General features: G+C 43.7%; 3 protein-coding genes and 1 long non-coding RNA gene across 5 annotated transcripts in view; all 4 read right to left on the reverse strand.

Annotated features, from left to right (window-relative positions):
- LOC307075426 (NLR family CARD domain-containing protein 3-like) overlaps positions 1-5,746 on the reverse strand; it is a 17,732-nt gene extending 11,986 nt beyond the window's left edge. For both annotated transcript variants that reach the window (XM_079759129.1, XM_079759130.1), the window contains exons 1-6: positions 5,520-5,746; positions 4,657-4,776; positions 2,908-3,021; positions 2,649-2,715; positions 2,272-2,497; positions 1-187 (exon numbers count right to left, since the gene is read on the reverse strand). The exon at positions 1-187 is cut by the window's left edge and continues 1,599 nt beyond it. In XM_079759129.1, coding sequence (XP_079615255.1) covers positions 1-187; positions 2,272-2,497; positions 2,649-2,715; positions 2,908-3,021; positions 4,657-4,776; positions 5,520-5,602 — 797 coding nt within the window. In that variant the 5' untranslated portion in view covers positions 5,603-5,746. The remainder of the gene's footprint in view (positions 188-2,271; positions 2,498-2,648; positions 2,716-2,907; positions 3,022-4,656; positions 4,777-5,519) is intronic.
- Positions 5,747-8,597: 2,851 nt separating this feature from the next.
- LOC307075432 lies at positions 8,598-9,943 on the reverse strand. The gene is made up of 3 exons (XR_013811849.1): positions 9,699-9,943; positions 9,115-9,176; positions 8,598-8,899 (listed from the first exon to the last, which is right to left on the reverse strand). It is a non-coding gene; the product is annotated as an uncharacterized lncRNA (long non-coding RNA).
- Positions 9,944-12,595: 2,652 nt separating this feature from the next.
- LOC307075431 (NACHT, LRR and PYD domains-containing protein 3-like) lies at positions 12,596-29,101 on the reverse strand. Its single transcript, XM_079759134.1, has 13 exons — positions 28,966-29,101; positions 28,063-28,182; positions 27,763-27,873; positions 26,804-26,920; positions 25,710-25,776; positions 25,333-25,558; positions 21,395-23,180; positions 19,972-20,145; positions 17,922-18,095; positions 16,445-16,618; positions 14,650-14,823; positions 14,427-14,473; positions 12,596-14,071 (listed from the first exon to the last, which is right to left on the reverse strand). The coding sequence occupies exons 1-13, from the start codon at positions 29,046-29,048 to the stop codon at positions 13,518-13,520; spliced, it is 3,807 nt and encodes a 1,268-aa protein (XP_079615260.1). The 5' UTR covers positions 29,049-29,101; the 3' UTR covers positions 12,596-13,517.
- Positions 29,102-38,614: 9,513 nt separating this feature from the next.
- LOC307075435 (NACHT, LRR and PYD domains-containing protein 12-like) lies at positions 38,615-55,720 on the reverse strand (the record flags this gene model as incomplete). Its single annotated transcript, XM_079759138.1, has 13 exons — positions 38,615-38,805; positions 39,689-39,722; positions 40,355-40,866; positions 41,376-41,422; positions 41,599-41,772; positions 44,115-44,288; positions 45,547-45,720; positions 46,924-48,709; positions 51,488-51,710; positions 51,862-51,928; positions 53,236-53,355; positions 54,794-54,913; positions 55,638-55,720. The coding sequence occupies 13 exons, from the start codon at positions 55,718-55,720 to the stop codon at positions 38,615-38,617; spliced, it is 3,705 nt and encodes a 1,234-aa protein (XP_079615264.1).
- Positions 55,721-72,089: the final 16,369 nt, after the last annotated feature.

A 72,089-nucleotide genomic window follows, 5' to 3' on the forward strand; every position in this document is an offset into this window, starting at 1 on the left:
GTTTCAATCAGTCTGACCTCATGGTCCTTGTTGACCTCTCCACTGCCTCTCTCTGTGATGAAGAGCTCTGTGTAGAAGTCATTCAGATCGGTTCGCTGTCCTGCTTTAGCGATTCCCTCAAACACACAATTGAACTTCTGCCTCAAATGAGACTTGATTTTTTGTTGGCAATCGACAGCATCAGATCCTAAAAGAGAAAACAACAGAAGACATCAGTTAGTGGAAGGTGACATCGGTTGAACCAGGTCAATATTGATAGTAATAATGATAGTGAATCAGTGACTTGTTATGCTGATATAACAAGATAGTGTTGCATCTCTTCAACTGAGTTATTCTGCTGTTGATCTGCAGTATAATGTAGGGATGGGTCAGAATATTTGATTATTCGTTCCCGAGGGTCAAAGTCGATTTTTAACATTTGGACCGTTAACATTTTTTCCCAATTCAAATAAACAAGAATTAAAGGACAGAAATAATGTTGGACAGGTGTCCAAGCGCATTATCCCGCTTATACCACGGTCACTTGTCATAGAAAATAAATGAAGACCATTCATTTATAGGGGGATTATTTGCTTATCAACACGGCGGATGTGCGCGCAGAATTATCGCCATCAGAAAATGTGTTTGACCGGTTGCCATGGTTATCTCCGTGCGGTTAATTTGTAGCTGCGGTGTTAAGTAGCGATGTTGTCAGCTTACTGTGCGTTCACACCAAACGCGACACACCAAACTTGTCGCCCGTTCGCGTTGTCGCCAAAGTTTTGCCGCGCCACAAATCATAATCTGTCGCTGTGCAAGTCAAGAGAATTTGTCGCGCCACAACTTTTGGCCGCCAACGGTGCTTCATGCCAATTCATTCTCAACCACGGCCGAGATAACCACCATTGCATGTCTTTACCTTTTGTGGAAGAGGGAGAGACGTCGGAGGACCCGAGGCAGTCTATTCATAATATTGTAATGACCACGGAAGAGGCAGTGAATGAAGTATTGATTAGACACGGATTTATTAGATAGGCCTACCTAATAAACCGTTGGAACACACAAGACCGGAAACCATAGCAACGCAGGTAAACAAACCCCGAGAAGCCCAATCCCTACGAGAGCTCCCCGCGCTACGGCCATCCGGAGGCGCACAGAGCTTTTGGCCGTGATATTATATATACAATTATATCATATTATATACTATTATATATAGAGCTCCGGGAGTCGCAAACGGCAGCAATCACTTTCTCCTCCATGCTGCGGTTCACCCCGGACTGCACTGCACTGAGTTGGCCGGTTGAACGCTGATTGGCTGTCATCACGCGAATTTCGCGACAAAGTTGAAATATTTCAACTCGAGCGAATTTGTCGCGCCACAAATCCTTGTGAACGCGCTCGCCTGTGCAAATCAAAACTTGTCGCCGGTTTTATCTAGCGAATAATTCGCCCGATACGCGTCTCTACGTTCACTTTGTATGGGATCTTGTGTCCCCGTCGCGTTTGGTGCGAACGCACAGCTACTGTTACATTAAACTGTATTCAGACAACGCGGTTATATGCTATAGACCCTATAGTATCTGTGGTATAAAGGTTGGGACGAATTTCAAATTATAAATACATACTCTTTATGTTGAAAGTAGACCGTCGCGATTCAGCCTTTATACCACAGATACTGTAGGGACTATAGCATATAACCCCGTTTCGGATTACAGTTTAATGCGTTTTTCACAATTTACCAGCTCTCGTTTTGAGGGCTGAACAGACAATTTGACTGGAACTACTTAGCAGGTAGTTGTTGTTTTGCGTTTAAGATATTAAGTGATTTCTTGCCGATGATCCATGGCTGCCTTTGTGAATGTCGGCACACATCGATTAATCGATTATTCGTTCATACCACCCACCGATTATTCGACCATGAAAAATTGGAGTTATTCACATCCCTAGTATAATGCTTAGCATTCTTTAACCTGATACCCCCACAATAACCCTAGATATCTGGATCAAACCATTTAACCTGATACCCCCACAATAACCCTAGATATCTGGATCAAACCATTTAACCTGATGCCCCCACAATAACCCTACATATCTGGATCAAACCACTTAACCTGATACCCCCACCATAACCCTGCATATCTGGATCAAACCATTAAACCTGAAAATCTATTTCTACTTTTTTCTATCTCTTTTTTCCGCATGTAACAGCATATTCAGTTTCAAATAAAAGTTTCTTACTGCTCTGTTTTCAAAATAAGAGTATTTTCTGTCTTCAAAATAAGAGTCTCTTACCGCCCCACAGTGTGTCGGCCAGTTCCTCCTGGTTCATCTCCATCAGGCAGAGCTTTGTGATGTCCACCACTCCCTCTATGGCGCGCCTCCTCTGCTCCTCCTTCTTACCATCCACCTCCTCCTCCTCCCTCTGACTCTCTGAGCATTGTGGGTAATCTGAGAAGAGATCCCTCCAGAGCTTCTTCAGCTCCTTGTCTAGAAAAGCGTGTGCGTTCTCCTCAGCCCTCTGGAACAGAAAAAAATCACGGAGAACTTTACTCTGAACTAACTGAGGACATCAGAAGCATCTTTCCTGGATTCCCTTCCCGCTGGACAAGAGATGCTTTCTAATGTTCATGTAGAGCTGAAGTCAAACGTCTTGGTGGACATTTACACACCTTGATCAGCTCTGTTTGATGCTGCTGTAGAGACTGAGCACTGGTAACCTTTGACCTCTCCTGGTGTCTGTGGGGAACACACACACACACACACACACACACACACACACACACACACACACACACACACACACACACACACACACACACACACACACACACACACACACTTTTATTTCCCCAGACTTGTAAACATCAGTATCAGTAGAGTCTGATAACAACCAACTTGTCTCTTTTATGGTCTGTTTGAAACCCCTACCTCTCCTCTCTGGAGGGCCGTCCATCTTTAAGGGCAGGAGGTATATCCATAGACCAGTCACTCTTCATGGAGACACACCTGGGTCCAGGGGAGTCTGCTCTCTCCTGCCTCCTTCTGAAAAACAATAATCCAAATATTCAATAATCTTTCTCAGATTATTGAAATTGAAATATATGGACAGGCTGAAAATGAAGTTATTAGCCGTTTTTACACCTGTCCTCCGTCTTTTCTCCGCATTTGTACATCAGGAGGTTCGACCGTGAGGGTCATTCACACTTATTCACACTTGATGCCTGATATGCGGACATCGTTGTCGCTCAGACATCATTAGAATCTCCGGCTGGTTTAGGGGGGTGGGCTTGCAAGGGTTGGGATATGACGTAGGGTCTAAATTATCAAGAGGCGGGATAAGGAAGGCCGCTGTCACTCTCTCTGTTTTGGTTTGACCGCAGACAGCAGGGAGGCAGAACGGGCAAAACTCATCGCGATCATCTTAAATGTTGCTGCAGTGATGCATCATATATTCCGTTGCATCCACAACATCCGCATCGATCGATGAAAGATTGGAGCATGAGTTAGAGACAGATAGAAGAAAAAACGAAGAGGAAAGGCGTCTCGAACGACTGCGTTACCGGAGAAAGAAAGCGCATTTTTTTGCTTCATTTCACATGTAAGAAACACCGGGACAAATGTAGTTGATTTCTGTGTTTAACTGAGAAAACAGGGAATGGAAGGCCGGGACCCTATAATGTTCAGCTAACTGTTGTAAATAATAATTGTTACGAGAGTAGCGTATGTGTGTGCGCGGGAATGGCAGTATGTGTGTGTGAGTGGACGAGCGAGGAGAGCGAGCGGTAGCGTGTGTCAGTCTAGTGAACTAATGAACGAGTCCGGTTGTGTCTTTGCAAACGTGTACTGTAAAGTTAGTGAAACTAAGAATAACTAAGAATAACACTAAGATAACATCGGCCCTGGAGGGAACGTCTCCCCTGTGCTCCTCGACAACGGTCTGGGAGCCCACATCAGGAAAGGTGTAACATAATAATAAAAAAAACATTTTCTATATACGCGTGCAGCTGTGAACTCATGTATTGTAATTTATTGTATGATGTGTACTTTTAGGGTTACTATAAGACCTATCATTTAGCGTCCACCACAAATGACTCTGAAAAGCAGTGCCACCATTAAAATATTTTTAAACCATTCAGCGAATGAAAGGCAACAGGCTGATTATCGTTTAGGGTGCCACTCAACATGCAACAAGCCCACTCAAATGGTGTGAAATGCCGACATTCTACTGCTCATTCACAAATAAAGTAATTATCATTTCCGCCGGCAAAAATACAACCTCAGGGGTAGTCTTTTATCAGGATGTCCAATGTCAGGATATGTCGTTTACATATGCGGCCCGTCTGGAGAATAGCTGGCTAATAGCGGGCTGTACGTCTATGAGTGAAAGCAGCTAGAATTGCATTTAAGCACTAACATGTTGACATAAAAACACACTTACTGTTACACTTACCCTTCATACTGTGAGTGTTGATTCACAATGCGTTTAGCTAACATAGAAAACGTTACAATTCATACGATTCAAACAGCAGAATAAACGGCCTCAGCCATGAATCAATCCAGCACCAAGTGGTCCTGTGATCGGACGTTGTTATGTTCTGATTAATGACCGCCGGGCCGGATCAAGATGATCCGCAGGCCGCCAGTTGAACAGCCCTGATGTATTGGCTGAATCCTCACCTTTCCTTAGAAGGTTGGTGATTTCCATCTTTAAAGTAGACAGGTATACCCATAGACCGGTCACTCTTCATGGAGACACAGCTGGGTCCAGGGGAGTCTGCTCTCTGCTGCTGCTCTGGGCTTCAGCACACACACACACACACACACACGCACACACACACACACACACACACACACACACATCTTTTAATCACACTGCAGTTTTCACACTGACAAGATAATTCTTCTTACAAGGCTGTTTTTAGGTGAGAGCTTTTCACTTGTTTCCAGCTTTTAAGTTTAAATCTTAATAAATTAAAATATATATATATATATATGTACTTTCTTAAATAATACTTAAATATCACACCTTTTTACTGATGCGTTTTTACTCTGAGTACCCTAATGCTTTGAACTAGAATCACAAAATTATAAATCTGTTTGATCAACACTGACGTACCAAACTTTGTCAAGGTCATAGTCTAATTTAAGCATGTTATCTTTACCTTCTCTTAAGAACAGACAATGACCAAATGGAGGTCACTGTTCTACTGTCAATCTTGACCACAGACAGCAGTCATGCAGACCAAACACAGTAGAGAACAAAGACAGAACCCTGTTCATATCAGGGGAGCCTTACTGCTCAGGTCAGATGTATTGCTCTCCCTGTTCACGTTGTGTTTTAAACGTGGCCGATACGACGACTGTGGAGCTAGAGTGACGTCAGAGTCACATTACGATACGACTGTTCACCCTGAGGTCTGCTGCTGCTCTGGGCTTCAACACACACACAGCTTTTACTCAGACTAATGATGGAGTCATGATGTATCACTGCTGAGCTCTGAGGTGGACAACAGTCACAGACAGAGAGATCCTCTCCTTACCTCTTAGCTTTGCTCCGGGGGCCATGTTCCCCAGACAGAGCGGTCTTAGAGGTAGAACCCCCCTCCTCTCTCTCCTCATCCATAGTAGACTGGGGAAAATACGTTCCGTCCCATACGGTAAAAAGTTATAAAAGTATACATTTAAGGGAAGAAACGGAGGTTAAACTGTTTATAAAACAAGTTCATCAGGTGAAAGGTTTTTCAAAGCGGAGAAAGAACAGCTCCCCGCTGCGACGGACCGTTAGATGAGGAAGAGACTGAACTGAACCGCCCCTCACAGCGCATGTCACGTGTTTTCTGGGAAACCGAATGTGTGTGTGCGTGTGTGTGTGTGTGTGAGTGCGTGTGTGCAGCGCGCGCGCACACACACACACACACACACATTGTTAGCAGGTATGCTTATTCCTTCTGCCCATCTTGCACAGCGGGATAATAATTCTAAGTGATGAACAGACGTTCAGACGTTTGTCTCTTCAGCCTTCAAATACAGTTACATGCATTCATACACTTATCTTTACTGTCAACACACACACGCACACACACACACACACACACACACACACACACACCGAACTGTTGGAAGGGGAAGTACTTGAGGAACCAAGAGAGCGAGCAAGAGAGAGAGAGAGAGAGAGAGAGAGAGAGAGAGAGAGAGAGAGAGAGAGAATTAGGAGCCTTTCCCCAATACTTTTATGGCTTCTTAAGGGATACTTCCCAGGCAGCGGCCGCCTGACACCTTCCAAACACACACACACACACACACACACAGTGTTGCTGTTGAGTAGTGATAGCACTGCGGAGTACTTCCATTGAAACTTTGCAATCAACTTCCAATCAAAGCACTCCCTCCGGCGCCGCCATTCAGTCGCGCTATAACCTCCGGCACTACTCAGAACCATGGCGCTGTCCGCCATCAAAACCAGAGCTCTGCCTTAGAGGCCGCGGGTTGGAGGTGGAGCCGTCCAATGGGACGCCGTCGCCGGGCGGATCTCACCTCTGGGCGTTGGGCCCGGCCATGATCTGGAGCATGGGCAGCAGGTCTTCGGAGTAGCGGCACATGGGCCCCGGGCTCAGGCCCTCCTCGAAGGGGCCCGAGACGGGCGGGTGCTGGGTGTCGCTGGACACCAGTCCTTTATATTCCTACACTTACAAAAGGGGATCAGGATCTGCATTATGAGTATTAGCTGAGCTCATAGACACATTGACCTTGTACACATTCAGCATTTATTTATGCCGTAACGATGTTGTCCTTTCAAAGTCCAGTCAGAGAAAGTGCAGCGTAAATAATCCAACAAATGTGTGTGCTTCTTTGTGTGTGCGTGCATGCATGCACGTTGGAGCATGTGTTTATGATTGTGTGTGTGCAAGACATTTAAAGAGTGTGCCTTTTAGTTTCCGGCTCCGTTTAAAGGCCACTTTAACCCCCCATAAGGGGGGGGGGGGAATGTATGAAATCAGCTTCTACACACACACACACAGCATGTGTGTGTGTGTGTGTGTGTGCGCCCTTACCTGAAGTCGTTTCACGGCCGTTGAAGAAACAGGCCATACGAACACTGCCTCCGAGGTCCGAGGGCCCTCCGATCACGGCCCCGGCCGCCACCAGCAGGCTGCCTTCTGCCCCTGACGGGGGACACACACCGCAGGGGGGGCTGGTTCCTAGTGGAGACTTCATCTCTGTTGCATGTAACAGCGGTGGAGTAATGCCATGCTGCCTCCACCCCCGGGTCACGCATGGGCAGGATACCTTTAGGGGGGTTCATTACAGCATGCATGGATGTTTGAGCGCAAGTGTGTCAAGAGTAGGCTTTAGTGTGTGTGTGTGTGTGTGTGTGTGTGTCAAGAGTAGGCTTTAGTGTGTGTGTGTGTGTGTGTGTGTGTGTGTGTGTGTCAAGAGTAGGCTTTATTGTGTGTGTGTGTGTGTGTGTGTGTGTGTGTGTGTGTGTGTCAAGAGTAGGCTTTAGTGTGTGTGTGTGTGTGTGTATCTCAAGAGTACGCTTTAGTGTGTGTGTGTGTGTGTTGTGTGTGTGTGTCAAGAGTAGGCTTTAGTGTGTGTCTGTGCGTGTGTGTGTGTGTGTGTGTTTGTTTGTGTGTTTGTGTCAAGAGTAGGCTTTAGTGTGTGCGTGCGTGTGTGCGTGTGTGTGTGTGTGTGTGTGTGTGTGTGTGTGTGTGTGTGTGTGTGTGTTTGTGTGTCAAGAGTAGGCTTTAGCGTATGTGAGTGAGTCAGTGAGTGAGTGAGTGAGTGAGTGTGTGTGTTTGTTTGTGTGTGTATCTGTGGCTGTTCAAGCATTTGTGTGTGTGTGTGCAAACATGTTGAAGTGTGTGTGTGTGCACAGACCTGAGCTGCCCCCCGGGACCCTCTCCAGGTGGTGGGGTTCCGGGGGATGCCGTACAGGTGGCTGTGGGACTCGGACCACATGCAGAGCTCGCTGGTGTTGGGGACCCCCAGGGGGGATGGCCCCACCCGCTTCAGCAGGGCCACCGGGGGGGCGTCCACCACCGCCACCACCCCGCGCCGGGACCCCAGCCCGTGGTCCGGGGGGGGACCAACCAAGGATCTGTTAGGGGCTGATTATGGTACCACGTCGACGCAACGCAAGAGGGTTTACGGACCCCTTACGTCCTCGCGGACCCTCCTTGCGTCCACAGCAAGGGCCTGACGCGCGCCTCCCGAACACGTTAACCTTCCGTCGAGGCGACGCAGCGGCAAGGGCTGCGATTGGTCCGCTCACTAAACCCCGACGCAGAACCGAAACAGGTCCACGGCTGGAAGCGTCTGCGGGGTCATCGTTGCGTCGACGTGGAACCGTAATCCGCCCTTTAGCCAGTGGCTAATGAGCAATAGCATTGACTCCTCTCATGTAGGGGGCGGACGCAGAGACCCTCAAAGCCCCGTACCCTGCAGGGCGAAGCACTCCTGGACGGAGAGGGGCACCCCCAGGAGGAGGGGGGGGGGCCAGCACCTCCTCCCCTCCGGTCTCCTCCTCCATCATGTGACCACAGCCACATGACTTTGTGGCTGATGAGGCCTTTCCACTTCGGAAAAGACCTCGTGAGGCCATCCCCTGGTGGCATCCTGCCAGGAGAGCGCCGGGTGTTCAGCGACCGTCCGTCCCGAGCTCGGCCGGTCGTGGAGAATGCCACAGGAGGCTACCTGTGTTCTCCATAACTTCCTGCGGAGGACAACCCCCCCAGGTGCATTGAGGGGGAACATCCCAGTTGGTGAGGCGGACCCTCTGCCAGGTCTGGGAAGAGTAGCTGCCAACAACTCAGTGAGGGAAGCAATCAGGATCCGGGAGGCCTTCACATCCTACTTCTCTGCAGAGGGAACCGTCCCATGGCAAGACAACGTGTAGCACACCAGCACACCCGAAACGGCTCTTTAAAGAGACAGCCACACATTACTATTGAGCATACTTCCTGCAATTACTATATTCTATATTGTGTGTGTGTGTCTGTGTGAGTGTGTGTTTGCGTGTGTGTGTGTGTGTTTGTCTGTGTGTGTGTGAGTGTGTGTATGTGTGTGTGTGTGTGTGTGTGTGTGTGTGTGTGTGTGTGTGTGTGTGTGTGTGTGTGTGTGTGTACTATAACCTACTCAATGACTCTCTCCTTGGGGTTGGACGGTCCCAGAGAGTCCAGTCCTAGTTTACTGATGACCTGCAGAGAGAGACAGCTAGTTAGCCACAGCTAGTTAGCCACAGCCAGTTAGCCACAGCTAGTTAGCCACAGCTAGTTAGCCACAGGGTTGGTTAAGTGCTCTCATAGTGGGACTGGTTCTGCCTCACTACACAATGCAGTGACGCTGTGCGGTACACAACACTGGACTACACAATGCAGTGACGCTGTGCGGTACACAACACTGGACTACACAATGCAGTGATGCTGTGCGGTACACAACACTGGACTACACAATGCAGTGACGCTGTGCGGTACACAACACTGGACTACACAATGCAGTGACGCTGTGCAGTACACAACACTGGACTACACAATGCAGTGACGCTGTGCGGTACACAACACTGGACTACACAATGCAGTGACGCTGTGCAGTACACAACACTGGACTACACAATGCAGTGACGCTGTGCGGTACACAACACTGGACTACACAATGCAGTGACGCTGTGCAGTACTCCCAGTACTGGAACATGGCAGCACAGCCCCAGGAGGAGCCCTGACCTGAGCGCGGCCGCAGACGGCCTCGTAGACGGGGTGGAGGGCTGTGACCTGGTAGTCCAGCAGGTTGGTGGAGACCTGGGCCAGCTGGGGCTCCTCCAGGTACCAGCCCAGAGCCTGCACCTTCTGGGGGGGGTCAGGGGGGCTCCCACCGCACACACGCCCCGGGGCGGACCCCAAGGGGGCCCTAACCCCCAGATGAAGACTATCTAACCCCCCTGTATCTGGTCCTGGTACCTCCCCCCCCCCAGATGAAGACTATCTAACCCCCCTGTATCTGGTCCTGGTACCTCCCCCCCCCCAGATGAAGACTATCTAACCCCCCTGTATCTGGTCCTGGTACCTCCCCCCCCCCAGATGAAGACTATCTAACCCCCCTGTATCTGGTCCTGGTACCTCCCCCCCCCAGATGAAGACTATCTAACCCCCCTGTATCTGGTCCTGGTACCTCCCCCCCCCCAGATGAAGACTATCTAACCCCCCTGTATCTGGTCCTGGTACCTCCCCCACCCCAGATGAAGACTATCTAACCCCCCTGTATCTGGTCGTGGTCCTGCGGGGTCTCCCCAGCTCTCTGAGGTCCAGCCCGGTGCAGTCCTCCTGCTCCTTGGTGCTGATTGGTTTACGTTGAAGCTGAACAGGAAATGACGCGCACACGCGCACCCGTTACCATGGCGCCCCAGGAGGGGACGAAGGAGGCGGGGCCAAAGTCAGGGGCCCCTTCATCCTGCTCCAGCTGGGAGGATGAGAGAGAGAGAGAGAGAGAGAGAGAGAGAGAGAGACCGGGTCCTGGTAGAGTGGACCCCCTCCAGGGTCAGAGCAGGTAGAGGGGACCCCCTCCTGTATCAGAGCAGGTAGAGGTGAATCCCGTTTCCTCCTCCTGAGACCGACCACATTTTGGTCTTTCTGGATGCTTTCCTTCTCAGGGATTCTCCTTGGTTTCAGGTTTACGATTGTCGCATTTTGACGTACCATGGCAGGTTGGAACTGCAACAGTTTTTCCATAGGGGCTGCATGAATGCACACTGTAGTAGGTTATGCCATGCGTGAAAATAATAATAATAACAATGATAAACTTGAGCAAAGTAGGCTATATCCCAGCCTTCCAAAACAAAATCTCGCTTTAGGGTACATGATAACGTTGGTTAAATGATTTGGGAAAGAACAGCTGATACAGCGGTAATAAGTTGCATTTAAATCAATGCATCTGCAAACACCGTACAGCAAACACATATTTTCTTGACACCGACATCGTGTACAAGCCCTTAACTTTTAGGATTGATGAGTATTTCCTCGTGAGAAAACATTGTTTTACCGCGAGGGAGTGTTAAAAAGAATGCAAGAGTGCAGCCATCTGTTTCAACACATGCAAACTAAACACGTAACGGATAATACAGTCCATGGCAATGTACATTAACGGGGGGACACATGCATATTAGGAACACAAGTCAATAACGATAATGTATACAATACTGGTAAGAAACGATGTCTGTTAATGTATTGCCGCAAATAGACACAGAGTTGCGGCCACAGGACCGCAAATCATATGTGTGTTAGGATTCTTTGCCGCAATTTACATGACGACTCAGTATTTCGGAAGTTGTAGAAGAAAACGCTGTTCCATGTGCGAATTGGGGCATATTATTTGGCCATAAACTGAGCCATTTAAAGTTTGAAATTCATGTGGTCATACATCTGTCTTATCGGAGATTGTAAACGCGCTGTCAAAATATCAACTCATCAGGTTCAAATGTGCTCATGGCTCTTTAAGGGAATGGGAGACGGCACTCTCATTGGTTTATTGCACGTTAGGCCCAAACCACACCTGCAGGAAATTAGGCTACTTCAGGGCAACCCTTTTTAGATTTTCGTCGGGCGCAAGACTAATGTATCCACCATTATAATAGCAACAGCGGCAGAGCCCCGCCCAAAAAGCTACTTCTGTTTTGCGCTTCTCACTTGTGTTTCAAACCGCTAAAATAGGACGCTAGGAGTCTATCAGCGGCGTTCTGAACAAGCAGAAAGCTTTTCTGACAGTTTTTCTCAATTGTTTAAACACGTTTTCTGAAACTATAGCTCAATTTCTTAAAACGCCAAGGACAAATCTGAAAAGAGTTTACCATTTTGTCAAAACTTCTCAAAACTGATACCAAAACGAGAAACACAACGATCATATGAATGTCTCTTAGAGAGCATCAATTAAACACAGATAAATATAAAACACTTCCATCAAAATACTGTTTACCCATGTTTTGACTTCATGAGGCCATGTTACATATTTAAATGTATACAATGGTTTCGAAAAAGCTTCCTTTTTTAAAGTTGCAATTAGGTGGTACATACAGTATAAATATTGTTGCCATATTTTAATACAATACTGTGAATATATCACATAAATATTGCATTGACACAATTGTATCTCGATAGGATCCAATACATATTTGTCTATCCAATGAGCTCCAATGGGCTAAACTCACAATCCCACAGAGTCATGCTGTACACCTTTAGTTGATACTGCAACATTGTAGGAGTTCTGAAAATACACCAATGTTACCAATTTTGGCAAAACTCACCGGAGAGTAATTGCACTGATAAGTAAAATGAAAAACACTACAGTAAGAAAATGAGAAAGAAAAAAGAAAAAATATGATGAAATCAGTGCACAAGTAAAAAAAGGTAACTTATTTGTTACTCTAAAACAGTAAAATGTTCAACAGAATTGACTGCAAAAAAAGCTTTCCGCAACAAAAAATAAAGATAAGAACATAAATGAGGTGAAATAGATCTTTATGTGTTTGATTTCTGCTTATTTCTAAACTGTTCTTAAAGACTGCGTTGTGTATTTCTCCCTCGTAGCAGTAATTCTTGAAGTGGAAATCAAATCAACTTGCCAGGTTGGGTCAGAGAGTTGAATAGAAGGTTTATTGGAGGATGTAATACAGCACAGGTACAGACTTAGGTGGGATAGTCTCAGTGTAGGACGTGAGGAACACTCTCCAGACGTGCTCCTTGGCTGTCGATCCCTCTTCTCACCGAACCAAAGGTTTGGGGCCAGTATTATAGGAAAGAAAGCGTGAATAACAAAATAACAGTGTCTCCCTTGATAAGGTATATGGCCCTGGCTATGTCCCAGACGACCGGGTTGGTTCGTCCTTGTTGGGACATCATAAATGACAGAATGTTGGAAATAACACCTCGTACAGTAGGAGAGGCACTGGCCTGTTCCTAGACTAAGAGATGTGAACACAGAGAGACACTAAAATACACCAACATTCTACATTCGTCCCTCTCCATCATATTAAACATAGTTTAAAGATCACCCATTAAATGAGAATTCAGTGGATCTACTGGTAAACAATTAACAATTATCAAAATCAACAAAATGAAGCATAAAAGGCAATAATAAACATAAAAAAGTATACTCATCATCCACAAGTAAACCAGGTGTAGGCTAATTAAAAAATAAAAAACTCATTAGGTTACTAATGATTAAACCAAAACAGATTTAAAATTGAAAAATAAAGGAAATGGACTGTCCAGACACCTCCCTCTGCTGGGCGGTGAAGCTCCACCTTTCTCTGACAGCTCTCTCTGTCCCCAGCAGAAAAGTGGTTCTGTTAGTCTAACAACATTAAAGGGCCCAGAGGAAGGCTTAGCCTTAGAAACGTTGGGGAGTTTGGGGCACCAGACCTTGGGACGGGGTGGGCTCTCTAACACAGCTACCCTGAGGGGGGGCAACACCCTCACCCCCCCACCCTCACCCTCCTTCCCCTCGTGTGTGTGTGTGTGTGTGTGTGTGTGTGTGTGTGTGTGTGTGTGTGTCTACAACCGACACAGAGACGCTGAGGACCCCTCCCACCCTAACCCGACCCCAGGGAGGAGGTCCTCCTGGGTGAAGGAGGACCAGAAGGTGTGGAGGTGTGTCAGTGTGTCTGAGGACCCTCCTCCACCTGGGGACACTCTGTAGAAGGACAGAGAGCCAGCAGGCCGGTCCAGATACACTGCTACTCTGGTGGAGCCAGCGGGGGGGGGAGGGAGGGCTGTTCTCCTACCGTTGTACACGGCAGAGTAACGACCATCAGAACAATCAAGACCCCAGGACTTGTTGTTCAGTCCAAGCCCGCTGTCACCACCCCCTCCTCTCCTTGTGATTCCTCTGTATGTCACTCCTATATCAACAGGTCCTTCCCTCTCTACCTCCCAGTAACAGCGGCCAGTCAGAGCCTCTCTACCCAACACCTGGGGCCAGGAGTCAAATCTCTCTGGGTGATCCGGATACGACTGGTCCTCTCCGGCCAGCGTCACCTTCCTGTTGTCCTCAGACAGAGAGAGGAGTCTGTGGGCCGTGTTGGGGTCCAGGGTGAGTTCACAGGCATCTGAGGGAGAACCAGACATGATGAGCTGCTGAACCCTTCTTCATCCTCATCATCATCACTGGTACTGTTCTCCTGAACATGACATGTGAGGGGGGGGGGGGTCATGTGATGTCATAGTAACGCTATTGCTTCAGACCCCGTCAACCACCCCCCCATCTCCCCCCCCCCCCCCCTCCCCCTCCCCCGAGCCCAGATGTTATCTTCATGATGATTGGACAGTATTAATATATGGAAGATACATGATGTCAGCCATCATCCTCATTCCCAGTAGGATCTGATCTCACTTCCTGCTGTGTGGATGGACTTTTCATCTCAGTAGTGAGTGTGTGATGTGATGAAACAAACAGACACTTACACTTCTTTAGAGCTGGTTTCAGCCTCCACACTCCACCGTGCTCCACACTGGGGGGGAAACAAAGTGAGAGCAGCATGTTGAAACATTCACCTTCATCATCGGCCGTCTCATAACGTTGTACACAACGTGAGTTACAGCTGCCTCTTCAAACCACTTCATCTAGCAGCGGCATGAATCCTTGTAGGAGACTTTGTCCCTGAGTGGTGAGCTGTCCTCTCCATACCTGAGAGTGTCCAGTCTCCAGCGTGGATCCTCCAGTCCAGCAGAGAGCAGCGCAGCTCCAGAGCCTCCTGGGTGATTGTAGCTCAGGTCCAGCTCTCTCAGATGGGAGGGGTTGGAGCTCAGAGCTGAGGCCAGAGAAGCACAGCCTTCCTGTGTGACCAGGCAGCCAGACAAGCTACACACACACACACACACACACACACACACACGTGTAAAATCCTGTGTTTTTCCAGTCTGCCAACCAGTTTGTGAACGTCCTACTCCAAACACAAGTGGCGTTGCCTTGGTGACCTTGGTCTTTTTTTATATTGAATATCTTTATCTGTTAGCTTAAATGTAAAGGGCCAGATACAGTGAACTTTTTTTTCTTTCACAACCGTTTTTGAATTTAAATTGATCAAATCCTGCTACTACTCCCGGAATGTTAGAGACACACTCGTCACGCGTAAGCTGCGAGATGCTGAGCGGGAGTTATTGGAAACTATGCAATATTAAATGAAACGGAACCCCCCTCTATAGGCCTATATACAACAACTCTGGCGACCCAACATTATGTATTTTTGTGTGATTACAGCACGTAGAGAACGGCAGGAGCTGTTGACAAAAGTCCACAAAAGATTTAAGGCGCCAAGCTCTGAGACTTTGCTGTTTAACGCAAGTAGAGTCTCTGATGAGGCTACTGCGCCTACAGCTCTTCTGACGGTGAGTAGGCTAGGAACGGAGGTTTGTTTACGTGCGCAGTCAGTCAGCACCCGCCGTGGTGTGTGTGTGTGTGTGTGTGTGTCGTGTTCTGTTGAGTGAAGTGTTTCAAGAATGGTTGGCTGCTTTTTTAGGTGCGCACTACTGCCCTCTCTCCAGCAAAAGACCTTTCTACACTGTCAAGCCGGTTCGGTCGAGGCTTGGCACGCCCGGCGATTTCACCGTCTTATCTCAAGTTTCCTGTGTAAAACCGAGGGGGTGAAATCCCCCTTTCGTCACCTTTTGTGCAGGCTTTCTTGGTTCACTGTTTAATGTTCCCGAATGTTTAAATATTTTTATAAATAAAGACACCTGCATGCAAGAATGAGTTCACGTCTGAGTGTAGGCTACAAACGCGATTAACTATTTACAAGTGCAAAAACGCCAACATATTCTTTACCGACAAAAGCCTTGTAAGGACAGTTCCTCTGCGTCTCTCTCGTGTCGCATTTACATCAGAATGAAACCCAATATACCGCCAATGTGTGTAGGATCCGGGAGGGTAAATTGGGGTGCTAGCTCAAGCAGGCAATTTACCTCGGGCAGTGTAAACGCGCGGACCATGCAGCGAAAAAGGCGTGCATAAGACGGCATATACACTGCCAAATATGCCGACAGGAAAGGAGGAGCGGCTTTACTTGTGGCCTTTGCATACAATGAGACCCTTTCTACGGACACTTTTACCTGAAAGACTCCGCTGGAGAACCAGGCTGACCACCGCACAAGTTTTTCACTTTATCTTCATATTTAGGGATAGGACCAGTGGCGTAAATATCGACGGTGCAACCGGTGCACTGCACCGGGGCCCAGACGCCGTCAGGTGCCCATGGAGGAAGAAAAAAAAGGAACTAGGCGATTGCCTAGGGCGGCAAATGTGTCAGTGTCGCCCTTAATTATTAATTAAATTATACAAAGCCCTCACCGTAGTAAGCAGCACAACGCGACACCGCTACTGGCTCCAACTAATACACCTGTTAACTTTCTGGAGGTAAATCTGTTCAATGTCCTCTGATGTAGAACTTGTGGTGTAACTGTTTGAGATATTGAGTAAAACTGACCTGAGAGTTTCCAGTGTACAGTGTGGACTCCCCAGTCCAGCAGAGAGCAGCTTCACTCCTGAATCCTGCAGATCATTGGTACTCAGGTCCAGCTCTCTCAGACTAGAGGAGTTGGAGCTGAGAACTGAGGCCAGAGCTTCACAGCATCTCTCAGACAGATGACAGCCATTCAGCCTTCACACAAACAATAAATAAATGTTAGCAACTGTGATTAAAATAACTTACATATATATATTTTTAAACCTTTATTTAACCAGATCTTTTAATTTTAACGTAATGAAGGACTTTTGTTAAAATCAATTATTAGAAATGTTTTATTAATTTAACATTTTATTCATTTATTTATCATATTGAATAGCTGTTTAATAGTGTTTGGAAATCGTTTTGAAAATTAAAATTGCTTTTTATTGTATTCATTATGTATTGTAATACATGATAATAGTAGATCTACAGAGATGTTTTGTATAATATTAGAAGTTATATTCCAATATTATTTATATTGTGTTTTGAGTAGAAAAAATATCCTCTGATGATTAATATCCCGTTCAGAGGATGCTCCGGGGGTTAGCAAACCAAGCTAGCTTCACTCTCAACGTGTAAAAGATCCCCGACATGAACAGAGACACAAATAAAACCATCCCCACATACACTCTCTCCCATACTAATTTAACCGTCAAACAACTAATAAGTAAATGTTTAAATATCATTTAGCTGGGCGATCTCTACAGAGAATAAAGTACTCTCCTCCTTTGTCTCTTCCCTCGCTCTCCTTTTTCCCGCTCACCCGTGACCTCTCACCCTTCCCCCAGATGACCCTGAAGTCTCTTTATCAACCAATCCTATTGGTTCAACCCAAATAGTGTCCAGGTAACAGAACTCACTGAGTAAGGTAAATATGTTTTAAAATAGTGAGTTAACTATTATTAATAGTTAGAACATATAATTATTAATGTATCCTAAATTTCAACAATAAATTATTTATATGTATAGCTATATATTTGTACATTTGCACATATACATAATACAACTTTATTTAACTATTAATAAACGATTACTAATTATTTGCTCTCCTTATTTATTATTTCACAATAAATAGAGATTTTATGAGTTGTCTCTTTACCCTGGTTATACAATGTAACAATATTTTTCTGTAACCTGCTCATATTAGTTGTTGTTTTTTAATTTTTTAATTTGAACAATGAATACTGGACATAGTAATATTTTAAAATACATTTTGTGTGACAATTGCAAGTTTCAAATCTTTTTTTTTAAAAGATTGCTGTTAAGGCTTTCAGGAGGTCTAAGGTGTCAAACTAGGCAGATGGATGTATTAGAATATCAACCTAAACAACAAAGTGTAGCCTTTATATGATACCAAAGTCATGAATATGGTCATCACAGGTACTGAGATATAAGCTGAGTTATATAACTTTGATGTTCAGCATTTATTTAGAATTGTACCTTGAGCAAAACTGACCTGAGAGTTTCCAGTGTACAGTGTGGACTCCCCAGTCCAGCAGAGAGCAGCTTCACTCCTGAATCCTGCAGATCATTGGTACTCAGGTCCAGCTCTCTCAGACTAGAGGAGTTGGAGCTGAGAACTGAGGCCAGAGCTTCACAGCATCTCTCAGACAGATGACAGCCATTCAACCTTCACACAAACAATAAATACAACATGTTAGGAACTGTGATTAAAATAACTTACATATATATATTTTTTTAAACCTTTATTTAACCAGATCTTTTAATTTTAACGTAATGAAGGACTTTTGTTTAAATCAATTATTAGAAATGTTTTATAAATTTAACAATTTATTCATTCATTTATCATATTGAATAGTTGTTTTATAGTGTTTGGAAATTGTTTTGTATATTAATATTGCTTTTTATTGTATTTATTATGTTTATTATGTATTGTAATACATGATAGTAGTAGATCTACAGAGATGTTTTGTATATTATTAGAAGTTACATTAGAATATTATGCATATTGTGTTTTGAATAGAAAAAATATCAGAGCGAGCAGTAAAACATTTTGCGAACACAAGAGCAAAGACAGCATTTGTGCGTGCGGGGGCGTCAGTTGTGTGCTGCTTCACTTTCCGTGTGTACTCAATAAATCGTTTCTTCCTCACAGGCTTTATTGTTGCTCTCGTGGTCAGAACTACTGAGCGCGAGTGCAGTATCAGTGCTTACAGTAATGATTTGTGTGCACAGATGTGTTACTTATGTGGGAGCGCAAAGTAATTTTTGCTCGTGACTTTAGTCAGTGATCTACCGCCATAAACGTTGCAGGCCTGTACGGCTCGGTGTCGCATCACGATACACTCTTCATTCTTAACACGAGCAAAACAAAGTCCTGGTTCCATTATGAGAAAAGACGGAGGAGGCGACAGGCAGAAACTGGAATCCTGGGATGATCTTCCTCAGGGGAACCGCGCGGCTTTCCGGTCACCACGTGCTACCTGACCCCCTGCGGTGGACCTGGTGCTACCTGACCCCCTGCTGTGGACCTGGTGCTACCTGACCCCCTGCTGTGGACCTGGTGCTACCTGACCCCCTGCTGTGGACCTCGTGTTCTACTCTGATGATTTATATCCCGTTCAGAGGATGCTTCGGGGGTTAGCAAACCAAGCTAGCTTCACACTCAACGTGTAAAACATCCCCGACATGAACAGAGACACAAATAAAACCATCCCCACATACACTCTCTCCCATACTAATTTAACCGTCAAACAACTAATAAGTAAATGTTTGAACATCATTTAGCTGGGCGATCTCTACAGAGATGAAGATCTCTCCTCCTTTGTCTCTTCCCTCTCTCTCCTTTTTCCCGCTCACCCGTGACCTCTCACCCTTCCCCAAATGACCCTGAAGTCTCTTTATCAACCAATCCTATTGGTTCAACCCAAATAGTGTCCAAGTAACAGAACTCACTGAGTAAGGTAAATATGTTTTAAAATAGTGAGTTAACTATTATTAATAATGAACATATAATTATTAATGTATCCTACATTTCAATAATAAATTATTTATATGTATAGCTATATATTTGTACATTTGCACATATACATAATACAACTTTCTTTAACTATTAATAAACTATTATTAATTATTTGCTCTTCTTATTTATTATTTCACAATAAATAGAGATTTTATGAGTTGTCGCTTCACCCTGGTTATACAATGTAACAATATTTTTCTGTAACCTGTTCATATGTGGGGTTTTTTATTTTATCTATTTGAACAGCGAATACTGGACATAGTAAGCTTTTAAAATACATTTTGTGTGACAATTGCAAGTTTCAAATCTTTTTTTGGAATTATTGCTGTTAAGGCTTTCAGGAGGTCTTAGGTGTCAAACTAGGCATATGGATGTATTAGAATATCCACCTAAACAACAATGTGTAGCCTTTATATGATACCAAAGTCATGAACATGGTCATCACAGGTACTGAGATATAAGCTGAGTTATATAACTTTGATGTTCAGCATTTATTTAGAATTGTACCTTGAGTAAAACTGACCTGAGAGTTTCCAGTGTGCAGTGTGGACTCCCCAGTCCAGCAGAGAGCAGCTTCACTCCTGAATCCTGTAGATCATTGGTACTCAGGTCCAGCTCTCTCAGACTAGAGGAGTTGGAGCTGAGAACTGAGGCCAGAGCTTCACAGCATCTCTCTGACAGATGACAGCCATTCAGCCTTCACACAAACAATAAACACAACATGTTAGGAACTGTGATTAAAATGACCTACATCTTTTACCTTAAACGTAATGAAGGACTTGGGTATCAACCTATAACGTTATAGCGACCAATAACGTAATAACTGCCAGTAAGGTCATTTAAATGTAATAAAGCCAATAACGTAATAACTGCCAGTAAGGTCATTTAAATGTAATAAAGCCAATAACGTAATAACTTGCCAACAATGTAATAAAGGTGATGAGCCAATAACGTGATAACTTTTTGCAAAGAATAACAACTTATTACGTTATTAGCTGCTTGTATTAAAAGAATACTTAGAAATTGTAACAACTGAGCCAATAACATAATAAATGAGGCATCACTTTATTTTATTTTCAATTTCTGGAGAGAAACTGTCACCCTTAGCCTTATTATTGCATCTTGCATCACATGTTTAAATATCTGACCTTACAGTTACCCCTCCACCCTCCTACCCCCCTCCCCTCCTTTGGATTTATATGGAACCCTTAGGGTTCTGTTATAGTACTCTGTGGATCCAACTCCGTCACCACGCAGACGCTTCAACGGAGTCGTGAGCTTTTCAAAGTTCTACTATAGGGGAACCTTAGAGTTACATATAAATCCAAATCCACTCTTTGCTCCTTTAAAGCATCCTTTGGAGGGGGTATGAGGGTGGAGGGGTCACTGTAAGGTCAGATATTTAAACATGTGATACAAAATGAAAATACAATAAAGTGATAACTCATATATTACATCATTGGCTCAGTTATTACATTTTCAAAAAAAAAATTATACAAGGCCAATAACGTAATAACCAGCCAATAACGTAATAAGTTATTACATTATTGGTAAAAAAGTTATTAAATTATTGGCTCAACAACTTTATTACATTATTGGCAAGTTACTATGTTATTGGCTTTATTACATTTAAATTATTACGTTAATGGCAGTTATTACGTTATTGGACGTTAATCCGTTATTGGTTGCTTCAAGGTGTTAAAAAATTGAATAAGATATGTTTTATTAATTGAACTGCATTAGATCCTTAAACGTTAATTGAATAATCTGTGTAACTTTAAATTAAGTTATTGTCTTTATCTTTATTAGAAAAGTAGGTTAGGGGGTTTATTGTAATGCATGTTATTAGTGAACCTAAAGATAAGTTTTGTTAGTTGTAACTTATATATTCTACTATCAGGTATATTGTGTTGTGTATTGTCATACATTATTATGAGTGAACCTACAGAGATCTTTTGGAGGCTTTGATCACTGGCATTAGCCTCAGAAGACCCTTCTCTGAAGCTGAGTATTTATTCAGGTCAAAGACTTCCAGCTCCTCTTCTGATGACAGTAAGATGAAGACCAGAGCTGACCACTGAGCAGGAGAGACATGTGTTTTGAAGAGACTTCCTGATGTCAGGGACTGTTGGATCTCCTCCACTAGAGAACAGTCGTTCAGCTCATTAAGACAGTGGAACAGATTAATGCTTCTCTCTGGAGAGAGATCTTCACCTATCTTCTTCTTGATGTAAGACACTGTTCCCTTCTTGGTCTGAGAGCTACTTGTTGTCTTTCCCAGCAGACCTCGTAGGACAATCTGATTGGTCTCCAGAGAGAGGCCCAAGAGGAAGCGGAGGAACAAGTCCAGGTGTCCGTTCTCACTCTGTAAGGCCTTGTCCACAGCACTCTGGTAGAAGAGTAGGAGTTTATCTTCAACGGAGGCTGGCTGTTCTTCTGAGAGTAGATTGACACCATTGTGGATGAAGGACCAAGACAGATAAAGGGCAGCCAGAAACTCCTGGATGCTCAGATGGACAAAGCAGAACACCTTGTCCTGGTACAGCCCACACTCCTCTTTAAAGATCTGGGTGAACACTCCTGAGTACACTGAGGCTGCTCTGATATCGATGCCACACTCTGCCAGGTCTGCCTCGTAGAAGATCAGGTTGCCGTTCTCCAGCTGGTTAAAAGCCAGTTTTCCCAGAGAAACAATGATCTCCCTGCTCTTTGAACTCCAGTTTGGATCTGTTTCAGCTCTCCCATGGTACTTCCTGTCCCCCTGTATGGACTGAACCCTCAGGAAGTGGCTGTACATCTGAGTCACGGTTTTGGGCATCTCTTCTCCTTTCTGGGATGTTTTGAAGCAGTCCTCCAGAACTGTAGCAGTGATCCAACAGAAGACTGGGATGTGACACATGATGTGGAGGCTTCGTGATTTCTTGACGTGGGAGATGATTGTGCTGGCCAGCGTCTCCTTTCTGAATCTCTTCCTGAAGTAGTCCTCCTTCTGTGGGTCGGTGAACCCTCTCACCTCTGTCACCTGGTCAACACACTCAGCAGGGATCTGATTGGCTGCCGCAGGGCGTGTTGTTATCCAGATGCGAGCGGAGGGAAGCAGGACGCCCCTGATGAGGTTTGTCAGCAGTACGTCCACCGAGGTGGACTTTGTGACATCAGTCCAGATCGGGTTGTTCTGGAAGTCCAGAGGAAGTCGACACTCATCCAGACCATCCAAGATAAAGACAACTTGGAACCGGTGGAATCTGCAGATTCCTGCTTCTTTGGTCTCAATAAAGAAGTGATGAAGCAGTTCCACCAAGCTAAACTCTTTCCCTTTCAATAAATTCAGCTCTCTGAAAGTTAGGAGAAATGTGATGTGTATGTCCTGGTTGGTTTTGCCTTCAGCCCAGCCCAGAGTGAACTTGTGTGTTAAGACGGTTTTACCAATGCCGGCCACTCCAGTTGTCATTATTGTCCTGATTGGTTGATCTTTTCCATGTAAGGGTTTAAAGATGTCCTCACATCTGATTGGTGTTTCCTCCTTGGCTGGTTTCCTGGAAGATGTTTCAATCAGTCTGACCTCATGGTCCTTGTTGACCTCTCCACTGCCTCTCTCTGTGATGAAGAGCTCTGTGTAGAAGTCATTCAGATCGGTTCGCTGTCCTGCTTTAGCGATTCCCTCAAACACACAATTGAACTTCTGCCTCAAATGAGACTTGATTTTTTGTTGGCAATCGACAGCATCAGATCCTAAAAGAGAAAACAACAGAAGACATCAGTTAGTGGAAGGTGACATCGGTTGAACCAGGTCAATATTGATAGTAATAATGATAGTGAATCAGTGTCTTGTTATGCTGATATAACAAGATAGTGTTGCATCTCTTCAACTGAGTTATTCTGCTGTTGATCTGCAGTATAATGTAGGGATGGGTCAGAATATTTGATTATTCGTTCCCGAGGGTCAAAGTCGATTTTTAACATTTGGACCGTTAACATTTTTTCCCAATTCAAATAAACAAGAATTAAAGGACAGAAATAATGTTGGACAGGTGTCCAAGCGCATTATCCCGCTTATACCACGGTCACTTGTCATATAAAATAAATGAAGACCATTCATTTATAGGGGGATTATTTGCTTATCAACACGGCGGATGTGCGCGCAGAATTATCGCCATCAGAAAATGTGTTTGACCGGTTGCCATGGTTATCTCCGTGCGGTTAATTTGTAGCTGCGGTGTTAAGTAGCGATGTTGTCAGCTTACTGTGCGTTCACACCAAACGCGACACACCAAATTTGTCGCCCGTTCGCGTTGTCGCCGAAGTTTTGCCGCGCCACAAATCATAATCTGTCGCTGTGCAAGTCAAGAGAATTTGTCACGCCACAACTTTTGGCCGCCAACGGTGCTTCATGCCAATTCATTCTCAACCACGGCCGAGATAACCACCATTGCATGTCTTTACCTTTTGTGGAAGAGGGAGAGACGTCGGAGGACCCGAGGCAGTCTATTCATAATATTGTAATGACCACGGAAGAGGCAGTGAATGAAGTATTGATTAGACACAGATTTATTAGATACTTTTATTAGGCCTTAGGCTTTTATTAGGCCTACCTAATAAACCGTTGGAACACACAAGACCGGAAACCATAGCAACGCAGGTAAACAAACCCCGAGAAGCCCAATCCCTACGAGAGCTCCCCGCGCTACGGCCATCCGGAGGCGCACAGAGCTTTTGGCCGTGATATTATAAATACAATTATATCATATTATATACTATTATATATAGAGCTCCGGGAGTCGCAAACGGCAACAATCACTTTCTCCTCCATGCTGCGGTTCAACCCGGACTGCACTGCACTGAGTTGGCCGGTTGAACGCTGATTGGCTGTTAGGTTACATATGTCAGTTAGTGGCCACGCTGTTGAACGATGATGGCTGTCATCACGCGAATTTCGCGTCAAAGTTGAAACATTTCAACTGGAGCGAATTTGTCAAAAATCAAAACAAAACTTGTCGCCGGTTTTATCTAGCGAATAATTCGCCCGATACACGTCTCTACGTTCACTTTGTATGGGATCTTGTGTCCCCGTCGCGTTTGGTGTGAACGCACAGTTACTGTTACATTAAATTGTAATCAGACAACGCGGTTATATGCTATAGACCCTATAGTATCTGTGGTATAAAGGCTGGGACGAATTTCAAATTATAAATACATACTCTTTATGTTGAAAGTAGACCGTCGCGATTCAGCCTTTATACCACAGATACTGTAGGGACTATAGCATATAACCGCGTTTCGGATTACAGTTTAATGCATTTTTCACAATTTACCAGCTCTCGTTTTGAGGGCTGAACAGACAATTTGACTGGAACTACTTAGCAGGTAGTTGTTGTTTTGCGTTTAAGATATTAAGTGATTTCTTGCCGATGATCCATGGCTGCCTTTGTGAATGTCGGCACACATCGATTTATCGATTATTCGTTCATACCACCCACCGATTATTCGACCATGAAAAATTGGAGTTATTCACATCCCTAGTATAATGCTTAGCATTCTTTAACCTGATACCCCCACAATAACCCTAGATATCTGGATCAAACCATTTAATCTGATACCCCCACAATAACCCTAGATATCTGGATCAAACCATTTAACCTGATGCCCCCACAATAACCCTACATATCTGGATCAAACCACTTAACCTGATACCCCCACCATAACCCTGCATATCTGGATCAAACCATTAAACCTGAAAATCTATTTCTACTTTTTTCTATCTCTTTTTTCCGCATGAGCCTCCTCTTTTTCAAAATAACAGCATATTCAGTTTCAAATAAAAGTTTCTTACTGCTCTGTTTTCAAAATAAAAGTATTTTCTGTCTTCAAAATAAGAGTCTCTTACCGCCCCACAGTGTGTCGGCCAGTTCCTCCTGGTTCATCTCCATCAGGCAGAGCTTTGTGATGTCCACCACTCCCTCTATAGCGCGCCTCCTCTGCTCCTCCTTCTTACCATCCACCTCCTCCTCCTCCCTCTGACTCTCTGAGCATTGTGGGTAATCTGGGAAGAGAACCCTCCAGAGCTTCTTCAGCTCCTTGTCTAGAAAAGCGTGTGCGTTCTCCTCAGCCCTCTGGAACAGAAAAAAATTACGGAGAACTTTACTCTGAACTAACTGAGGACATCAGAAGCATCTTCCCTGGATTCCCTTCCCGCTGGACAAGAGATGCTTTCTAATGTTCATGTAGAGCTGAAGTCAAACGTCTTGGTGGACATTCACACACCTTGATCAGCTCTGTTTGATGCTGCTGTAGAGACTGAGCACTGGTGACCTTTGACCTCTCCTGGTGTCTGTGGGGAACACACACACACACACACACTTTTATTTCCCCTGACTTGTAAACATCATGAGGATGTCGATGAGGAAGAGACTGAAGAGAGAGACGAACGGAAAGCCACGCCCCTCTCAGCGCAGGTCACTTGGTTTCGGGGAAATCCAAAGTTTCACAACACACACACACACACACACACCTTTTAATCACACTGCAGTTTTCACACTGACAAGATAATTCTTCTTACAAGGCTGTTTTAAGGTGAGAGCATTTCACTTGTTTCCAGCTTTTAAGTCCTTAATTATCTTAATAAATTAAAATATATATATATTTACTTCCTTGAATAATACTTAAAATAAGTATTATTTTAATTAATAAATAATAAATATTCTACCTTTTTACTGATGTGTTTTTACTCTGAGTACCCTAATGCTTTGAACTAGAATCACAAAATTATAAATCTGTTTGATCAACTCTGACGTAACAAACTTTGTCAAGGTCATAGTCTAATTTAAGCATGTTATCGTTACCTTCTCTTAAGAACAAACAATGACCAAATGGAGGTCAATGTTTAACTGTCACTCTTGACCACAGACAGCAGTCATGCAGACCAAACACAGTAGAGAACAAAGACAGAACCCTGTTCATATCAGGGGAGCCTTACTGCTCAGGTCAGATGTATTGCTCTTCCTGAGTTTCTGGTCTGCCTGTTCATGTTGTGTTTTAAACGTGGCCGATACGACGACTGTGGAGCTAGAGTGACGTCAGAGTCACATTACGATACGACTGTTCACCCTGAGGTCTGCTGCTGCTCTGGGCTTCAACACACACTAACACACACACACACACACACACACACACACACACACACACACATACACACACACACACACACTTAATTGTATTGACTTGTAAACATCAGCACCAGTAGGGTCTGATAACAAGAGTCTGCTCTCTCCTGCTGGACTCTTCTAGAAAAACAAGAACCAGGATTTATGGACGTTTTGATAGAATTTGTATCTTTATTATATCTGATAAATCCTCACCTTTTCTCAATAGACTGATTTCCATCTTTGAAGTTTTCAGGTATACCCATAGACCGGTCACTCTTCATGGAGACACAGCTGGGTCCAGGGGTGTCTGCTCTCTGCTGCTGCTCTGGGCTTCAACACACACACACACACACACACACACACACACACACACACCTACCTTTTAATCACACTGCAGTTTTCACACTGACAAGATAATTCTTCTTACAAGGCTGTTTCAAGGTGAGAGCATTTCACTTGTTTCCAGCTTCCTTAAATAATACTTAAAATAAGTATTATTTTAATTAATAAATAATAAATATTCTACCTTTTTACTGATGTGTTTTTACTCTGAGTACCCTAATGCTTTGAACTAGAATCACAAAATTATAAATCTGTTTGATCAACTCTGACGTAACAAACTTTGTCAAGGTCATAGTCTAATTTAAGCATGTTATCGTTACCTTCTCTTAAGAACAAACAATGACCAAATGGAGGTCAATGTTTAACTGTCACTCTTGACCACAGACAGCAGTCATGCAGACCAAACACAGTAGAGAACAAAGACAGAACCCTGTTCATATCAGGGGAGCCTTACTGCTCAGGTCAGATGTATTGCTCTTCCTGAGTTTCTGGTCTGCCTGTTCACGTTGTGTTTTAAACGTGGCCGATACGACGACTGTGGAGCTAGAGTGACGTCAGAGCCACATTACGATACGACTGTTCACCCTGAGGTCTGCTGCTGCTCTGGGCTTCAACACACACACACACACACACACACACACACACACACACACACACACACACACCACACACACAAACACTTAATTGTATTGACTTGTAAACATCAGCACCAGTAGGGTCTGATAACAAGAGTCTGCTCTCTCCTGCTGGACTCTTCTAGAAAAACAAGAACCAGGATTTATGGACGTTTGATAGAATTTGTATCTTTATTAAGTCTGATAAATCCTCACCTCTTCTCAATAGACTGATTTCCATCTTTGAAGTTTTCAGGTTTACCCATAGACCGGTCACTCTTCATGAAGACACAGCTGGGTCCAGGGGAGTCTGCTCTCTGCTCTGGGCTTCAACACACACACACACACACACACACACACACACACTTAATTGTATTGACTTGTAAACATCAGCACCAGTAGGGTCTGATAACAAGAGTCTGCTCTCTCCTGCTGGACTCTTCTAGAAAAACAAGAACCAGGAATTATGGACGTTTGATAGAATTTGTATCTTTATTATGTCTGATAAATCCTCACCTCTTCTCAATAGACTGATTTCCATCTTTGAAGTTTTCAGGTTTACCCATAGACCGGTCACTCTTCATGGAGACACAGCTGGGTCCAGGGGAGTCTGCTCTCTGCTGCTGCTGCTCTGGGCTTCAACATACACACACACACACACACACACACACACACACACACACACACACACACACACCTTTTAATCACACTGCAGTTTTCACACTGACAAGATAATTCTTCTTACAAGGCTGTTTTAAGGTGAGAGCATTTCACTTGTTTCCAGCTTTTAAGTCCTTAATTATCTTAATAAATTAATATATATATGTACTTCCTTAAATAATACTTAAAATAAGTATTATTTTAATTAATAAATAATAAATATTCTACCTTTTTACTGATAGTTTACTGATAGTTCGAGTTCAATGCTTTGAACTAGAATCACAAAATTATAAATCTGTTTGATCAACTCTGACATAACAAACTTTGTCAAGGTCATAGTCTAATTTAAGCATGTTATCTTTACCTTCTCTTAAGAACAGACAATGACCAAATGGAGGACACTGTTTTACTGTCAATCTTGACCACAGACAGCAGTCATGCAGTACAAACACAGTAGAGAACAAAGACAGAACCCTGTTCATATCAGGGGAGCCTTACTGCTCAGGTCAGATGTATTGCTCTTCCTGAGTTTCTGGTCTGCCTGTTCACGTTGTGTTTTAAACGTGGCCGATACGACGACTGTGGATCTAGAGTGACGTCAGAGTCACATTACGATACGACTGTTCACCCTGAGGTCTGCTGCTGCTCTGGGCTTCCACACACACACAGCTTTTACTCAGACTAATGATGGAGTCATGATGTATCACTGCTGAGCTCTGAGGTGGACAACAGTCACAGAGAGAGAGATCCTCTCCTTACCTCTGAGCTTTGCTCCGGCGGCCATGTTCCCCAGACAGAGCGGTCTTAGAGGTAGAACCCCCCTCCTCTCTCTCCTCATCCATAGTAGACTGGAGACCTGGACACAAACACAACTCATCAATCACTTCAATTGACTTTTGAACTTCAGCTGTTTATTGAGAGAGAAGATCATTGTGACTGCGTCACACTAAAGCATTATGGACGTCATAGACCGTCAATATGAACCCCACAACATAACCACACTGCCCTCACTACAGTACAGATGTGTACAGCAGATGAGAACTGAGAGATGAGAATTAAACACCTTGGGGACTGTAACTGTGCTTAAACTACAACACAAAAAGATACACAATAGACACAACACAAAAAGATGCATAATAATGCATTGTGGTACAATTAAAATGTAAAGAACGTTAGAACAATTTCTCCACTGGAACAAAGTCTGAATTCCGTCACTTTACTGAACCACAGATTCCATATAAATCAACTGGTGAAGCTCAACACATCGATAGGGTATCCTCTTATGACCAACAAGTCCATTTCTCTCCCTCCATGGCGGTGGTTTAAGCCATAGGAATCGAGTCCAGATTCACAGGAACCCCCCCGTGAAAGTGGTACAGTCCAGCTACAGGCTTCTAGGTGGATCTATAAAACTGTAAATAACCAGTCAATACGCACAAATATTTAAATTTTTAAATTTCAGCACATTGAAAGGGATTCTGTCTCGTCCTTCTCTTAATTTGGAGTAGCATCAAGACAAACGAATCACTTGAATATTGAACGCAGTGTTCAATTTACCGCACGGGTCAGAAAAGCAGTGAAACATGAACTAACTTTGTATTCTCTGCAGTAAAGTCTGTCTTTAATTGATAAGCGATACACGGACACATTTACCATCCCCAGAGGAGCCGCCCCCCTCAGCACGTGTCACGTGTTTCCAGGGAAAACAGTTTGGCAACACACACACACACACACACACACACACACACACATCACTGCCAACTCATGGCAGAACCTCTGATCCACCAGTCCACTGGGTTACAGCAGAACCTCTGGTCCGGACCGGGAACCAGACCAGGACCAGGACCAGGACCAAGATATGGATCAGGACCCGGACCCGGACCAGGACCAGGACCCAGACCAGGACCCGGACCAGGACCCGGACCCGGACCAATCCCGGGACCTGGACTGGGATTGGGCCGTGATCCGGGACCCGGATCAGGATCAGGTCCAGATCCTGGTCCAGGACCAGGACCCGGACCTGGACCAGTACCAGTCTATTCAGGAATATTGAATAGTATTTTTGCCGGAAATGCACATCCCAACTACAAATCAACTTTTCAATATTCTTCTCTGGGTCATCCAGAATAGTGCATTTTTTCACATGCTCTTAAAACTTAAAAGTACCAACCAGTGTTTTAGTTTTCTGATCAAAGCAGAGTGTTTTCATGGGAACTCAAGTGGGTTGTGTTTCCTATAGAGATGGATTTATTGATTCGTTTCCGCGAACCAGTTCGCGTGATTCAGTTCGCCAAGAGGAGTCGTTCGCGAATCGTTCGTTCGTTCGTTCGTTCAGTCGAGTTTCCGGTAGCAGTGAATCGAGTCATCTACGGTTCTTTGAGTCAGTAGGACTCAGCTCCTCCCTCGTTCGTTCGTTCGTTCGTTCAGTCGAGTTTCCGGTAGCGGTGAATGGAATCATGGAATGCACGGTTCTCAGCTGAGTCAGTCAGACTCAGACTCTCAAACGATCGTGGAAGTCAGCCATCAACATAACAACATTACAACTCAATTCCTTTCAGCTGAGAAGGAGAGCTTCATGTTCAGGATCGGGATGTTGTTGCCCAGGCCCCGTTCGTCAGCTGCTGACTATCATGAAAGGTGAGTCAATATCGTTCATTTTATATATGGAAAATTACCAGAGATAAAGGAACAATGCGTCAACCCTAACCCCAAAATGTATTAAGACCAGGCTACTCGACAAGAAAATGCCCAGCTGTAGGCCTATTGAAAAAAATGTAGTTCTTGGTGGAAACGATGTAACCACCTGAAGTTTTACTTTACCTCAGAGATAATACGATAATTAATAATGATATGCCATGCGGCATATCATGCGGCATCAACTGCGCGTATTGCTGCTGCGTAGGCCTACATGGACGTTCCAATTATGTTGACTTTGTGTATCGTTGAAGCTAAATAAGTAGTAATAACTAATATATAACCTACTCCTGGTGCAGTGCATGCAACAGTGTGTGCCATTTATTCAGCTCCAGTATGGGAAGGTTACTTTGGAAATTTAATTCGATAAGGTTACAAGTTAGTTACCCTATTTAGAACGTAATAGTATGTGTATGTGTATTATTTTATCAAAGCCAATATAATACATTTGAGTTTTCCTTTTGAACCTTAGGCTACAATAGGCCTATCCCTCAACACTGAATGAGCTACTGTGTCAACTGTGGAACACACAGACTTTAACATCTCTTTTTGACTATGAAATCATTCTGAGATCAAATAGATTTGAACAAAGAAATGTTTTAATAATATCTAAATAATGAAATAATTAAATAATTCACACACACACAAACATAGAAAAATAAATAAAACTGAACATTGCCATTTAACATTTTGGTTCTTTGACCAACAGTGATGGCAGAAAGAAAACCCAGGAACCTCTGGGAAACTGGAGAAGCCTGAATGTTCACTTCAGGTTTGCATTCAGGAACATCACTTGTTGCGCCTTGGAGGGAGACAGACGGCTGCTCCTCCGAAATGATCAGCCCCATTTTGCTGAACACGCGGTCAGATGGCACTGACGTGGCGACCACACACAATCTCTCCATCATCAGCTGAGTGAGCCGCGGATAGATCAACGATCTACTTTTCCACCAGGTCAGCGGGTTGGAGGACCTAGGGATCAGTGCCTCTTGCAGGAAGGACCGGATCTTGAGGGTCGCTTCCGCACCTGCACTGATGTGACTGACGAGCCCTGAGACCTGCTCGTCAAAGTCACCCCAGATCATGCTCTCCTCTGTGGGTTGTCCCCCCGCAGCTCCTTGTTCCACCAGAGCTTCCTGCTGGGATGGATTGGAGATGGTCGCCTGTGTGGCAGCATTTGTAAGCCTTTGGATGGCCTCGGTAGCTGCCTGGTCATCAGAGAAAGTCTTCCTCTTGAATCTGGGGTCAAGGACTGAGGATTCAGACAGCAAGGAGTTGAACTCAATCCTGTGGAAACGCTTGGCCATCTCAGCGCTCAGTGCTGTCAAAAGGGACACCACCATAGGCTGCTTGAAGCGGCCGGTCCTCAGGTGATTTGCAATGAGCCTCTGCAGACCCTGTGCCAAAATAATTATTTTGGAGGCAGACATGTAGCTACAGATAGGACACAGAAAGGACACAGTTACAGTGGGTCATCTTTGTTATGTGGAACCTTTTTTAAATGTGTTTGAAATAAAATATTTAAGAATTTGTTACTCTATTTATTTAACATGTATTCATCTATTTATTTAAATACTATGTATATCTATTTATTGACCATGTTTTTATCTATTCATTGACCATGTTTTTATCTATTGACCATGTATCTATTTATTGAAATACATTTATCTATTTATTTACCATGTATTGTCATGCAATATATGTCATGTCATTTATTATGCCCCAATAAATTTAATTGCATAAATTAAATAAATAAATCAATTAAATACATACCCTTCTCCACTGTCACCTCGTCATATGGCTGCAGAACCTCGCATGCCTCTTCAATGGCCTCCCACTCCTCATGGGTCAAGGTGGTCACTGCTGGAATCACCAAAGCCAGGGTGGTGCTGATTGCATCCCTCAGCTTAATAAAACGCTTCAGCATGTAGAAGGTTGAGTTCCACCGGGTGGGACAATCCTGCAGAACCTTCAGGTCTGGCAGACCCATTTGTAGGAGGGTGGCCCTTAGCTTCTCTGCCGACAAGGAGCTTCGATGGAAGTGGTCAACTATATGTTTGACCTTTTCCACGGTTTCGGCCAGCTTTTTTAACCCCCCCTTGACAATCAAATTGAGCGTATGGGCGAAACAATGCAGGTGTTTCCATCGACACTTCTGAATCGCCAGGGTGATGTTGGACGCTCCATCGGTAATGCAGGCGACCACCTTGTCCTGGATCTCCCACTCCCGCGTGATCCTCAGCAGATGTTCAGACAAATTGTCAGCTGTGTGACGACCGCTCTCTCCTCACCTCGCAAAGCCGGACCCCAGGGTGCCTTGTCTTGATGTGCCGGTGCAAATTGGCAGTGGACCCTCCTTTAAATGAAATCTTTGACTTGCAAATATTACAGGTACCTATTGAACCCACAATTGTTGTAAAATAAGTCCACACAGCGCTCTTCTTTCGTCCTGTCATTGCTTGTTGATCTGCTATCTTTCCTTATCTTTGCAGGTGAAGGTCAAGACTCGAGTCGAGAGAAAGTTACAGTTCAGAGATCAAGTTACAGTTCAACACAGACCAACCAACTGGTGGGGGTGGGGGGGGGTTGATGGGTGTTAATAAATGTGTGAAACTAGCAAATACAACATTGCGTCTGGTTAAATATGTTAGCATCTGTATTTAATGGCCTTTGAGTTATTCAGCAGCTTTAATGTATGCATAATAATATGTCCTTAAATTAATAGGTTATGGATCAAAATGCCCCCTTCCCCCAATTCAAGGTGAAGTTCGGCTTAGACAAACCAAACGGGGGGTGGGGGGGTGTAGTTGAATATCGGATGTTTAACATATCAGCAAGATAGACTTGATTTAGCAATGATGGAGTTTAAAAGTAATTTATGTACAGTTGTGTTTATTCTGGGCCTATTTGACTATTATTGGGTTAACAGTAACAACACTCTTGTGAAGATGGCATTGGCCACCCCCACTCAAGAACCCCATCAAGATCCCCCATGGTGGGGGTCCCAGCCGGGTCGCGTGCGGCAGAACGAACCATGAAAGAATGAGACAAATTGACGAGACATTCAAGTATTTTATTAATCTGGCATGACACAGAAAATACAAAGACAACATGCATTTACCATTTCACTGATATTTAATCGTATTATCGTACACTCGCTCACTAAACCTATTTGTTTTTTTTCCCAAGAAACCGGTTGATTTCTGCCTCTCATTGGCTAAAATTCAACGAGAGCGTCCTAGACTCAGTCCTAGAACAGCATACGATTGGCTGGCTCTCGTGAGTCGTGACGTCTCTCTGTCGGTCCCTCCTCACCACTCACACAGTGAGTGAACGAACTGTCAGTGAGTCAGCGACTAGTGGGTCTGGGAGGAGTCGAGTCTGAGAACGAACGAGGCGAACGAGACGAACGAGGCGAACGAGACGAACGAGAGAGAGGAACCAGTTCAGTTCGTTCGTCTTAACGATTCGTTCATTCGAACTGATTCGTTCGCGAACGAGTCATCTTTAGTTTCCTAATAGATCGATCACACCGGCGCCGCAATACAGTCGCGCTTTAACTCAGCACTGAACTAAACCTTGGCAGTCTGCGTGGATCGCAACGCCATTGCCACTCAACAACAAGTGGTAATTGGTAAAATGATCATTTTTCATGCAAAGGAAACTAAACATTTCCATGAAGAAGTTTGATGACGTTAGGTTTTGTTTGAGGCCGCTTTGTGAACTACAGCTCTTCGCTGCTCTCGACGCGAGTGATATACGTCACCACCCGCACTTGGAACTCCGGTACAGACATGGCGATCTCTCTGCTGCACTTCACCGCTTTTATCCAAGGGGAGGATAAAAGCATCGAAAGAGGTGAAAACCATTATAAGTCGGGGCATGTGGAGAGTTTTAGTTATGCCGATGGGGAGATTGTCGGTCTTTTCCACGTCAGTCGCTGGGAGCGTGACGTCACATACGAGACGTATAATCTTTGTCATTGTGTAATCTGGGGCATATAAAGACTGGGACCAGAAAATAATTAATTTCTCTCCATTGAAATCCATTCATATTTTACGATCTCATAGGTCCCATGGGCTCTACCGGAAGGGGCGTTGCTTCACCGCTCCATAGCAACCATGAGAGTCACGTGACGTTGAAGCAGGGCCATTGAAAAGAAAAGCCCAAAAAAACGTAGGCATGTCACATGCTTAAAGCCGTTTTTGTATTTAATCAATTAAATATTAAAATATGGATTATATATATATAAATATACAACTATTTAATTATATTATAAGTAGACCATAGCTTTATTCAATTATCATTATAAAAAGATCTGTATCTGAGCATTTGACCTTCCATATATATATATATTACACAGCTCTTCTCAATGCTGTGGAACGCTCCGAACACTTCATGGGCTTTCCCGACTTCCGACTGTGAAAGTATTTTATTTTTTTCCTTCAGGGCGAAGCAAGACACCTCCTGGCTCCCATTCAAGTTGTTAAATAAAATATCATTACACGGTTACATAAAATAACATAATAGCAACCATCATAGCAACTATCATAGCAACCATCATAGCAACCATGTTAATATATTTCTGTCGAGAACTGAAATATTCTTTGCAAACTTCCTTCACATTCACAGAGCGAAGATTATGAAAGTAAAATGCACATTTCTCTCTGTTCACATAAACACTTTTAATGGCGTAACTATACTAAAATATCATATTACAAGATTACAAGATACTCAGAGTACAAGATACTCAGAGTGCAGAGTACTCAGAGTGCAGAGAACTCACAGTACAGAGTACTCAGAGTGAAGAGTATTCAGAGTACAGAGTACTCAGTAAGGGTTAGCATGTTGTACTGGCGTTTGATGCTATAAAAGCAGGGGGATTTTCTTTATCAATTGCTCTTAAATGAGTCTTCAAGAGAATCTCGTTGGGTTGGATTCTTATTGTCTTTTTTCCTTCCTCATGTTACACCCTTTGCTGGCAGGTATTCAGATAAGGGCCAAGACACACACACACACACACACGCACACACACACACACACGCACACACACACACACACACACACCAATCTTCGTCTTTACCACGTTTAACATCCTACCCTTTAAAATATTGCAAAAGGTATACTCTGCTGCAGTCTGTGATTCAATCAACTCCAGCTGTAGTAAAGTAGAACGTTTAGCTTAAGTGTAAGTGAACCATTTAAACGTCTTGGTAGTAGTAAACCAAATGATTTGACACTGGCTCCATTTTGAAACGCTCGAAACGGTGCACCACAGCACCACCTGCTGGTGAGAGGATGTCAGTGGGATTGGCTGAGCTGAAGAACACGAACCAGTCACCAGTGACCTATGTGTTGAGGCGGTGGCGGCAGTGTTAATTCCCCTCGAGGTCATGTCCCTCTCACACGAGTGATGCTCTCAGATATAGAGTAGACCTACACTACTGCCGAATGATGCAGGCCCACAGAGAACAAGACCCAGTACAAGATGACGTCTGAACACCTTCACTAACCAAGATGGCCGTCTTACTGTCTAAATATTGTAATCATAATACCGTACTACCAATATAGCAACTGTCCATTCTGTCCTAACTACCTTTAAAGTCACCACAAGACACTTGTGATTAAGAACAAATCCGAAATCAGAGGAAACAGTCAGTATAACCTCAACCTGACGCTTGACTCCAGGCTGGAGGGTTCTGGGTTCGATCCCCAATGCCCACAGTCTAACAGGTAGCATCCTACAGAGCAGGAATCTTCAAAATAATTCAATAGCAATTTTGACAAATAGCAATGCATCAATACATTGAGTAACGTTTTTAACCATGTGGTTTTACAGGAAACTAACTATCACCCTATTGATGAGATATAAAGTTATTTATATTTTTCATCTATCACGGATCAAAGGGGACTACAGTACCTTAGTCGTCTTCCTGCTGTGATGAAGTGAGCCACACCAAATCGTCCGACTCATTTCAAGGAAATGATGAACCAACCAGTTGGACCAGTTCATACTCCTCATGCTAAGGCGGCTGATCCAAGAATAATAACTTTATTCAAATATGAACTTTGGACAGGGAGCTGTGATGCGTAGAAGCTCAGAGAAAAACCAAGAGACACTTGATGGTTCAACCAGCCTGTAGAGACAGTCAGTCACTGAGTCAGCTGCTTCTCTACAGCAGAACCAACAGGAACACAGATACCATGTTATCAATAAAGAGACCGATAATGTCTTGAATAGAAGCACATCAAGTAGAAAAGGCCTCCTCTGCCCTGTTTCTGCTGAACACCTCCATGTACAATCCCCCTCCATCCTTTAAAGACACTTTGATTAACTGAAATTGTTTTTCCTCAGTGTGTATTTATGAATCAGTAGAATCTATACAATAGATGGATGATTTCTCTTTTCAGAAGAGCAGAGTACTGAGCAGTTTCCTCAGAGTACAAGATACTCAGAGTGCAGAGTTCTCAGAGTGCAGAGTACTCAGAGTATTCAGAGTACTCAGTAAGGGTTAGCATGCTGTACTGGCTTGTGATTCTATAATAGCAGGGGGATTTTCTTTATTCATTTCTCTTAAATGAGTCTTCAAGAGAATATTGTTGGGTTGGATTCTTCTTGTGTTTTTTCCACCCTCATTTTACACCCACCCGTATTCAGATGAGGGCCAAGACAGACACACACACACACACACACACACACACACACACAAACACACACAAACTCCTGTCCTAGCTCCTCTGGTTTATGTTGGTAGCTTAGCCATATCATGTCACGTTGACACCAGTGGATACATGGAGCAGAACATAGTGGGTCATATGTCCGATGCTTTTTGGAAACGTTTTCTTCATAAAACGTGCCAGACAGATTTTGTCTACATTTTATTCCTTAGTAATTAGCTACATGGGTATGCCGTCGTTCAGAACCTTTCATTACCGGCACTAAAGAGAGAAAAAAGTACTTATGAAAATGCACTTCCGAATGCGTCTCTGTCCCCAGCACATTTCAAACCAAACTGACACCCAGGAGTTCACACAGATGTAGGATTGTGTGTGTGTGTGTGTGTGTGTGTGTGTGTGTGTGTGTGTGTGTGTGTGTGTGTGTGAGAGAGATATTTTTCGATTCATCTTGGAGACACGTAAACTGTTGGGCACAAATAACTAGTAAACTAAAGTGAGTTAATAGTTACAAAAGTGGTTCCCTAGCACTATAACATCTCTAAACAGACGTTTTCTTAGTAGTCCCGCCTGGACGGTCGGCCCAAACGCACAAGAATTCTGCGTTTTCACAAAGAAATCGTTTCTATGTGGACGGGGTCTAATGCACGGTGTGTATTTATATTTCTGTAGTTTTTCCCAGTAGACCAAGTTGCATCTTAATAGTTGACTGGCTCGTTTCACAGTCGTTGAACCACCTTGCAATACTGCATCTGTATACCTTTGAATCATATCATGAAACGTATGATTTCTAAGAGCTTGTCTGATGTTAATCTAAATGTAATTTTAATGACGCCATTATGAAAGTTCAAAGAATAACTTGTATGCTTCCTTACTCCCCCCTAGGGTCAGGTGTCCTCCACTACAGCTCGTAAAAATCGAAAATAAAGATTATTCCTTGATGACGAACCTCCAAACACAATAAAACAACAGACAGACAGATTGTTAAAAAAGAAAACAGAAAGAAAGGTTACCATCGGAAAATTCAAGCAATATATTGTCAGGGATCCTGATTGAGCTGCACTATGACCATCGACCAGCAGGGGGAGCAGATGGGCTCGGAGTCCTCCATGACGTCATGGAGGTGGAGGCGGGATAACATGAAAGACCTGTGAAGGAGGAAGGAAGCCACCTGTTGACCGCCATGAAGGGGGGCAGGGCTGTGCAGAGAACATTTGAGGGGCAGGGGCTCTGATTCAAAAAAGGGCACATGGAACAAGATGTGTTATATTTCGTCTTTATTTTAAATAATGTATTACCCTTGTTCAAACTACACTGTATTGTGTAATCTTACATACGATCTTACATAGTAGTATCCAGACTATATCCCTACAGACAATGTGAAATTTAACATAATACTAAATCAATGAATTTAACCTAAATTTAAAACTAAAAATTAAACATGGGGCCTTACATCAGACTCCATTCACATGAATAAAAAATGCAACGGTAATTCAAACAAAATGTTATTTTACATACAGTATTAATACTATAGAAAGGGCTATGTCAAATATATTTACATAAAACGAAATCCACAATACTGTACAACTTTGCATGAAACATGGAGCCTTGCATTAGACTACGTTCACAAAAAGATTATCCATCCAAAATGCAACAATCTGACATCATACTATGTGATTGAAAGAAAAATGTGAGCTAACTACTACAGCAATCAGAATGAGAAAACATGTTTTATGATTTTTGGTGAATATGTTAAACTACTAATTGCATGCTGTTTCACTATAATGCGTGACATCAGCAAAGTGTTACCTGTAGTAAGTAGCAGCCCCCAAGTACTTCATCAGAGTAAGACCCCCCCCCTCCCCCCCTTTGGTCTAATTAAAAAATAAAAAACTCATTAGGTTACTCATGATTAAACCAAAACAGATTTAAAATTGTAAAATAAAGGAAATGGACTGTCCAGACACCTCCCTCTGCTGGGCGGTGAAGCTCCACCTTTCTCTGACAGCTCTCTCTGTCCCCAGCAGAAAAGTGGTTCTGTTAGTCTAACAACATTAAAGGGCCCAGAGGAAGGCTTAGCCTTAGAAACGTTGGGGAGTTTGGGGCACCAGACCTTGGGACGGGGTGGGCTCTCTAACACAGCTACCCTGAGGGGGGGCAACAAGATCGGGGCAGTCCCCGGGGGGGTCGGTCATCCGGTGAAACACACAGGGAGATAACTCGATGACCACATAGAGCATAATAACGGAAAGGACAAACGGCAGAGCCATTTGGACTATCTGAGAAAACATAAAGCCACCCAACCCGCTGAGCCATCCCACACATGTAAATCAGTCTGTATCCCACCTCCATCCTGATCAGGCCAGAGCAGCTCATCTCCAACACAGCAGAGCTCACCTGAGGCCTCTTTTATGCTCTCACACATGACTCAAGGGTTTTGCCAGTTGAGTTTGAACAGGAGAGAAGTGAGCGAGACCAGTTGGTAATTGGGCGTGGCGTTCTGCAGGCCAGTGTTTTCCAGGTGAACCAAGTGTGCTCAGTGAGGAGATTTGTGCTTCGAGTTTTGAAAAAATGGAACCCCCCCTCCTGTGTGTGTGTGGGCGCATGTGTGTGTAATGTATTTGCATCCTCACCTCCCCCTCAGCCCACTCACACACTCTTCGTGTGTGTGTGTGTGTGTGTGTGTGTGTGTGTGTGTGTGTGTGTGTGTGTGTGTGTGTGTGTGTCTCTGTGTCTACAACCGACACAGAGACGCTGAGGACCCCCACCCCCCCCATACCACGACCCCAGGGAGGAGGTCCTCCTGGGTGAAGGAGGACCAGAAGGTGTGGAGGTGTGTCAGTGTGCCTGAGGACCCTCCTCCACCTGGGGACACTCTGTAGAAGGACAGAGAGCCAGCAGGCCGGTCCAGATACACTGCTACTCTGGTGGAGCCAGCGGGGGGGAGAAGTATGGCTGTCTCTCTACGGTTGTACCGGGCAGAGTAACGACCATACTCACAATAAAGACTCCAGGACTTGTTGTTCCATCCAAGCAGGCTGTCACCACCCCGTCCTCTCCTTGTGATTCCTCTGTATGTCACTCCTATATCAACATCTCCTTCCCTCTCTACCTCCCAGTAACAGCGGCCAGTCAGAGCCTCTCTACCCAACACCTGGGACCGGGAGTCAAATCTCTCTGGGTGATCCGGATACGACTGGTCCTCTCCGGCCCGCGTCACCTTCCTGTTGTCCTCAGACAGAGAGAGTCGTCTGCCGGCCGTGTTGGGGTCCAGGGTGAGTTCACAGGCATCTGAGGGAGAACCAGACATGATGAGCTGCTGAACCCTTCTTCATCCTCATCATCATCACTGGTACTGTTCTCCTGAACATGACATGTGAGGGGGGGGGGTCATGTGAAGTTACGCTATTGCTTCAGACTCCACCTACACCTACAACCGACAGACAGACACCTCCACTACCCCAGGGAGGAGGTCCGCCCCCTCCTCCTCAGCCCCTCCCCCTCACCGCCCCCAGGAGGGGGTGGTGGGAGGCCCGGACCAGGACCAGGACCAGGACCAGGACCAGGACCAGGACCAGGACCAGGACCAGGACCAGGACCCTCAGCCCCCCATCTCCCCCCCCCTCCCCCGAGCCCAGATGTTATCTTCATGATGATTGGACAGTATTAATATATGGAAGATACATGATGTCAGCCATCATCCTCATTCCCAGTAGGATCTGATCTCACTTCCTGCTGTGTGGATGGACTTTCCATCTCAGTAGTGAGTGTGTGATGTGATGAATCAAACAGACACTTACACTTCTTTAGAGCTGGTTTCAGCCTCCACACTCCACCGTGCTCCACACTGGGGGGGAAACAAAGTGAGAGCAGCATGTTGAAACATTCACCTTCATCATCGGCCGTCTCATAACGTTGTACACAACGTGAGTTACAGCTGCCTCTTCAAACCACTTCATCTAGCAGCGGCATGAATCCTTGTAGGAGACTTTGTCCCTGAGTGGTGAGCTGTCCTCTCCATACCTGAGAGTGTCCAGTCTCCAGCGTGGATCCTCCAGTCCAGCAGAGAGCAGCGCAGCTCCAGAGTCTCCTGGGTGATTGTAGCTCAGGTCCAGCTCTCTCAGATGGGAGGGGTTGGAGCTCAGAGCTGAGGCCAGAGAAGCACAGCCTTCCTGTGTGACCAGGCAGCCAGACAAGCTACACACACACACACACACACACACACACACACACACACACACACACACGTGTGTAAAATCCTGTGTTTTTCCAGTCTGCCAACCAGTTTGTGAACGTCCTACTCCAAACACAAGTGGTGTTGCCTTGGTGACGGTCCTTTTATGAAGCACTTCCTGGTCCAGTGAAGGGACACCGGCGGCGAGGTGTGTGTGGATGTATGGAGCTCCTTCCGGCCAGCGGTTGAAGATGGCCAAGAGAAAGCTTCTCACACATAATACGTTAGGTTTTCTAAACCACACCACCTTTGGATTGGGACCATTTGCCACAGCGCCACCCGTGGAAGAAGGCCTTCCCGGAAACAAGCGGGTATTCAGCGGCCACATAATATATCAGTATTGTAGCGCCCCAAGCCCTAGTCTCTATTCCGCTGTGGAGCGAGGTCCACTCAACGACAGGACTTTTGGCTTCTTTAGATTTTACTTGATTAAAGTATCACCTTTACCTAGAACTCGGTTAGATTGTACTACCATCTAGATTAAAGATCAATCAAGGAAACCACTAACATGATCAAAAGTATTATTATCAGGGGTGCAAACTGGTGATGGCACAAAAAGGTGACCACATTTTGATGTCAGAAAACAAATGAAAGATCAGTGGACGGGCCCAGGCCTTCCTGTGATTCATGCTCCGTTCTAACGGTTTAAGTGACTCATTAAAGCGGTCAGTGATGTTCAGACCTACTATATGAAGCAGTGCTCACAACAACTTAAGAATTCAAAATGTATTCATGTGAAACTTAAAATACATTTAAGATAAGTAACATACAATACCTTGCAGTAATATTTCAAAACCCCCTTTGACAAATAATGTTAATTTTCTAATGGTAGCACTGTGGCCTACATCATCTGTTATAAGAGACAGTTTACTAAATAAACGACAGGCCGATAGACTACTTAAACGTTGAGAGTAGTTGTCCAATTTCCATGTGTAGATAGACTAAGGAATCAGGAATAGTTCTCTCAGAATGCATAATAATGTAGTGGTCTCACCCTATAGTCTGTGGGCCAGGACTGATGCAAAGTCAATCCTGGCCAAGCAGCAGAAGTTAAGTGACAATGTGCCAACATTACTGGCCCATTTATGGGTGCACTAAACATGCAAGAGTAGTCTTAATGTCCCTGTTTATAACACAGGGCGCTTTAAGACATTTAGAGTAGCCCCACTTCTCCCAGCACCACTACACCACTGCTTACAGCTGTTACAATATAGCTGGACTTAACTATCAATTAACAAGTATTAATCCTTGGCTTTCCTTATTTATTAGTTCATAATGAATAGAGCTTTAATGAGTTTGTCTCTCACTGGGTACACAATATAACAATGTTATTCTGTATCCTATTCATATTTGTGAATAAAGAATTAGCAATTTAGATAACGAGTACTGGATATAGTAAGGTTTAAAACTCGGTTCATTGCAAGTTTCAAATAATTTTCTTTTATATCTTTCCAGAGACCCTCCAAAATTTTTCTGTTGAGGCTTTCAGGGGGTCTGAGGTAGGGGTAAGACCCTCCCAAGACCCCCTGAACTTCACCCTGCTCTAAACTATCACCAATAGCAATTTTATTATTATTTTTTCTCTCCAGTTAGAACTGTTCATGATGATATCGCTGCGTTGTCTCTGTGGAGACAGTGCAGCAACACATCTACCCAAACCCCCCCCACCCCCCCCCCCGGAACCGCGAAGCCTTCGCATTAACATCAGAATGAAACCCAATATACCGCCAATGTGTGTAGGATCCAGGAGGGTAAATTGGGGTGCTAGCTCAAGCAGGCAATTTACCTCGGGCAGTGTAAACGCGCGGACCGTGCAGCGAAAAAGGCGTGCATAAGACGGCATACACTGCCAAATATGCCGACAGGAAAGGAGGAGCGGCTTTACGCGTGGCCTTTGCATACAATGAGACCCTTTCTACGGACACTTTTACCTGAAAGACTCCGCTGGAGAACCAGGCTGACCACCGCACAAGTTTTTCACTTTATCTTCATATTTAGGGATAGGACCAGTGGCATAAATATCGACGGTGCAACCGGTGCACTGCACCGGGGCCCAGACGCCGTCAGGTGCCCATGGAGGAAGAAAAAAAAGGAACTAGGCGATTGCCTAGGGCGGCAAATGTGTCAGTGTCGCCCTTAATTATTAATTAAATTATACAAAGCCCTCACCGTAGTAAGCAGCACAACGCGACACCGCTAATGGTTCCAACTAATACACCTGTTAACTTTCTGGAGGTAAATCTGTTCAATGTCCTCTGATATAGAACTTGTGGTGTAACTGTTTGAGATATTGAGTAAAACTGACCTGAGAGTTTCCAGTGTGCAGTGTGGACTCCCCAGTCCAGCAGAGAGCAGCTTCACTCCTGAATCCTGCAGATCATTGGTACTCAGGTCCAGCTCTCTCAGACTAGAGGAGTTGGAGCTGAGAACTGAGGCCAGAGCTTCACAGCATCTCTCTGACAGATGACAGCCATTCAGCCTTCACACAAACAATAAATACATGTAAGCAACTGTGATTAAAATATTAATTTTAACGTAATGAAGGACTTTTGTTTAAATCAATTATTAGAAATATTTTATTAATTTAACATTTTATTCATTCATTTATCGTATTGAATAGTTGTTTTATAGTGTTTGGAAATCGTTTTGAATATTAATATTGCGTTTTATTGTATTCATTATGTATTGTAATACATGATAGTAGTAGATCTACAGAGATGTTTTGTATATTATTAGAATTTATATTCCAATATTATGTATATTGTGTTTTGAGGAGAAAGAATATCCTCTGATGATTTATATCCCGTTCAAAGGATGCTCCAGGGGTTAGCAAACCAAGCTAGCTTCACACTCAACGTGTAAAAGATCCCCGACATGAACAGAGACTCAAATAAAACCATCCCCACATACACTCTCTCCCATACTAATTTAACCGTCAAACAACCAATAAGTAAATGTTTAAATATCATTTAGCTGGGCGATCTCTACAGAGAATAAAGTACTCTCCTCCTTTGTCTCTTCCCTCTCTCTCCTTTTTCCCGCTCACCCGTGACCTCTCACCCTTCCCCAAATGACCCTGAAGTCTCTTTATCAACCAATCCTATTGGTTCAACCCAAATAGTGTCCAGGTAACAGAACTCACTGAGTAAGGTAAATATGTTTTAAAATAGTGAGTTAACTATTATTAATAGTTAGAACATATAATTATTAATGTATCCTAAATTTCAACAATCAATTATTTATATGTATAGCTATATATTTGTACATTTGCACATATACATAATACAACTTATTTAACTAATAATAAACTATTACTAATTATTTGCTCTCCTTATTTATTATTTCACAATAAATAGAGATTTTATGAGTTGTCTCTTCACCCTGGATACACAATGTAACAATATTTTTCTGTAACCTGCTCATATTAGTTGTGTTTTTTTAAATTTTTTAATTTGAACAATGAATACTGGACATAGTAATATTTTAAAATACATTTTGTGTGACAATTGCAAGGTTCAAATCTTTTATTTAAAAGATTGCTGTTAAGGCTTTCAGGAGGTCTTAGGTGTCAAACTAGGCATATGGATGTATTAGAATATCCACCTAAACAACAATGTGTAGCCTTTATATGATACCAAAGTCATGAACATGGTCATCACAGGTACTGAGATATAAGCTGAGTTATATAACTTTGATGTTCAGCATTTATTTAGAATTGTACCTTGAGTAAAACTGACCTGAGAGTTTCCAGTGTGCAGTGTGGACTCCCCAGTCCAGCAGAGAGCAGCTTCACTCCTGAATCCTGTAGGTCATTGGTACTCAGGTCCAGCTCTCTCAGACTAGAGGAGTTGGAGCTGAGAACTGAGGCCAGAGCTTCACAGCATCTCTCTGACAGATGACAGCCATTCAGCCTTTACACAAACAATAAACACAACATGTTAGGAACTGTGATTAAAATGACCTACATCTTTTACCTTAAACGTAATGAAGGACTTGGGTATCAACCTATAACGTTATAGCGCCCAATAACGTAATAACTGCCAGTAAGGTCATTTAAATGTAATAAAGCCAATAACGTAATAACTTGCCAACAATGTAATAAAGCTGATGAGCCAATAACGTGATAACTTTTTGCAAAGAATAATAACTTATTACGTTATTAGCTGCTTGTATTAAAAAAATACTTAGAAATTGTAACAACTGAGCCAATAACATAATAAATGAGGCATCACTTTATTTTATTTTCAATTTCTGGAGAGAAACTGTCACCCTTAGCCTTATTATTGCATCTTGCATCACATGTTTAAATATCTGACCTTACAGTTACCCCTCCACCCTCCTACCCCCCTCCCCTCCTTTGGATTTATATGGAACCCTTAGGGTTCTGTTATAGTACTCTGTGGATCCAACTCCGTCACCACGCAGACGCTTCAACGGAGTCGTGAGCTTTTCAAAGTTCTACTATAGGGGAACCTTAGAGTTACATATAAATCCAAATTCACTCTTTGCTCCTTTAAAGCATCCTTTGGAGGGGGTATGAGAGTGGAGGGGTCACTGTAAGGTCAGATATTTAAACATGTGATACAAAATGAAAATACAATAAAGTGATAACTCATATATTACATCATTGGCTCAGTTATTACATTTTCAAAAAAAAAATTATACAAGGCCAACAACGTAATAACCAGCCAATAACGTAATAAGTTATTACATTATTGGTAAAAAAGTTATTAAATTATTGGCTCAACAACTTTATTACATTATTGGCAAGTTACTATGTTATTGGCTTTATTACATTTAAATTATTACGTTAATGGCAGTTATTACGTTATTGGACGTTAATACGTTATTGGTTGCTTCAAGGTGTTAAAAAATTGAATAAGATATGTTTTATTAATTGAACTGCATTAGAACCTTAAACGTTAATTGAATAATCTGTGTAACTTTTAATTAAGTTATTGTCTTTATCTTTATTAGAAAAGTAGGTTAGGGGGTTTATTGTAATGCATGTTATTAGTGAACCTAAAGATATGTTTTGTTAGTTGTAACTTATATATTCTACTATCAGGTATATTGTGTTGTGTATTGTCATACATTATTATGAGTGAACCTACAGAGATCTTTTGGAGGCTTTGATCACTGGCATTAGCCTCAGAAGACCCTTCTCTGAAGCTGAGTATTTATTCAGGTCAAAGACTTCCAGCTCCTCTTCTGATGACAGTAAGATGAAGACCAGAGCTGACCACTGAGCAGGAGAGACATGTGTTTTGAAGAGACTTCCTGATGTCAGGGACTGTTGGATCTCCTCCACTAGAGAACAGTCGTTCAGCTCATTAAGACAGTGGAACAGATTAATGCTTCTCTCTGGAGAGAGATCTTCACCTATCTTCTTCTTGATGTAAGACACTGTTCCCTTCTTGGTCTGAGAGCTACTTGTTGTCTTTCCCAGCAGACCTCGTAGGACAATCTGATTGGTCTCCAGAGAGAGGCCCAAGAGGAAGCGGAGGAACAAGTCCAGGTGTCCGTTCTCACTCTGTAAGGCCTTGTCCACAGCACTCTGGTAGAAGAGTAGGAGTTTATCTTCAACGGAGGCTGGCTGTTCTTCTGAGAGCAGATTGACACCATTGTGGATGAAGGACCAAGACAGATAAAGGGCAGCCAGAAACTCCTGGATGCTCAGATGGACAAAGCAGAACACCTTGTCCTGGTACAGCCCACACTCCTCTTTAAAGATCTGGGTGAACACTCCTGAGTACACTGAGGCTGCTCTGATATCGATGCCACACTCTGCCAGGTCTGCCTCGTAGAAGATCAGGTTGCCGTTCTCCAGCTGGTTAAAAGCCAGTTTTCCCAGAGAAACAATGATCTCCCTGCTCTTTGAACTCCAGTTTGGATCTGTTTCAGCTCTCCCATGGTACTTCCTGTCCCCCTGTATGGACTGAACCCTCAGGAAGTGGCTGTACATCTGAGTCACGGTTTTGGGCATCTCTTCTCCTTTCTGGGATGTTTTGAAGCAGTCCTCCAGAACTGTAGCAGTGATCCAACAGAAGACTGGGATGTGACACATGATGTGGAGGCTTCGTGATTTCTTGACGTGGGAGATGATTGTGCTGGCCAGCGTCTCCTTTCTGAATCTCTTCCTGAAGTAGTCCTCCTTCTGTGGGTCGGTGAACCCTCTCACCTCTGTCACCTGGTCAACACACTCAGCAGGGATCTGATTGGCTGCCGCAGGGCGTGTTGTTATCCAGATGCGAGCGGAGGGAAGCAGGACGCCCCTGATGAGGTTTGTCAGCAGTACGTCCACCGAGGTGGACTTTGTGACATCAGTCCAGATCGGGTTGTTCTGGAAGTCCAGAGGAAGTCGACACTCATCCAGACCATCCAAGATAAAGACAACTTGGAACCGGTGGAATCTGCAGATTCCTGCTTCTTTGGTCTCAATAAAGAAGTGATGAAGCAGTTCCACCAAGCTAAACTCTTTCCCTTTCAATAAATTCAGCTCTCTGAAAGTTAGGAGAAATGTGAAGTGTATGTCCTGGTTGGTTTTGCCTTCAGCCCAGCCCAGAGTGAACTTGTGTGTTAAGACGGTTTTACCAATGCCGGCCACTCCAGTTGTCATTATTGTCCTGATTGGTTGATCTTTTCCATGTAAGGGTTTAAAGATGTCCTCACATCTGATTGGTGTTTCCTCCTTGGCTGGTTTCCTGGAAGATGTTTCAATCAGTCTGACCTCATGGTCCTTGTTGACCTCTCCACTGCCTCTCTCTGTGATGAAGAGCTCTGTGTAGAAGTCATTCAGATCGGTTCGCTGTCCTGCTTTAGCGATTCCCTCAAACACACAACTGAACTTCTGCCTCAAATGAGACTTGATTTTTTGTTGGCAATCGACAGCATCAGATCCTAAAAGAGAAAACAACAGAAGACATCAGTTAGTGGAAGGTGACATCGGTTGAACCAGGTCAATATTGATAGTAATAATGATAGTGAATCAGTGACTTGTTATGCTGATATAACAAGATAGTGTTGCATCTCTTCAACTGAGTTATTCTGCTGTTGATCTGCAGTATAATGTAGGGATGGGTCAGAATATTTGATTATTCGTTCCCGAGGGTCAAAGTCGATTTTTAACATTTGGACCGTTAACATTTTTTCCCAATTCAAATAAACAAGAATTAAAGGACAGAAATAATGTTGGACAGGTGTCCAAGCGCATTATCCCGCTTATACCACGGTCACTTGTCATATAAAATAAATGAAGACCATTCATTTATAGGGGGATTATTTGCTTATCAACACGGCGGATGTGCGCGCAGAATTATCGCCATCAGAAAATGTGTTTGACCGGTTGCCATGGTTATCTCCGTGCGGTTAATTTGTAGCTGCGGTGTTAAGTAGCGATGTTGTCAGCTTACTGTGCGTTCACACCAAACGCGACACACCAAATTTGTCGCCCGTTCGCGTTGTCGCCAAAGTTTTGTCGCGCCACAAATCATAATCTGTCGCTGTGCAAGTCAAGAGAATTTGTCGCGCCACAACTTTTGGCCGCCAACGGTGCTTCATGCCAATTCATTCTCAACCACGGCCGAGATAACCACCATTGCATGTCTTTACCTTTTGTGGAAGAGGGAGAGACGTCGGAGGACCCGAGGCAGTCTATTCATAATATTATAATGACCACGGAAGAGGCAGTGAATGAAGTATTGATTAGACAGATTTATTAGATAGGCCTACCTAATAAACCGTTGGAACACACAAGACCAGAAACCATAGCAACGCAGGTAAACAAACCCCGAGAAGCCCAATCCCTACGAGAGCTCCCCGCGCTACGGCCATCCGGAGGCGCACAGAGCTTTTGGCCGTGATATTATATATACAATTATATCATATTATATACTATTATATATAGAGCTCCGGGAGTCGCAAACGGCAACAATCACTTTCTCCTCCATGCTGCGGTTCACCCCGGACTGCACTGCACTGAGTTGGCCGGTTGAACGCTGATTGGCTGTTAGGTTACATATGCCACTCAGTGGCCGCGCTGTTTAACGCTGATTGGCTGTCATCACGCGGATTTCGCGACAAAGTTGAAATATTTCAACTCGAGCGAATTTGTCGCGCCACTAATCCTCGTGAAGCGAATAATTCGCATGATACGCGTCCCTACGTTCACTTTGTATGGGATCTTGTGTCCCCGTCGCGTTTGGTGTGAACGCACAGTTACTGTTACATTAAACTGTATTCAGACAACGCGGTTATATGCTATAGACCCTATAGTATCTGTCGTATAAAGGCTGGGACGAATTTCAAATTATAAATACGTACTCTTTATGTTGAAAGTAGACTGTTGCGATTCAGCCTTTATACCACAGATACTGTAGGGACTATAGCATATAACAGCGTTTCGGATTACAGTTTAATGCATTTTTCACAATTTACCAGCTCTCGTTTTGAGGGCTGAACAGAAAATTTGACTGGAACTACTTAGCAGGTAGTTGTGGCTTTGCGTTTAAGATATTAAGTGATTTCTTGCCGATGATCCATGGCTGCCTTTTTGAATGTCGGCACTCATCGAATAATCGATTATTCGTTCATACCACCCACCGATTATTCGACCATAAAAAATTTGAGTTATTCACATCCCTAGTATCATCAGTGTTGGGAACGTTACTTTAAAAAAGTAATTAGTTATAGTTACTCACTACTTGTTCCAAAAAGTAACTGAGTTAGTAACTGAATTACTCTATAATAAAAGTAACAAGTTACCAGGGAAAGTAACTATTTGCGTTACTGTAAAAAAAGAAAGTATGTCAGAATTTGGATTTTTCTGAGCACTTTTCACTTGGCCTTAATGTGTTAAATGGTTCAACTGCCCATTCAAGGCCCTGATATACTTCCAACTGTATTTTAATTTGCTTGGTTGCAAAGGCTGTGGAACATCTGCCGAATACAACAGAGAATGCCAACTTCTCACCGGATTGCTCCGGACTCGCCATTTCTGCTGCTTCATCGAATCTGTTTGGTGTGTGCGTTTGCGTGTGTGTGTGGCGTGCGTGTGCTGGCTTGTGTGTAAAAACACTGGCTCCGATTGGCTACCATGAAACATGACTCTGCCTTAGCCAATCATAATCGCTTATCTCGTTGTTAACCCACCTCACTAGAAGTTTGTGTTTGGAGTCAGGGGTGCGTTCGGATAACGCAGTTTATTCAATCAATTCATAGTAATGCACCGCATTTAACGTACAGTAACGGTAACGGCATTGTAACAACGGAAACAAGAATTAGTTAGATTACCCCGTTACTGAAAAAATAACGGCGTTACCTAACAGAGTTATTTTATACTGCGTTATTACAAACACTGAGTATAATGCTTAACATTCTTTAACCTGATACCCCCATAATAACCCTATATATCTGGATCAAACCACTTAACCTGATACCCCCACCATAACCCTGCATATCTGCATCAAAACATTTAACCTGATACCCCCACAATAACCCTACATATCTGGATCAAACCATTAAACCTGAAAGCCTATTTCTACTTTTTTCCTATCTCTTTTTTCCGCATGAGCCTCCTCTTTTTCAAAATAACAGCATATTCGGTTTCAAATAAAAGTTTCTTACTGCTCTGTTTTCAAAATAAGAGTATTTTCTGTCTTCAAAATAAGAGTCTCTTACTCCACAGTTTGTCAGCCAGTTCCTCCTGGTTCATCTCCATCAGGCAGAGCTTTGTGATGTCCACCACTCCCTCTATGGCGCGCCTCCTCTGCTCCTCCTTCTTACCATCCACCTCCTCCTCCTCCCTCTGACTCTCTGAGCATTGTGGGTAATCTGGTAAGAGAACCCTCCAGAGCTTCTTCAGCTCCTTGTCTAGAAAAGCGTGTGCGTTCTCCTCAGCCCTCTGGAACAGAAATAAATCACGGAGAACTTTACTCTGAACTAACTGAGGACATCAGAAGCATCTGTCCTGGATTCACGTCCCGCTGGACAAGAGATGCTTTCTAATTTTCATGGAGAGCTGAAGCCAAACGTCTTGGTGGACATTTACACACCTTGATCAGCTCTGTTTGATGCTGCTGTAGAGACTGAGCACTGGTGACCTTTGACCTCTTCTGGTGTCTGTGGGGAACACACACACACACACACACACACACACACACACACACAGAGCTTTTAATCACACTGCAGTTTTCACACTGACAAGATAATTCTCCTTACAAGGCAGTTTTAAGGTGAAAGCATTTCACTTGTTTCAAGCTTTCAAGTCCTTAACTATCTTAATTAGATATTATAACTTGTTAATGATACATTTTCACTCTGCATAACCTGATGCTTTGAACTAGAATCACAGAATTATAAATCTGTTTGATCAACACTATCGTACCAAACTTTGTCAACGTCATAGTCTAATTTAAGCATGTTATCTTTTCCTTCTATGATATTAAGAACAGACAATGACCAAATGGAGGTCACTGTTCTACTGTCAATCTTGACCACAGACAGCAGTCATGCAGACCAAACACAGTAGAGAACAAAGACAGAGCCCTGTTCATATCAGGGGAGCCTTACTGCTCAGGTCAGATGTATTGCTCTTCCTGAGTTTCTGGTCTGCCTGTTCACGTTGTGTTTTAAACGTGGCCGATACGACGACTGTGGAGCTAGAGTGACGTCAGAGTCACATTACGATATGACTGTTCACCCTGAGGTCTGCTGCTGCTCTGGGCTTCAACACATACACGCATTTTCTATATACACGTGCAGCTTTGAACTCATGTATTGTAATTTATTGTTTGATGTGTACTTTTAGGGTTACTATAAGACCTATCATTTAGCATTCATCACAAATGACTCTGAAAAGCAGTGCCAACATTAAAATGTTTTTAAACCATTCAGCGAACAAAAGGCAACAGGCCGATTATCGTTTAGGGTGCCACTCAACATGCAACACGCCCACTCAAATGGTGTGAAATGCCGACATTCTACTGCTCATTCACATATAAGGTAATTATCATTTCCGCCGGCTAAAATACAACCTCAGGGGTAGTCTTTGTTCAGGATGTCCAATGTCAGGATATGTTGTTTACATACGCGGCCCGTCGGGAGAATAGCGGGCTAATGGCGGGCTGTACGTCTATGAGTGAAAGCAGCTATAATGGCATTTAAGCACTAACATGTTGACATAAAAACACACTTATTACCCTTCATACTGCGAGTGTTGATTCACAATGCGTTTAGCTAACATAGAAAACGATTCAAATTCATACGATTCAAACAGCAGAATAAACGGCCTCAGCCATGAATCAATCCAGCACCAAGTGGTCCTGTGATCGGACGTTGTTATGTTCTGATTAATGACCGGCGGGCCGGATCAAGATGATCCGCAGGCCGCCAGTTGAACAGCCCTGATGTATTGGCTGAATCCTCACCTTTCCTTAGAAGGTTGGTGATTCCCATCTTTAAATTTCCAAGGTATACCCATAGACTGGTCACTCTTCATGGAGACACAGCTGGGTCCAGGGGAGTCTGCTCTCTGCTGCTGGACTCTTCTAGAAAAACAAGAACCAGGATTTATGGATGTTTGTTAGAAGCTGTATCTTTATAATATAAAGATAAATCCTCACTTCTTTCTCAGATTATTGACATGGAAATATATGGACAGGCAGAAAATGAAGTTATTAGTCGTTTTTACACCTGTCCTCCGTCTTTTCTCCACATTTGTACATCAGGAGGTTCGACCGTGAGGGTCATTCACAATAATTCACACTTGATGGCCGATATGCGGACATCGTTGTCGCTCAGACATATTGTTTTGCTTAATTTCACATACAACAAACACTGGGACTAATGTAGTTGATTTCTATGTTTAACTGAGAAAACGGGGAATGGAAGGCCGGGACCCTATAATGTTCAGCTAACTGTCAATAATAATTGTTACGAGAGTAGCGTATGTGTGTGCGCGGGAATGGCGGTACGTGTGTGTGAGTGGACGAGCAAGGAGAGCGAGCGGTAGCGTGTGTCAGTCTAGTGAACTAATGAACGAGTCTGGTTGTGTCTGTGCAAACGTGTACTGTAAAGTTAGTGAAACTAAGAATAAAGTACCCAGCCTGTCAAGAATGGGTGGCCGCTTCATTCCGACCATATTCCGACCTATAAGCAGACCCACTGGCGGTCAAAGTGGAGGGGGTTCCCCCCGAGAGAACATCGGCCCTGAGGGAACGTCTCCCCTGTGCTCCTCGACTACGGTCTGGGAGCCCACAGCAGGAAAGGTGTAACATAATAATAAAAAAAACATTTTCTATATACGCGTGCAGCTGTGAACTCATGTATTGTAATTTATTGTATGATGTGTACTTTTAGGGTTACTATAAGACCTATCATTTAGCGTCCACCACAAATGACTCTGAAAAGCAGTGCCACCATTAAAATATTTTTAAACCATTCGGCGAATGAAAGGCAACAGGCTGATTATCGTTTAGGGTGCCACTCAACATGCAACAAGCCCACTCAAATGGTGTGAAATGCCGACATTCTACTGCTCATTCACAAATAAGGTAATTATCATTTCCGCCGGCTAAAATACAACCTCAGGGGTAGTCTTTTATCAGGATGTCCAATGACAGGATATGTCGTTTACATACGCGGCCCGTCTGGAGAATAGCTGGCTAATAGCGGGCTGTATGTCTATGAGTGAAAGCAGCTAGAATGGTATTTAAGCACTAACATGTTGACATAAAAACACACTTACTGTTACACTTACCCTTCATACTGTGAGTGTTGATTCACAATGCGTTTAGCTAACATAGAAAACGATTCAATTCATACGATTCAAACAGCAGAATAAACGGCCTCAGCCATGAATCAATCCAGCACCAAGTGGTCCTGTGATCGGACGTTGTTATGTTCTGATTAATGATCGGCGGGCCGGATCAAGATGATCCGCAGGCCGCCAGTTGAACAGCACTGATGTATTGGCTGAATCCTCACCTTTCCTTAGAAGGTTGGTGATTTCCATCTTTAAACTGGACAGGTATATCCATAGACCAGTCACTCTTCATGGAGACACAGCTGGGTCCAGGGGAGTCTGCTCTCTGCTGCTGCTCTGGGCTTCAGCACACACACACACATACACACACACACACACACACACACACACACACACAAACACACAGCTTTTAATCACACTGCAGTTTTCACACTGACAAGATAATTCTTCTTACAAGGCAGTTTTTAGGTGAGAGCATTTCACTTGTTTTAAGCTTTCAAGTCCTTAATTACCTTAATTAGATATTATAACTTGTTACTGAGATGTTATTACTGGCTCTGAGTATCCTAATGCTTTGAACTAGAATCACAGAATTATAAATCTGTTTGATCAACAATCACGTACCAAACTTTGTGAAGGTCATAGTCTAATTTAAGCATGTTATCTTTACCTTCTCTTAAGAACAGACAATGACCAAATGGAGGTCACTGTTTTACTGTCAATCTTGACCACAGACAGCAGTCATGCAGACCAAACACATTAGAGAACAAAGACAGAACCCTGTTCATATCAGGGGAGCCTTACTGCTCAGGTCAGATGTATTGCTCTTCCTGAGTTTCTGGTCTGGCTTTTCACGTTGTGTTTTATACGTGGCCGATACGACGCCTGTGGATCTAGAGTGACGTCAGAGTCACATTACGATACGACTGTTCACACTGAGGTCTGCTGCTGCTCTGGGCTTCAACACACACACAGCTTTCACTCAGACTAATGATGGAGTCATGATTTATCACTGCTGAGCTCTGAGATGGACAACAGTCACAGAGAGAGAGATCCTCTCCTTACCTCTTAGCTTTGCTCCGGCAGCCATGTTCCCCAGACAGAGCGGTCTTAGAGGTAGGACCCCCCTCCTCTCTCTCCTCATCCATGGTAGACTGGAGACCTGGACACAAACACAACTCATCCATCACTTCAATTGCCTTTTGAACTTTAGCTGTTTATTGAGAGAGAAGATCTTTGTGACTGCGTCACATTAAAGCATTATGGATACATAGACCATTAATATGAACCCCACAACATAACCACACTGCCCTCACTACAGTACAGATGTGTACAGCAGATGAGAACTTAGAGATGAAGAATTAAACACCTTGGAGACTGTAACTGCGCTTAAAGTACAAGACAAAAAAGATATGCAATAGACTTAAAAAATGCATTGCGGTACAATTAAAAGTAAAGAACGTTATTGGAGTGGAGAATAATTTACCCACTGGAACAAAGTCTGAATTCTGTCACTTTACTGAACCACAGATTCCATATAAATCAACTGGTGAAGCTCAACACATCGATAGGGTAACCTCTTATGACCAACAAGTCTATTTCTCTCCCTCCATGGCTGTGGTTTAAGCCATAGGAATCGAGTCTAGATCCACAGGAACCCCCCTGTGAAAGTGGTACATTCCAGCAACATGCTAGTAGGTGGATCTATACAATTGTAAATCCCGAGTCAAAACGCACAAATATTAAACTTTTTAAAATATCAGAACTTCAATTTACCACACGGGTCAGAAAAGCAGTGAAACATGAATTAACGTTGTATTCTCTACAGTAAACTGTCTTTAATTGATAAGCGATACACGGACACATTTACCAAGATGAGATCAATATTATATACTAGTAACTTAAAGACAATAATAACGGTAGTAAACTGGTTGTTCATTATCATATACCTAACCCTACAGACAATAAAAACGCTAGTAAACTGTCGGCCAACTAACCGTATCTTATCTTACCGTATCTTTTCCGTGATTAAAATGCGTCCATACGGTATAAAATTATAAAAGTATAAATGTAAGGGAACAAACGGAGTGTTTATAAAACAAGTTAACAAGTCAAGGGTTTTCAAAGCGGAGAAAGAAAGGCTTCATGATATCAGGGCTGGGCTTCACCAGAACACACACACAGAACATTATTAAGTGATAAGATAAGACAGAGCAAAAGTTTGATGAAGTCCCTATAAAGCTATAAACCACCAGGTCACGATGTTGGAGATTAAAACAGTGGAACTAAGGTGACGTTAAGGCTAGAAAGTTCCGCTGTACTTTGTATCGTCTGCGGTGAAATCCTGTGACACCCAACGGATCAAAATACAACCGGACAAAAAGCTAAGGAAACACTTTTACTTTGAAGGAGAAGAAGACGACTAAAGACATTTCAGAGTTGGGAAACAGACAACAAGACAACGAATAAACAAACACAGGAAAGAGATCTTTTGAGGCGTATCCACGCTGTCAGAAACACCTCAGACCGGGACCCGACCTGGAGCTGAGTCAGAGCTTCATTAAAACCATCAATCAGTAACTTACTGAGGAGGATTACTGCTTTACCTGTATCACACACACACACACACACACACACACACACACACACATACAATCACACACACACTCTAGCAGCTAAAGAGTCAAAATAGAGCAAAATAGAGATTAAGAGTAATAAGTACACAGGATACTGCCTCAGTATGAGTATAAGTACACAGGATACTGCCTCAGTATGAGTATAAGTACACAGGGTACTGCTTCAATATGAGTATAAGTACACAGAATACTGCCTCAGTATGCGACCATACTGACCCCCCCCATCGGGGCCCCCGCTAGGCTCTGCTGGAGGGGGGCGCTGGAGGCCCTTTGTGGCCCCCAGCCATCCGTCTGACCCCGTCCTCCGCCTCCTGACGTCCGACCCGTCCATGGGAACGCGGGCGGGCGTCTCTGGGTCAGTCCCAGGACCCCCGGTGATTCTTCAACTGAAAGGCCTCCCGCGGCCCACCTGTAATACCTCGGCGGCCCACTAGAGGGCCGCGGCCCGCAGGATGGGAAACACTGCACTAGAGCATCAAGAGTCTACAGATCAGTGTGCTATTCCTTTATAGACGCCCATAAAACCACCAATAAGTAATTTAGGTTACCAATGAAACTCCACATAAAGTCCTCAACATGAACCAAACTGTCTTCACTACCGTACAGCCTGAACCTTCACAAAAAGGCCACAACACAACCAAACTGAGCTAACTACAGTATTGACTGAACCTCCACAATAAAATTCCCCAACACAACTAATAAGACCTCAATACAGTACAGACTGAACCTCCACAATAAAGGTTCCTGGACCAGAGGTTCCATATGAAACGCCCTCAACACGGTGGAACTAGTGATTGATGTTCTGACCCATATTATTTTATTCAGACAGGTTCTCTCTCTGAGATCAATGTCTCTTTTACAGCAGGAAACTGTAAACACTAAACTTGGACTGGAAATAGATTAATCTAGAGCATATTAAGACAGTGAGAATATACAACCAATAATCGAAGGAAAACATGACATTTAGCGAGCTGTACCTTAGCTTCTCCGTGTTGAAAACGAGTGTTGTCCCGTGTCGTATGAAAACATAAAAGACCAGAAGGAAAGGAGGATCCGTTGAAGAGCGGATTCAGGTGTTCACCAAAACACCAGGTAAGTGTTCAGAACTGAGACAGAACATTAACACGGTTCTAAAGGTTATGAGCAAAGATTGAGCTGCTGGACTCCTCAGTGAGGACAGATCGAATGAGGAAGGATACTTTGAACACCAGCTAACTACGTGTAAAACGTTTATGATATCAGGGCAGAGCTTCTCCAGAACACACACACAGAACCTCATCAAGTGATAAGATAAGACAGAGCAAAAGTTTGATGAAGTCCCTATAAAGCTATAAACCACCAGGTCTGAGTCACGATGTTGGAGGTTAAAACAGTGGAACTAAGGTGACGTTAAGGCTATAAAGTTCTGCTGTACTTTGTATCGTCTGTGGTGAAATCCTGTGACGCCCAACGTATCAAAATACAACCGGACAAAAATGTAAGGAAACACTTATACTTTGAAGGAGAAGAAGACGACTAAAGACTTTTCAGAGTTAGGAAACAGACAACAAGACAACGAATAAACAAACACAGGAAAGAGATCTTTTGAGGCGTATCCACGCTGTCAGAAACACCTCAGACCGGGACCTGACCTGGACCTGAGTCAGAGCTCTCATTAAAACCATCAATCATTAACTTACTGAGGAGGATTACTGCTTTACCTGTACACACACACACACACACAGACACACACACACACTCTCTAGCAGCTAAAGGGTCAAAAGTAGAGCAAAATAGAGATTAAGAGTAATAAGTACACAGGATACTGCCTCAGTATGAGTATAAGTACACAGGATACTGCCTCAGTATGAGTATAAGTACACAGTAAACTGCCTCAGTATGAGTACACAGGATACTGCCTCAGTATGAGTATTAGTACACAGTAAACTGCCTCAGTATGAGTATAAGTACACAGGATACTGCCTCAGTATGAGTATTAGCACACAGGATACTGCCTCAGTATGAGTATAAGTACACAGTAAACTGCCTCAGTATGAGTATAAGTACACAGTAAATTGCCACAGTATGAGTATAATTACACAGTAAACTGCCTCAGTATGAGTATAAGTACACAGTAAACTGCCTCAGTATGAGTATAAGTACACAGTAAACTGCCTCAGTATGAATATTATAACAAGGAGAGGCAAAGTTTTGCATTACAATGCAAACACGACAATAATTGGCACCAATATGGCGCACTTAGAAGAGCAATGAACTGAATAAATGTCAGGTATATAGCCTACCGGAGACGCGCACACAATCAGTGGACTTGCAAACGAGAGCCTGCAGTAGGTTCGATCTTGTGACATTATTTATTTAACCATCATTATTATTATTTAACCATCCATCTATAGCTAATACGATCAGACAGATACATCATTGATTCAATTTTATTCAATTATCGTTACATCAAGATCTGTAGGTCTATCTGATCATTGAAAATCCACTTCCACCAATGTGCTGTTCAGGTATAACCAGACAATATTAAATATTTATAACATCTAGGCTATAGCCTACAGCATATCATACATTTGACATGTATATAGAGTTAGACCAGATGTATCTATGTACAATCCAGCCTCTGCTGGCCCTCAACTAGATCGACTCGTTGTCTCGTTATACGCTTTATAAGTTAATTATATTTAAATTATTACAACCATGTAGCCTTTATTTTGTTGGCGTTATCATTACATCCTTTCTCGTTACATCGATACGTTCTTGTTATAACGAGATCTGTATCTGACCATTGACCATCCTCTCGGAAATTCTATGAATGAAATTCATATTGACGGTATGGCACAATATCCTATTCTCGCCCACCCATCTTGACCATTTTCGTTGCTTCGAGGAGGTCTGGTAGGTTATATATATAGCCAGGGTAGGCTTTATATATAGCCTACCCTGTTTATATTCTGAGAAAAGCTCAGAATGCGATTTCATTCTGTGCAGTACAAATTAAGTCAGACAATCGTGCTCTGGGTCACAATAGATTAACGTTCGAGCACATGAGTAGGCCTACGGAATCGCGTGTTACCGGGTTGGAAGATAATACAAATAAATATTAAATCCACTGAATCAGAATACTCTTTGGAGGCACTTGTATTTTACTTGAGTATTTAGCCTACTTAAACCAGCTTATCTCCAGATGTTTGTGATAAACTGGAGGATGACGGTAGAAAATCCTCCTAAATAAATTATTGAAGAGCCCCCCTGGATCGGCTGGGAAAGTCATAGTCACGCTGATTACAGCTGTTTTTGCGTATGGCTCTCACAGGATAGCCACGCAACGGACATATGGTCTTTTTACATAATTTGATGTATTGCTGTAGATTAAACTAGCAAACCATCGCAGGGAAATGAAACAAAGCTGTAGCTGAATGATTCATCCACAAACATCAGAACAGAAAAACACTGTCTGGCAGGGACCATTTTAGTGCATAATGACTACTGGCTGCCTATGCTTGTGACAGTAATGCAATTATGCTGAACTATTTTGAGGACTTATTGGCTACATGTAGTGAAGTATTTTTACTTGTGGAATCTACAGCTGATCACTTTCACTGGCTAAGCAAAATTAATCCTGAACAGTTGAACATCTGAATTGATCCTGAAAGCCTATTTCCTAGAATAATTCATTAGTATTCTGTTTTAGGCCATCTCACTTATGGTCACTTAAATGTTTTTAAGCTCACCATGTCCAGTAATCAGAATTCAAAACATTTATTCACAAATATGTTCTATTTTTTTGCCAAGCGGGGCAGGGCTGGTTCTAGGCAGTAAGATTAGTGTGGGCAGAGAAACCCGGGATGCGGGATCTCCGTGCCTGCTTTTTGGCACATTTGCTGTAATGTAAGCTTTTAGACACATCACTGCTGTATGGGGGGGTTACCATGATAGCACTGCTACCAGCAGCTTTCCACATCAGTGTTACAACCATCTGCCACCTTCTATGAAAAGCAACATATTTAATTTTCAAATTCTTAGAAAAGAATATAGATAAAATATACAGAATAAATTGCACAACTTCACAAAGACACCTCAGAACATGAAATGTCACAGAATCTCTGAATGGAAAATCCAATTCTGCTGGCAAAAATACTGATATTAAGGAATTTTCCAGACAAAAGTAGTACAATTGCAAGGCGGAAAAAAAATCTAATTTATGTAAAAAAAAACAACTGTAGAACACAATATGCAAATTGTCGTTGATTGTTGCTGTATGGGAGATTTAATTCTTGCATGTTTTGTTTCCAAATGTTCATGAATAGCATAATATACATAATATACCACATCATTTATATTTTTTTTATCGCACCTTACATCAACCTGAAAACATGTATTACCAGTAGGCAGCCTGAGCCGATAGAAAGTAAGCTTTGGGACTGGGCAACCTGGATGGTGGTAGTCCAGAGCTATATATACTATATTGATATATAGATATAAAGGGTGTATATATATAAAATAAATGATTGCGATGTGTTTGATTGGCTAAATTTATTTGATGCCTCAAATGGTGACTTAAATAGGCCTATTTCCTTCACAGTAACCGTTCTGGGGTCAGGGTCTGTGTTTAGGATGTCTGGGTTTAGGTTCTGGTTTCAGGGTCTGCGTTCAGGGTCTTATCGATCAGGTTATCACACGTCCTGCTGTCCTCTGAGCTCCAGGAAACGCACCAAGTACCAGGTGGTTAATATTTAGCTCAGACCTCATTCACGCAATACATTCATGATCCAAAACATGACAGCAGCTGACCTCAGATCTGGTGAACTGGGCTTTTATTTCACTTCATATGCTTAGACTAATCCTGTTGCTGGAGGGAGAGTTATTTGCAGACAAACTAAACCAGCACATGAACGTTTAAAATGTAAATACACACACACACACATCCCTGTATAATTAAGGTGTATGACAGCTCCCTCTGCTGGACAGTTTGGACAACAGTCTCACACCAAACTACATTTTCCGTTTGAACAAACATAGAACATTGATGCGAGACCGGGTTGGTGGTTTGAACGTGTTGTAGTAGCAGAGAATGGCCTGCGGGGGCAGTATGTACATTGTTAAATACATGAATAGGCTTGAATTTAGTAGTAATATGGATGTTTTATATTTTTACAAAATGGATTATGTGAACATTGCTGAATAACATTCATCATGTATTGCAGGAGTTTAGCTTGACATTAACCAAGTTAAAAGGACAATTAAATGAACAGCACCAAACATGCAGAAGTCAATGTAGGATTTTTTAATATATAAACAAAAGCACTTCACAGAAGTTTAATACATATTTTTGTAAAGGAAAGCAGAGGAAAACATTTTCCCAAATTAATCCTTTCAAAATGTCACCACCATTCAGAAAGCAAGTGAAGAGGTTTGTGTAAACCAGTCCTCCCTGACCAGCTCTGTCCCTGACTCTAAACCCTGACACTCAACCCTAACGCTGAACCCTCTGAGGGCAGGAAGACACTCCTTCAGAGTAAAGGTTCAAGAAGACACTCCTTCAGAGTAAAGGTTCGAACCACGGAGAAGGAAGAAGAAGGGGAAGGAGTAGAGAGTAGTGAAGTAGTGAGGTTGGTGACAGACGTGAGGGAAAGGCGTGTGGAAGCACACAGGTTCATGTGGGGTCAAGAAGATCACTCCCACTGGAGGTCATTGATCCATCACCCTCAGACTGCTGAGCTCAGCAGGTCTTCTGGAGGACGAGGCTCAGATGAACTGAGGAGACGGGACCAGCAGGATGTCAGGATCAGGTGGGGTTCAGCTCAGGTGTGTCCGCCCCCGACCAAACAGGATCAGGTGAGGTTCAGCTCAGGTGTGTCTGCCCGGACCAAACAAGGACATGGATTAGGTTCATTATTCAAAAGATGCAACATTATCTGAACCAAAGAGACGTCATTAAGGAGTAGGCGGGCTTTTGGGGCGCCTTGCTCAAGGACGCATCACTGTATTCTGAGGACTTGAACCCGGCACCATTGGAGAGTTGAACACCCAACCCTCTACCTGGTCCACTATGTCCAGATAATGCAAACTTACGAGGAATCCTTGATGGTAGGGTCATGGTTGTCCTCAGGATATGCCTTCCAGAAGTACGGCATCTCCGTCAGTCCTTCAGATTCCTGGTCTGGTTACAAACGTAATTTGTCTCTAATGTAAGGCAACAAACACAGTAGTAGTTTGTCTCTAATGTAAGGCAACAAACACAGTAGTAGTTTGTCTCTAATGTAAGGCAACAAACACAGCAGTAGTTTGTCTCTAATGTAAGGTCACAAACACAGGAGTAGTTGGGCTCTATTGGCGCCTAACAAAGTAGCAGCTGTAGTTTGTCTGGTGACCAACCACAGTAGTATGCCGTAACTTGTACTGGACAAACTAATCCTGCGTTACAACAAGTCCACTCTGTTTGCTTTATGCAAACTTACGAGGATCCTTGGTAGAGTGATGTCATCCTCCAGAGTCTTGGCTCCTCCATCAGCGCTCCTCAGCCAGAGTCCTGGTCTGGAACAAATAACGCAAGCATGGCCCCAACGTCTGGTAACAAACATGTAGTTTGTCTTAATTTTAAGCCCTTTATTTCCACTTTGTTAGGTTAATACAAACTTACAATCCTTGATGGTAGAGTGATGGTCATCCTCCAGATTCACGCCTCCCCTACCAGCTCGCCTCCGCTCCAGAAACGCATTCAAGTAAGAAAACACAGCGGTAGTTTGTTAACGCATGTCAGAGTAACAGCAGTATTTTGCCCTTTAAGTCAACCATGTTAAGTATATACAAACTTACGAGGAATCCTTGTTGGTCGATTCCTAGTCGTCCTCCAGCGTCTCAGCTGCTCCATCAGCTCTCCTCAGACAGAGTCCTGGTCTGAAACAAACAGCGGAAGTCTTGCTTCAACATGTGGTAAAACAGATGAAGTTGTCTGGTATATTAACAAACGCCGGTATTTTGTGGTAGCAGTATTCTACGAGAAGTGGCAATGAGCTGATCAATTCAGAGTCAGGCTCCATCTACCCCACGACAGACATCCTCCACCAGGCAGGGCCTCCATCAGGTCCTCCACCAGGCAGGGCCTCCATCAGCTCCTCCACCAGGCAGGGCCTCCATCAGCTCCTCCACCAGGCAGGGCCTTCAGCACGGCTCCTCCGTCAGCTCCTTCAGCCATGGATTCCTGGTCTGGTTACAAACACAGTTGGCCTCAGCAGTAAATCACCTGGGGACGCAACACACCCCACCTCCTGCATCTGAGGTTCACTTGTAAAATGGAAGACGGATTTAAACACTCAAATTAGACAACGTCTACAGATTGACGCATTCAGCAATTCATCCACTACGGTCGTAGCAGCACTAGTAACAATAATGGCTCATATGACTCCTACATAACCCGGTATGAATGAACTCAATCACAGCTTGGCACTGATTTAAAAAGTCATAAGATGATCAAAACCAGACCTAAACTACAGATGATTTTAGAGTTTCAGATGAGCTTGGTGATGGTTACCGTCTGGTCCGGTGCTGCAGGCCCCTGGTCTCCAGCCTCAGTCTCCGGTCCATCCTGGCACCACAAGCCGCCTCGCCTTTCAGCTACAGCAGCAGGTTTATATCAGCATTTTCCCAACAATAAACTTATGACTCATCGGAAACCGAGTTACAATTAATTTAACTATTATTTTATAACTGAAGGCTAGAAAAGACTGGAGAGACCAGACATGAGCATTCCGTTTTGGGAATGAAGACGGAGCAGTCCACAAGTTTAAAGAAGTGGTTCAGCCCATGCATTGAAAGTGACCTGAGAAGACTCTACTCACACACCAGAGCACTGACCTGTTCTGGAGGACTTCTGACAGGAGGTGGAGGTCTGGCTCTGGGTGAGGAGGTGGAGGTCTTGCTCTGGGTGAGGAGGCAGACACCTTGGGACAAACTACACGTTACCTTTTTAACCTTGTACAGTTCTAGAGTTTCTACTGTAACATGTGGGAAAGACGGCCATTATTTTAGCTTTGATATTATCCAGTTGGTAACTCAGCACCAGAGTCGTTGTTTAACGTCATTCATTTGGGTAGGGTTTAACTTCTTTGGCAATTAATGACACCAGATATTTAGAACGTACAAAAGAGTACCAAAGTACCAAAGAACACTAAGCAGTATCGATATTAAATAAAATATACTCAGCCATATTCAGGTGCTTCGTTCCGTTGAAGAAATGCCAAATTGTCTTCCACCTTGAAATGATTTTCAGCCTTCACTGATGGTCAGAAATGGGCCCGCAAGTAGAACGCTGTTTGGTACGCAGCGAGAGTCCCGTCAACGTGGTTAAAAGTACGGCGCAACCGTCGGAAATTAACATATTGTACGATGTACGCGTCGGTATGTATTTAATATCAAACTTAAGTTGTTTAAGATAAGGGTCAACAATTCCCAATGGAAACCGACTGAAAAATAGTTTCCGTTGGCAACGGCTCGAGGTTACGCAAAAACAACCCAGAACGTTCCGGCAGATTCCCTCAGGGGACTTACGTCCAACTAACTGCCAGGTGGGTTCTTATGGTTGTCAAGACTACAACGTTCTATGCTAAGCATTGAGACTATATCAGGTGACCGCACTCAGAGCCTTCCACGGCGGGAAGCACAAACCGTCCGATTGGAATCCGAACATTCCAACCGGAACCAACCAAAGAAAAAAACAGAACCAGCGCCTCACCTTGAGCTGAGCGGAGGAAGATCCTGAAGTCCAGCGATGGTCTTCATTAAAACACAGCCAACAGACTTACCTTGATGTGATCTGTTTGTTGCTGTTGGTCATTACTACTGTGTACTTCTACATTATTATGCACCCAGTGTGTACAAGTTATATCACTCAAAACCATACGAAGAACCAAACTACCATGTACGTCTCACAACAGCTTTAAACCTTAAATCCTTGCCTAAAATCAATGGAATCATTCAATACAAAACCGTGTCTACATTTTCCAATAAACAGAATTATCTAGATTATTTAGGGTACGAACCATAGCAAAGCTAAACGTTGAGCTCACAGAGAGCCGACCATAGCCCTGCAACATCACCCTGACCGCCTCATCACCAACAGCAAATCATGCCAGCCAGCCAACATATGTACAGGTCCAGTGAGAAGTGGGCATTTGAGCTAAAGGACTGCCCACAATAAAATGAAGCCCAATTCCTGGACTATCTAACCATCTTCATGGTTTAAAGATGTACAGACTTGACATGCCCTTGTGTTCTAATCACCTTGGTCTGCTCCCTCGTTACTTATAAAACTCTACATCTCCATCGCTAGAGTATTGCATCCTACTCATGAGGGTGTGGTCTGAGTGAGCAGAGATGCATGCTGGGATACAGTGCTGTCTAAAGTCTTCAGTTCTATAGACACGCCCCTCAGGAGAAACCAAGTGTTTGAGAATCTGTCGTGACATCAGTTACATGAGCTGGAATATCCTTCAAGATGGCGCCAGGATTCTCAGAGGAGAAAGGCCAAGAGGAAGATGTGAGGGTTCTTCCTCTCAGCCAGTGGAACACAACAACAGTCTTCATCAGAGTACCATGGAACACTTTGAAATGTTCTCCTCTATACACCTTGAAGCCCCAGTGAAGGTTTCCTCATCTCCTCAGCTGAAGAGGAGAACTAAGGGAACCAATCGCTCAGCTAGTCCTGTACAAAACAAATACAGTTCAGCCTGAGAAAACGTGCAACTGAGAGCAAGACAACATCCACAGGGCTCCCATCAATCCAGCCAGGAAGGAAGAGCCACCCCACTACAGGTCTGAAGGTCATCTTGAATATCCATTGAGGTCCCTTTCCAACTTCAGACTCTCTATGCCTTTAGGTGTCCATCCTCCATTGATCCTGATTGGTGTAGTCCTAGTTTGAAGTCACTGATCTGAACACGCCGCTTGCATCCTTTTACACTTGATTTGGATACTCTCATCCTGCCCAGTGTGTTGGATATCACTCCGGAGTGTCGCTCTGGGCTCCTCATGTCTACTGGAGGCCTCAAGTAAACGTGTGGCCGTCCATCAGGTATGATTTAGTTGACCATTCCAATATCCCAAGCCAATCACACAGACCCCCGTATGAACATCACTGTCAAAGCAAGCAGGACACACACATAGAACCCCATGCCAGATGGAACCAAACACACATAGAACCCAGGACACACACATAGAACCCCATGCCAGATGGAACCAAACACATGTAGAACCCAGGACACACACATAGAACCCCATGCCAGATGGAACCAAACACATGTAGAACCCCCTGCCAGGTGTGGGACACACACACGATGCTCAAAAATCATCCATCTCATAACAAACCCACACACAACACTGAGCCATAAAAGGCCAAACACTCATGCAGGTTAAAAACCTCATGCCGAATAACATTCCATCATCCACCCCCAGCTCTCCTGCCAGGACACCCAGAACAGAAGAGTCAATGTCTCCAGAGGCGTAAATTATGTACAACATTCTTCAGTCGCGTCCCACATTGGTGATTGATTATGCTTGGTGTCTCCAAAATGTGTCCCAGGTTGATTCAACGTCTCTGAAGCCATGTCTTTGTAGCCCAGTGGTCTCCTGAATGAGGGGCCTTCACAGATGCAAACGGTGCAGCTTTAGTCAGCCTGAGGACAGGAATGAGGTCATCTGTTCAGAAGACCACCCAGTGGAGGGGGGTGGCTCTTGACGAGCAGGATCCATCTTGGAATGGCCCCAAATAAGACCTTCTTGAAAGTGAAACTGTTCCTGAGGAGTCACGATGCCTGGAGGGGACTGTTGAATGTGTTCCATGGTTCTCTGTGTCAGACTGAAGTTGTGTTTTAGTCGTTGAGATGAGGAGCCCCCTCATCTCCCCCTGGTGTTTCTCCTTCTGAATCCCTGTCGCCATCTTAAAGAACAGTCTAGTCCATGTAACGGATGCCACGACGGTTTCTCAAACACTCGGTTTCCCCTGAGGGGGCGTGTCTACAGACCTGTAGACTTCAGACAGCTCTGTATCCCAGTATGCACCTCGGCTCACTCAGACCACACCCTCATCAGTAAAGCAACACTCATGTGATTAAGATGCAGAGCTCAGGAGAGTAGCTGGAAAGAAGACATCAGAACCTATCCCATTTCTCCAGCTTACAACAATAACTTAGAGCCTGTAACCATTTTCACAAACCATTAAAACCAAACACCTAAGTAACCCATGAACCAATAAAACATCCTTACTACTCAGATCAACCTTCAGCTAACGAGTTAACTCACCAGGAAGCTAAAATACATCAACGTGCCCAAGAGTAATGAGAAACGAATGACTTACAGTTCGCAGTTCATCTTCATGGTTAAATTGGGATACTCACAGAACTGCAGTTAAATATCCATGATAGACCTTTGAAGGAACGAATAGTTTACTCATTATTGTCCCCAAACTTGAGCAATGTCCCACAGTTCAACATCTACCATCTCCATTAAATCAGATAAATTAAGGACAATACAAATCCAGGGCTTTTGGGATCATCCATTTTTTAATTAATGTTTAAGATAATTAACTAATCCAGCTTTTTAATATTAGTAATATTAAATATTATAATATTTAATATTACTAGTCATTAGTCAAGAGTGATTTACTTCTTACATTGACAAGTTTGAATGTATAGTCTCTAAAATGTTACTTGCAGGTAGAATCATTATTTAAATTTCAAATGAGTTAAACCACCACAATCCCTGATTTCCTTCACACATCAGTGATTTATATTCAACATACAAGTCAACGCAGTTGTGCTTTGCAACACATTTCTACTCACATCAGGTCCAGATGAGATCCTCCTCTTTACTTCAAAAAGTCTTTAACCTGTGAAACAGGAAGAGATGACTAATAAGCCACAACAGAGCTCAACAGAACACTACACACACGTTCTGGTTTCTGGGAGACGCTCCACTGCCAAACAGTGGAAGACACCAACGTACTGTCCGGTTCCCTCTTAAGTGAAACGCACCAGATGCAACCAATTAACAAATTAAGAAAACCACTTGGCGTACGAGCTGCGGCAGGTGAGCTAATTAGTAAAACTCAACGCTCTCGCCTTGGTAACAGTGAGTCTATTTCAGCCCTGTGTTTGATCTTAAATTACCTCCCTCATTTAAATTAAAGGGATGAGTCTGATTTGACTGATTTAGATTCATACCTCAAAACGAAGAAAGTCTTCATTCAATTCACCTTACTGTGTGTGTGTGTGTGTGTGTGTGTGTGTGTGTGTGTGTGTGTGTGTGTGTGTGTGTGTGTGTGTGTGTGTGTGTGTGTGTGTGTGTGTGTGTGTGTGTGCGTGCGTGCGTGCGTGCGTGCGTGCGTGTGTGTGTCTTACTACTGTTTGATGTCAAGTTGGTGAAAAGGAAGACACGTTTGATCTTGCCCCCTGTGTTTGTAATGAGGGGATGTGGACAGCAGAGGGCGATGTTTCCACACGAGAGCACTTGCTCTCTGCGCGCTCTGCGAGATACCGTCTCCATAGCAACCGTAACTTGGCAGCATCCTGAACGGCCCTTTGAGGAGTGAGGAGGAAGCTTTCATCAAAGAGACCAGAGAGATTCACTGGTTAAACTGGAGTCATCGCCCACTACCACACACGTTAACACACACACATACATACACACACACACACACACACACACACCATACAGACACACACCATACAGACATACACCAATACACCATATCGATTCACACCATATGCACGCACACACCACAGATGCACACATATGGATTCACACACAATATTGATACACACAAACATATAGATACAAACCATATGCGCACACACAAGATAGAGACAAACCATATATATACATGCACACACCATAGGTAGACAGCATATAGATACACACACACCATATATACACACCATATAGATACACACCATGAAGATAAACACGCAAAATAGACACACACCAAAGATTAACTTAATATAGATACAAACTATATAGATACACACACACAAACAATAGATACACTGCATACAGTTCTGGTCACTAAATACTACTCCTCCTTCTCTCGTCTCCTTCTGCCCTCTAATCCCTTCCTCTCCTTCCTCCCTTCTCCGTCTCTCTTCCTCGCATATCGTTCTGTATTTTTATTACCTCTACTCAAGGGCGTAGATTTGGGTGGGGATGCATTGTGTGTGTGTGTGTGTGTGTGTGTGTGTGTGTGTGTGTGTGTGTGTGTGTGTGTGTACCAGTGACCACTATAAGCAGGTGAGGTGGGTAACTTGGAGGCAGGCTGTCCTGCCCACCCAATTAGAAGCAATGCATGCTGGTATATTCTGTTGTATTAATTAATTGGTAGAATTTCATTTGACCTTTTCTTGGAGAGCGAACAAACAGATCCGTCCGATAGTGGGTCTGGACTTCCACCAAAAAAATAAATAAAAAAACAACAACAACATTTTCTTCAATTCTGATTGGGTGGGCTAAACCCACCCTTGCCCCTGGCTACCACTGGCCCTGAAGTGGAGCCAGCCAGTCCTGTGCCAGTATGCAAATTAGCCATGTGCGCCAAACAGAAGATAGACGCAATGTATTGAACTGATTGTTGTGCACAGGTAGCCTACTGCATGTTTACTGGTGGTTGGTTGTGGTCTTAGTGAAACAGCCTTGCCTTGGAGTTGGAGAAGTTGGAGTGATTGTGTGATTGTGCGAGAGAGAGAGCGCACCTGCCGTGGTGATGTTTGGCTTGTTGGGGGCTTTGTGTATGTGTTCAATGATGTATCTGTCTGATCGTATTAGCTGTAGATGGATGGTTAAATAATGTCACAAGATTGGTCATACTGCAGGCTCTCGTTTGCAAGTCCACTGATTGTGTGCCCGTCTCCGATAGGCTATATACCTGACATTTATTCAGTTGATTGCTCTTCTAAGTGCGCCAGATTGTTGTCAATTATTGTCTTGTTTGCATTGTAATGCACAACTCTGCCTCTCCTTGTTATAAAACAACGTACATCCCAACGACTTCAGCCAATGCAGCCTCCTGTCAGTGTTGCTTTATGAATAGGTATCGGATTATCAATAATCGTTAAGTGTGTGTGTGCGTGTGTGTTATCATGTAGCTATAGATATAGACAGATTGTCTTGGCTTGCATCCATGAAATATTGTAATGTTATGGCCTACTGCATATTGAGAACATTTAGATCGGTACATCCCCCAACAATCAGGGGAAGAGGAGCCCCCCGGATATTGATGGGTATTTCGCACACTGCCATCTCAATATATAGCCTAACATATAAATATAACACTGTACTAGACACAAATGTATTTTCACTAGCTAGTGGTGGTCATTACATTGTAGTGAAACCAGTAAAGACAACACAGCTTTATGTTACGGCGTAACATGGCAGGCACTGCGGCTCTGGACAATGCATTACTTTAGTCTGGCATTTCTCTTCACTGATTGGTTACAAAGCCTTCAAACTTAGTGGTCAAGCAAAAAAGAGGGAGGGGCTAATAGCCGCGGCTAAAACAGCCGCGGCTAAGTGGTCTAAGCCGCGGCTTAGAGTGTTTAAACCGGCCGGATTCCGCGCAGTTTAGCCCTTTTACCGTGCCAATCTAGAGCCGGTTTGTGGCACTAATGGCCCTCCCTAGCCCGCTGCCAAGGCGGGGGTCCCTCGGCAGGGAGGCTCCGGCGGCGGCGGGAGACAATCGCGGTCAACAATCGCGGGCAACAATCCCTTTCTCCTCCATGTCGTGATTCAGTCTACTTCAGATTGATGTGGACATGGAGGAACCAGAGACGTCGGAGAACGCAGTCGTTTAAGATTCATAATATTGTCTGGAGGCGCACGCAGCTTTCGGCCATGGTAA

Source organism: Pollachius pollachius (assembly GCF_949987615.1).
Source record: "Pollachius pollachius genome assembly, contig: SUPER_4_unloc_1, whole genome shotgun sequence".
NCBI classification, from domain to species: domain Eukaryota; kingdom Metazoa; phylum Chordata; class Actinopteri; order Gadiformes; family Gadidae; genus Pollachius; species Pollachius pollachius.

What these genes read in the sequence shown, in the direction of transcription:
- LOC307075431 (XM_079759134.1), bottom strand. Translation starts at nt 29,048, where the DNA reads ATGGATGAGGAGAGAGAGGAGGGGGGTTCTACCTCTAAGACCGCTCTG. An exon ending in AAAGCCTCCAAAAGATCTCT is followed by an intron (nt 20,146 to 21,394) that starts GTAGGTTCACTC and finishes GTTTGTGTGAAG; the next exon opens with GCTGAATGGCTGTCATCTGT. An exon ending in TGCACACTGGAAACTCTCAG is followed by an intron (nt 18,096 to 19,971) that starts GTCAGTTTTACT and finishes GTTTGTGTGAAG; the next exon opens with GTTGAATGGCTGTCATCTGT.